General features: G+C 38.0%; 1 long non-coding RNA gene across 1 annotated transcript; it reads left to right on the top strand.

Annotated features, from left to right (window-relative positions):
• The first annotated feature begins 28950 nt into the window (after window positions 1-28950).
• Window positions 28951-59269, top strand: LOC148043266 (uncharacterized). The gene is made up of 3 exons (XR_015698205.1): window positions 28951-29210; window positions 57629-57748; window positions 58900-59269. It is a non-coding gene; the product is annotated as an uncharacterized LOC148043266 (long non-coding RNA).
• Window positions 59270-72089: the final 12820 nt, after the last annotated feature.

The following is a 72089-nucleotide window of genomic DNA, read 5'->3' on the forward strand; positions in this document are numbered from 1 at the left end:
CATGTTTGTGTGGGGAAAGGGAGTTGATGGCTCAGCAGTTAAAGACACTGAGCTTGTCAGCTAGAAAGTAATCAAAGTGGTAACAACCTGTGTTCTTCTGTCCAAGTTTTAAGGCTGGTTCTAAGAGATTAGTTCTTTTATTATCCTTCTGGCATTCTCCTTCCTGTCATGAGCACTGCACAATGGAAAAAGAAAAAGGATTCCCCCATCCAATCATTTACAACTCTAGAGCTCATTTCCATTTCTTAGCAGAGGAAGCCAGCATTGTCTGAAGACATTTCCATGGTCATGTGGCCAGCATGACTATACACGGTTGTGCATGGAACATTTCTACCTTCCCACGAAAGTTGTACCTATTTATCTACTCACATTTGCATGCTTTCAAATTGCAAGGTGGGCAGGAGTTAGGGCAAGAATGAAAGCTTACCCCATTGTGCGGTGCTCAGGTCTCAAATCTTGGCTGTCAGCTTTCCAACTGACAAGCTCAGAATCTTTAATATATCAACATATACATACATACAATACATACATACATACATACACAATATACATATGTATATACATATACAATTTTGTTAGCTACATACTACTGAGATTATGGTTGCATAAATGTAATTAAATAAATATTATTCTTAATAGCCATGAGTGCATCATCATGTTCCTCCCACATTCTTTAAATGTATCTGTTTTGCTTTAAGCTTTCAAGTCTTGATTGCTGAATCATTTACTGTATAATAGGACTTAAATAGATACTCTTCTTAACCATTCAACTTGTGTCCAGTAGGAAGAGATGTAGTGTCTTGTTAAGAATAGCACAAGGCCTTTTTATAGGGAATGTTATTTGCATTAGGATAAAAAGTTCAAATGTTTAGTTGGTGTAATAAAAATGAGATCAAAGCTCCTCTAACAGGTCATGCCCTATGCAGACCAAATCTGGATCTCTTGGCTACTCTCCAATTTTTGCAGGATGAAAAAGCAGAAATAGTCACTTTTGCATCACCTGAATCTGGTATTGTGTACTATTTTCATTTTGATAGATATTTTGCTTCAAAAGATGAGCCATCTCAAGGTTATCTGCTCCAAATGGTGTTGGAAGTTTAGAAGGGCAATATTTTGTTGTGGGACAGAAGTCTCTGATTAGTCCGACAAATATTTGTATTATTCATTATCAATCCATTATTGAAACCCAAATTCAAATACTTTGCCAACTTTTGTGCCTATTATGAACATATTACTCATAATAGACAAGGCATCTCCAAATCAAAGCATGAAACAGAATGTCTTAAAACATAGATACATAGAAACATGTCATGTCAGGGTTCCAAAGAAAATATACATAGCAAACAAAACTTTGAGGCAGGTAGATTCCTTAAAGAAACAGTTTATTGGATATGTCATATTGGCACAGGCTGGTGAAAACCGAATCTGAATATTCCCAGGGTTTTCACCTAATTAAAAGTAGAAGTTTGTCACTTTCTCAAAACAGTCAGTCATATGGTCCAAACAGGCTACTGTCCAGTTGCTAGGTGACTCCAATCCCCTCCTTCCGAGCACCTGCAGGAATGTCCTTGGTTCCCAAGAGAAAGTATTTTGTTTTGACTACAATACCCCAACTATATCTATCCCCCCCCACACTGTCTCTCTTCTCCAATGGGTCAGCATTGAAGTCTCAAAATGGCCTCATCCAGGACAGCTTCTGGGTTGTCATGTCTCTCATGTCCCACATGTGTTTCCTGGAATTACTAAATGTGACCTGTGTTGACTAACATCTAGGATTTCTGATTTAGAAGAAATGGATGAAAATTAGAGCCAGATTGGTCTAGTGGTTAAGGACTAACACTTGGTTGACACCCCCCCCCCAAAAAAAAAGAAAACATCCCCTGTACTTGAACGAAAAACCCTAAAAAAGGGTGAATGAAAATTCATTTAGGTATTTCTACTTTGCAATAATTTGTTTTTAGATATTATCTCAGAGGTGGTATTCAGCAGGTTGTGACCAGTTCTGGAGAACCAGTAGAGGAAATTTTGAGTAGTTTGGAGAACTGGTAAATATCACCTCTGACTGGCCATGGCCCCATCTATTCTCTGCCCGCTGAGTCCCACCTGATCGAGAGAAAATGCGGATTTTGCAGCAACCTTCCCCTGGAGTGGGGAGGGAATGGAGATTTTACAGTATCCTTCCCCTGCCATGCCCACCAAGCCAGCCCACCAAGTCCCCAAGTCATGTCCACAGAACCGGTAGTAAATTTTTTTGAATCCCACCACTGTATTATTTGTTATATCAAATGATGTTTTATTTTTAACTGCCAACATAAACCCGTAACAAAGGATTCATTGAAATCCACATCAATAGCAAATATGGCCATCATTGTCATTGCTTTCTCATATCACACAAGCTAAGTTGGCAATAGCATATTTGTTGTACTTTTGAGGGTGGGAAGTATAAATATACTGCAGGAAATAAACCCACCCTCCATCATCTCCATCATTATATCTAGACAAGCAAGTCATATACAAGAAAATAGTTATAATTTCAGTATGTATGTCAAGGGATCTTCAAAATGGAAACTAATTCAATTTTTTTCCCCAACATAACTTAAGGATATAACTTCAGAAATGTATCAGACTATCTGAAATAGATTAGGATGCATTTACTACAGGCTGAAAGAATCCAGGGACTTCGAATTAGAGGAATACTTTGGCAGTCTCTATGATAACATGAAGGGAGTTTGCCAGTATCCACTGGAAAATATGTCTTGAATTTTTACTTTAGTGGTATCAATAAGAGCCTCACATACAAGCCAGTGTTCAGTGACATACTGATGAGGCCATAATTCAAAAAGATCATTGGTTCTCCCATAAACTATCAGAATTTTGAATGAATGTGTTAGGAAAAAAATGCATAATAAAAAGAAGGATCAATTTTCTACAAAACTTGGTTTGCTACACATATTTGATGGCCAGGATAAATATGCTAAAATTAAAAGTAAACGAAGGAAACATTAGTTTTTTCTTATTACAACTAAATTAACCATTGCTTATCAATGGAAATATCTGGATAATATTTCAATGGATCAATGGTGAAATAAGATTGATAAATAGCAATACCTGATATCTGTGATACAATTCATTATACAGCAATGAATCCTAAGCAGTGAATTGTAGTTTTACAAAGAATAGGAGATTTTTATTGTTTATACCGGTGGAACTAATAAAAATCCTGAAAACAGCTCCTTAAAATGTTCCCGCATTATGTTAATTTTTGAAGTTCAGATATTTTAAAGTATTTGTTTTTAAAAATGAAAAGTAACTTCTTAATGACAAATTAGAGAATGTACATGTGATTAAATACAATATAATCTATAAAAGTGAACTTCATATGTCTACATTCTATGTAATACAGTCATTCTGAAATGATGTTTGAAGGGGCCTATGATAATTGCCAAAAGTTTTGCAAGAAGCAAATCTTTTTTTTAAAGAAATGTCCTGTGAAATGGGTCTCATTTTGACAAGTAAACTTTTGAAAGACCTGCATGTTGCAGCACTCTGTTATTGTTGGAGTTCTTTTTACGTTATGTATTTTTAATACAGGAATCAACATATGTGCTTAGTTATAGTTTGTGCAATTTTTTTTTAGCCTATCTCAATTTTGGTGAGATTCTTAGGTGATTTCCCCAGAAACATGTATTGGTAAAAATCCATCCCTTTAATAAGGAAAAATAATAATAATTTATTCATTGAGCTCCCCATTGGAATGCTAATTGTTTATAACACATTTATTGCTGAATATCTTCACTTTGGCCTTGGCCTTGTTGATGTATCAAGAATTAGAATCATTGTGATTATCTAAGTTTCATGATGGTCTTCTCAGGCCAGCTTGACATGTGCCATTGGAACCATATTTTCTGTGTATAAAATAATGTTAAGAAATTTGTCATGGATTGTTGACATCTGTGCATCTCAGATATAATTGACATATACAGTATAACAGTAAACATCAGGGATAGGATTCACCCTTGTGAATGAAGGGTGGCTGAAGGGTGGCTCTTTGTGGATGAATATATCTGGATTTAAGAACCATGGATACAAGTACAAACTTTCAGATACTGTACATATTTGAGTAGAGGTTCTTAACCAGAAAAAAAATAAATCTGGCTTCTACATTTGAACTAGCTAGTTTGTTCCACAAGCTCATTCTGTTTATAGAGTCAAAAGCTGGTGTAAACAATTTCTTGCCAACAGAATGAGAATAGTTATTTATTAACAACTATAAAAAATAAAAATAATAGTTAGTTATTAAGCCTCTTCTCCGATAACATTATACTGCAAACTAGGGCATACAAAACCTTTGCCAGACCAATTCTTGAATACAGCTCATCTGCCTGGAATCCAAACTGTATATCGGACATTAATACAATTGAACGGATCCAGGGGTACCATATTTTTTAAAGTATAAGACGCACCTTTTTGCCTCAAAAAAGAGGCTGAAAATCTGGGTACGTATTATACACCAAATACAGCATTTTTGACTCCCGAAGCCCCGTCCCTTCATCAAAATGCCTGTGTATAGCTTTATGGAGACTTTTAGAGAACTCCTGGGGGCTGAGGAGGGCAGGAATGAGCAAAAAGTGCCCCATTCCCCCCCCCCCCCGTCCCCAGCAACACTCTATAACCTTCCTAAAGGCTATGCATGCAATTTTTTTGACAAAAAATGGGCTCATCTTAACAAAAAACAGGCTGTTTTTTGTTCGTTTTTGCCCCCCCCCAAAGCACTCTGCAAGCCCTCTAAAGGCTATTCATGCTTTTTTTGGGGGGGGGAAGGGCCCGTTTTTGAGAAAAACAGGCCATTTTGGGGAGGTTTGGAGAGTGCCCCATTTTGGGCCTGGAAGTTCTACTGCACCAACCTGGAAGCTAAAACAGGGTGCAGAGATGCTGCACAAGGCCCCAAAACGCAATGCAAGTGCTACCCGTGCATGCAACCCACCCCCAATGCATGTGTGTGCACATTCCCTGCATGTACTCTGTCCCCTGCACAGGCGCGGCAGAGACTCGAAGACCAGCTAGCCAGCAAGAGGTGTGTATGCATGCCATAGGTTCACCATCACAGCCCTAATAGAACTACAGAAAAGGAAAAAGAAAAACTCCCACAGCCAGAACTTCAGGGTTGACAATATGTTTTTTTAGTTACTTTCAAGGATTAGCATTTAATAGGGACCAAGCCGTTATGGATTATTTAATAAACCAAAGTTAACAAAGCACATGACTGTGCATCTGAAACACCACCAATTTTTAGGGTTGGAGGGTTGTCTTGTTTTCCTATAATACTGTTTTGAGATTATTAAGTAATTTGCTCTTTTCTTCCTTAATCCAGAGGCTCATGTATTTTTTCCATAGATTTGATTTCCCAACTGATATAAAGTTTCACTGCATGTTAAGTTACAGTTGTAATTGTTCAGGTGCATTTATCAAATTCATCTCATTTCATTTTTTCACTTGTTAGAGAATCATCAAATGCTATTTATATACGGTACATATTCTAGTGAAAATTTAACCTGGTTTTGTTTCCTGTGGTGTACTTCCACGGGGATTTTTGCCTTTCAGTAATTTCTTCTTTTAGCCACATTTTATCAAACATAATTGCTGCTTCCTTTATTATTTATGAATGTATGCATTTATTTATTGATGTTAGTCTAATGGCTAATTGGTGAGACATTACTTGAATTATTAGATACCTTTGGAGCTGTTGTTTTTATATTCCAATAGAAATCATATCTCACCAATAATCTGAATTTAATTGCAAGAACTACATACAATTGTTACCTAAGTCCTCATCTTCTCATGTTTTAAAATACCATTATTATTATTATTTTTTCTCATTGGAGACACATCTTTGATTTCTTTTGAGTCCATTCACATATCAGGAGTTATCAGCAAACTACCATCAATTATGAGCCACAGTGGCACAGTGATTAGAGTGCAGGCTACTATTGCTAACTGCCAGCTGACTGCAATTTGGCAGTTCGAATCTCACCAGGCTCAAGGTTGACTCAGCCTTCCATCCTTCCGAGGTCGGTAAAATGAGGTCCCAGATTGTTGGGGGCAAATTGGCTTACTCTGTAAAACTGCTTAGAGAGGGCTGTAAGGCACTGTGAAGTGGTATATAAGTCTAAATGCTATTTCAATTGTGATGCTATTACTATCAAAAACAGCTAAGAGAAACACAAATAATATAATTTAGTCCATTAATTTGCATAGTTATCTGTCTGTCTGTCTGTCTGTCTGTCTGTCTGTCTGTCTATCTATCTATCTATCTATCTATCTATCTCTATCTATCTATCTATCTATCTATCTATCTATCTATCTATCTATCTATCTATCTATCTATCTATCTATCTGTTATCTATATAAAATATCATTTTACTATATATTTAATATAGGAAAAGATTTTAATCAAAAAGTAATTGCATAACCATATATCTATATCTAAGAAACAATGTAGTACTAAAATATGATGAGCTGCGTCATAACATCTGAACATCTGCTTCAGCCATTACAGAAGCTCCTGAGAGCTGACAAACATTTTGAGCACTACAGGAACACACATACTCTAGAGTGAATTTAAAGCTTGACCATAATTGTGCTGGGATAGAACTACATTTAATTTACCTTCACTATTTAAAAGTAAATCTCCTGAACTCAATGAGAGGTTCTCACAAGTCAGTGCATTTTAAAAAATGAGTTGAAAGTAAGGATTCAATGACACAGAATCTTCACTACTTCATGTTTTATCAACCAGAAGGAGACTGTGCAATACACTAAACAACTAATTATTTACTTTCTGTCCCCTGCCTGCTCTTAGAGATTGCTAATTTGAAGTCACTCCCTTCTGCCTTTTTCCAGACACATCTACAGCATATGTCTTGGACTCAGCTCATGATAGGATTCATGGTAGGATACTTTGGGGCTATTCCATTATCTCCTCTGGAAAAGAGCAGAAGCAGAAACCCTTCTTACTTTGCAGCAGGAATGGACAACCTACGGAGGACTACAAGATCTTACTGTAACAGCACAACTTTAATAAAGAGTATTATTCTGGAGAACAGGATGAGGATGTCTTGTCAATGCTCCTTATCTAAGAATACCATATCTGGGCTGCAATCATCTGAATGACAACTAGAGATCATGACATCTCTAGCTCTTTTGCTGTCATCTAGTTACTTTTCTGGACATTTTCCTGATCAGATAACCCTAAAGCAAAAAAGCAATAATCAATTTCCTACCTAGATGATAAACCTGGTGAAAAGTGGGCAGAGATCCTGGAATAAAGTGGGTCCATAGGTGGGCTGCTGCTGGTATTGACCGTTTGGGTGAACCGGTTGTTATGATTCTGTGCAGTTTGGTGAACCAGCAAATTCCACTACTGGCTGGCCCCTCCCACCCCGCTCCCCTCCACCTCACTCCATACCAATCCACCCCACCCCACTCCATCTCACTTTGCCTGCCTTGGCTAGTCTCTAGAGTCATGTTCGCACCCAACTACTCTCTGGCTTGCTTGCCCAGACCACATGGCTCAGCTGATCTCTGCACCTTGCCCACTCTGCTCATCGCAGCTGCCCATGAAGGTAAGGTGCGTGGCTAAAGGGCTGACTCGAGGTGCAAACCTCGCCCACCTTTTGGGCCTGGCTCTTGCCATCCTTCCACCTGCATGCCACCCATTTGCCCTTTGCCACAGGTCAGGACCTGGGGGATGCACCAGTCCCTGGCTCTGACCTTTCCTGGGGTCTCCACCTGCATGCTGCCCACATGCTCCCTCTGGCCTCAAACAACAGCCCCCTGGGCCTAAATAATTTATCTGGTCTGTGACCTGCCGTGCTTGACTGAAGAGCTGTTGTGGGGCAGCATGGGCACAGTAGAGTGGCATGGGTACAGGGGTGTGTGTGGGTGCAGGCCCCCCTGAACTGGTTTGGGTAAGATTCTTACTTGCAAGAAGTCCCATGTGGAAAACACTGCAGCGGAGAGAAGCAGCTGTGTTGAATCTCTGGTGTCTTTCAAATCTTGCAGCCACTTTTTCCGGCCTATGGTGTTGGGCAAGCCTTGGTCTCTGACGGAGACGCTTCTTGTGCTCTCCAGGTGGGTAGTTCTTTCTCTCTGCTGCTGCTCTTGCTGGGAGGCGTCTTATGCAGCACAGAGAAATTTAGCAGCTTTGAGCTGCTGCTTTGGGTCCTGTAAGTCCCGTTCGGAAACTGTTGCGTCAGAGAGAAACAGTATTCAACCTGGCTGCTTCTCTCTGCCGCGGTGCTTTTTGGATGGGACTTAGAGGAAAGTGGCGGCTTGTGGCTGCTAAATTTCACTATGCTGCACAAGACACTCTCCCAGCAGGAGAAGCAGCAGAGAGATGCAGCCGCTGACCCAGAGAGCACATGGAGGGCAGAGTCATTAGGGCAGAGAACCGGTTGTTAAAAAATGTGAAGCCCACCACTGAGTGGGTCATAGAGACAGTGGCCAATATTGCCCTAGAAACCATGGCTTTTAAGAAATAGCTACTGCACACAGAGAAAATAGCCTTCAAATGTACAAACCTGCCATAAGGAAACCATAATTAGCTATACATAGAGCAAAATATGTTGTATGCTGCCATTATCCAGTTCAATCCTACCACATTATTAGTGTCACCAATAAAATGCACACAATTGTTCAAATTCAATATTTCGCATGAGCTTGTTAACATTTATTAAATGAATAAAGTGGGGGGGGATCACCATGTTGAAGATTTTGTGTAGGACTAAAAAAGATCCCTTTAAATTTCAGAATATCCCTCTGTCTCTTGTATTACAACTTTTAGTTCAAATATAAGAGAGATGCATATATAGATCATCTGAAAAAGTTGCTTACTTTTCTAATGCACTTAGTCATTATCATTTCTGCGTTTCCTAATACAGCAACGAATAATTTTTCTCAGAGAATGGAGAATGAAAGATTGCATCATCAATTATAACTATGGTTTTATTCCCTTCTCCCTATTATCTTTAAATATGCTTCAAACCACATGGGTATATTTGTCTTATATTTCATTCTGAAGAGCCACATGTATGTTTCCTAATATAAATAAATTAGTAAGTACTTAAACTCAAGGAAGCTGACAGTCTATTGTCTACTTTTAAGGGAATCGTTTATCACTCTCAACTGCATCAAAAGGCAATTTTGGCTAATTATTCCGTGGATATTGAGATGCTCATTTTGCCCTTATGGGTATAAGCATTAGACTGAAAATGATCATAGCTCACAATGTAAAAAATGCTTGGCACATTGTGTTAAGTTAGTTGGAGCTTGCATTAAAATTATATGAAAATCATAAGCTTTCCCATGCTATTCCCTTGCCTCATCTCTTCCCCCTTTATTTTATAAGAATATAAAACATGAGCTATATTTTTCATATTTGTATTTTATAATCCAAACTATATCTCCAGTGAAATAGATGTTGTTCCAATCTAATTTCTCTCCAACTTTAACATAAGTTGCTTTGCTGAGAAAGAAAAGTTGATATCAAGAATCACACTTTTTATTGTTCTGCTTAAAGAATATACTTTAACCTAGCAAAGGAACAACAAAGCATGACAGGGTTGTTTTAAAAACAGCTAATGTTTTCAGAGATTTTATTGTAAAAGTAGTTTTATTAGATTTCTCTTCTTAGATGCCCCTTCCTTTCCATAAAAATATTGATGCAGTGTTTAAAATTAAAGTCCTAATATTCTTTTTCTTGCAAACTTTGCTGTATTTGTGGCATTGTTTTTAAAATGTTGTAAAGTGCTTTGGAGTTTGAGGTACAAAACATGTCCATTTGTGTAAACTGAACTCAATTTCTGGAGTTAGGCAGGTAACCTACACTATTTCAGACAAATGGTTATCCAACATCTTCTTAAAAACTTCCTGTGTTGGAGCATTCACAACTTGTGATGTTACCAAGCAATGGAAGTTATCAACTCTGTTGTCATTTGCTTTTTTTTTCTGTTTCAATAACACCAGATTTTACATGTGTAGAATGAATGAACCAGATTAATTGTTGGATAAACTAAGTATAAATAGATCAGATCTATGCCAGATTTTTCTATATATTGTTGTAACTGCAGTTTACCCTTTGCTGCCCAAGTAATATACTTTTTCCCCTTTAACAAACCTGATAAAAAAATTGTTCAACAATGGAAAAAATTACAACTGTATTTTTGCTATTTCTGAAGTCCAAAGATATTTTTTCCTTGCTGCACACCAATGTACTTTCCCCCTCCCCAATTCTATTCTCCTATAAAGATATGAACAGTCCACAGAATCAGAACTTTCAGAAGTAATTTCTTTTGTTATCTAATAATCTGAAATCTGAATTCCTTGAGACACTGACCTCAGCTTTTTAATTTTCTCTCAAACCTTTCCCCGAGGAAATGTTAGAGGCGAGCATGATAGGCTGAATTGGCAGATAACTGCAATGTAATTTCTCAAGAGATGTTCAAATGATTTAGCCAAACCACGCATCTCAATTCTCAATATGAGGCAATTTCAACTGGACAGCTGTTAACAAAAGGATATCAGGTTTTTTTAAAGCTCTAAGCAAAAGGCCTTTTGAGAAGAATGCTTTGCACTGTCAAGTCACACTAATGATTATTCGATTGCAAGAACAATTTGCTGTGTTCTCAACTGAGAATTATCATGATCTCTTTATGAAGATGATGAATTTGATATATTGATATAATTATAAGTATATGCATTTTGAGTATTCTGAGATGTCCAATAGCATAAAAGAATGTTCTACATTTTCCAGATATTGTGGCCCACCAGCGGCAGCAGAGTCGGATAGTGAGGAAGTTGGGGAGGAGCCAGTCCTGGAGGCTGGGGAAGGCTCAGATGAGGGCTGTGCGTCGGAAGTAGAGATGGGACCAGGACTGTCCAACATTTATTAGCTGCCTTCAGAGTCAGAGATCAGTGGGGCAGAAGAACAGCTGGAGCGTGTTCCCAATGTGCACATGCGCAGAGCTGCCAGGAGAAGGGAACAGTTAAGGAACAAGGGCCAACTTGGGAGTAAAGACACAGGTGGAAGGTGATTGGCCCTATAGTAAATAAAAGAGGAGCAAAAGGGGAGTGGGCTTTTGCAGGAAACAATTAGTTCATTCAGTCGTTAGATTCGTTTCTGGAGTGTGAAGATTTGCCTGTGAATCTCAGAGACTCTGTGCCCAGTCTTTCCTTGCAAGGCACCTCATTTGGAAAATATTTACATGGCAGCTTTCCAACATAGATAAGGTCTGTAGTCATAAATATTCTTTTGAAAGACTGTTTGCCAGGCCTTTGCTGAATGTGAATGAGTAGAATTCACATTTGCTTAATAAAATGGATTTTTTCAGGACCAGGACTCTGTCTCATGCTTTTTGGGGAAGCCTAGATCAAAACACAAGGGTTCAGGAAACAATTTTATCTTTTCTTTGTTTTTTTGGAAACCCTTGGTACATCAAGATTTATGAGGAGGGTTTCTGAACATAATTTTTGCTTCCTGCAGAAAATCCACCAGGATTATTGGGCCCACTACAATTAGTTATTAACTAATATTTTAATATTCATTTCTATTTCCATATTACAAAACAATTGGCCTCCTAAATATCTTATTTTTTCAGGAAGATTTCAATCAATTGTGTGCATAGTATTAGTAAGCATTCATCAAGGCATGAATCATTATACTATCCAGGACAAATGGATGTCCATTTTTTTTTCATCAAAATCTCCAGTGATGGAGCATCTACAACTCCAGAAGGCAAACTGTTTCATTGATTAGTCATTCTCATTCAGGAAATTCTTTCATTGAGGTTTTGAGGTTAGAACTCCATCCAATCAGCTTCCATCCATTGCTTCTTGACCTACCTTTCAGGTATTATGGAGAATAAATCAATACCCTCTTCAAGTATGGGAAGATGGCTATCATATCTTTCTGAAAACTTCTCTTCATTAGGCTAAACCAGGAGTCAGCAACCCACAGCTTTGGAACCACATGTGGCTATTTCATTCCTCTGCTGAGCTCCCTGTCACTCAAAATATGTGTTGTTAGGAATATAATCCAATGGTTGGGTTGGCAATATATAAATCATGTAACAATGCTATACCTGTTTCTTTAAATCATGCTGTAAAATGTGATTGGTTGCTGTTTCCTCAATCGGCCATAAGATGGAGCCAGAATCACTGTTAGATGCTGATCTGATCTGAGTGTTTGGAAGCTGGTTATTAGAGGTGCCGTAAAGTGATCAGCGTGAGCTATTGTAAGTTTTTGCAACTGCTAGCAAATTATGTGGATTATCCCTTAACTGAAAGACATTGATGACTGACTGTCTTAACCGTGTATGACTTGGACTGTTTGATGGACTCTGATACCTTTATTTCCACAAAAGTAAAAACCTATTTAAACTGCAGTGTCTCTGTATGCTGGTTTGGGTGTTATCCAATACCACTCTCACACTTCTTGGAACACACTTGCTCTCCCAATGGGGAGCTTACCTAACATGTGTCACAACCACCAATGTGCGACACACACTGGCACACAATTTATTCCGACTCCGGGTAGGATTTGTGCCTTCCAGTGTTTTCTTTTCTGTGGCAATACGGATCCAAGTGGCTCTTTGAGTGTTTAAGGTTGCTAACCCCTGGGCTAAACATACAGAGTTGATAATACGATTTAGTTTCAGACCCCTTATCATCTTTGTTTCTCTTCTCTGCACTCTTTCTAGGAACACATCATCTATTTTGTGTCCTGGTGATCACAAGTGATCACAGTATTTTAAATGTGAGCTCACTAGTGCAGTATAGAGTGGTACTATCACTTCCCATGATCCTGAAACTTTCCTTCTGTTGATGCATCCTATGACTGAATTGCTTTTTTGGTGGCTGCAGTATGTCTAATCCTGCTTTGCATTTTTGGAAATCAACCAAGATCCAGGAGAAGTGGTCACCTGTTGTGATTGTATGCAGTATAAGACTACTGAATATGATAACAATATTTCCTCTGGTACAGTTTTTTTCTTTCTTTCCAGAAGTGATGGAGGCTATTTATTGTCACTATTGCTAAAGAATGACTCAATTTGATTAGAACCCTGAGTAATAAATGCTTGGTAAATCATATTTAGACTTCTGAGATGCATTTATTTTCAAAGTCAAATGAAATTTTGCTTTACTTTTTGTTGTGGCTGTTCAATAAACCTTTCTTTATTTATATAGGTTTAAGTATACATTATTTGCAGCTCTGATTGCACAATTAGATGTTTAGACTAGATATTGGTATTTTATTATTATCACTTATTTAATAAAATGAGACAAAAGAGAAAAGAAATAAAGCAATACAAGAAGAACAAATACTGTATAAATAAACAAATAAGGACACTATCTGTCTGTCTGTCATCTATAATCATCTATCTAAAATCATTATATTTTATTGCAATGTTCATACATAATCTATGTCTAGTCTGTTCATAAATTACAACTTACAGTTGTAAAGTACCATTATTCAGTCAATAAATCCACTTAATAATTGGATTCATACATTTATATTTATAAGTTAAAGGACTAGTGTCTTAATAATAACAGCTTATTATTAAAAATAATAGCTTATTTTTGTAAGCCGCCCGGAGTCCTTCGGGATTGGGCGGCATATAAATGTGTCTAATAAATAAATAAATAAATAAATAAACAGGACCATGGAGAAACTCTTTCCATTGTCTCATGATCAATTTTCATGTAGTACAGCAAAAGAATATTGATGTCTAAAAAATAAAAACTAATAATGCAATTGCTTGTTCTTGAAACATAGATCATAGCATAAATGTGCTTTACTGAGCATAAGCATTATTTTCATTATGTCTTCAGCAACATTGTTAAATTATTGATTTTCTATACAAATTCAGTTATTTCTATGTGAATTCTATTGGAAGATTGAAATTATTGAAAAAAACTCTGTTTTTGTTGAAATCTACATTTATTGAAATGTTTCACACTGAACTGAAAATAACTTTCATCATTTAGACAAAATAAAGATCTTTTTCCTTATGCCTTATTTTATTCTCTCTTTAACATGAGCAGGACAAATTGATTTATCAATAATAAATATCTATAAAGGCTAATTCTGAGCTTTCAGGGTTTCAGAGTTTAATGATCATTTCAATATATGTGTATGGCAAAACTAAAAACTGTGAGACTGAAAAATCCTAGTTCAAATTAAGGTGTCAAAGATGTTGTAAAAATGGAATTAATTATAACAGAGAAATTATACCAATCTTTTAGCATATGAATGTATGCATACATTCACATGTTAGATCAATCCAATAATTGATCTAAGCACAGGATTCATTCACTCTTCCATAAGATAGTTTTGGTATAAATTTTAAGGTATGCATAATCCCATGGGTTAATCTGATATAAGAAAAAAGAAATTTGCAGTTTTTCCGAGAATAATATACCATCTTTTAAAAATGTTATCATAATTTAATCCTTCTCTTTGTTAGATTAGATTTACCTACATCCTTCAGTCATTTATCATATGGTTTAGTCTCCAGATCAGAGGTAGTATACAGCCAGTTCTGACAGGTTCTGGAAAACCGGTTGTGGAAATTTTGAGTGATTTGGAGAACTGGCAAATTGGCTGCCCCCGCCTCTGTTGCCTCCCAGCTGATCTTCTTTTGTTGCCCTAAACAGGAGAATGGAGCTGGAAAGCAGGTTAGTGGGATGGGAAGGGAATGGGGATTTTGCAGTATCTTTCCTCTGACATGCCCACAAAGCCACACCACACCCACAAAGCCACGCTCCAGAACCAGTAGTAAAATGTTTGAATCCCACCACTGCTCTAGACTACTTAATTGTCTTTGTTAATATCCTCTGCATTCTTTCTAGAGGTCTCAGAATCTTTTTTTGTATCATGATGACCAGAGTTGGACCCAGTAATCCAAGTGTGGTTTCACCAATGCAGTATAAAGTGGTACTAATACTGGATATAATCTTAATATTGTCCCTCTGTTGACCAAACCAAGGATTGCATTAGCTGTTTTGGCAGCTGAAGCACACAGCTGGCTCATACTTTAAAAGTGGTCTACTACTACACTTACATATCTCTCACAGTTGCTATTATTGAGCCAGGTACTACCTATTCTATACCTGTGCATATGGTTTTCTTACCTAGGTTTAGGATGTTACTTTTCCGACTACTGAATTGCATTTTGTTGGATAGGGCAAACAAATACATATACATATACATATACATATACATATACATATACATATACATATACATATACATATACATATACATATACATATACATATACATATACATATACATATACATATACATATACATACACACACACACACACACACACACACACACACACACACACACACACACAATATAGAATAACAGAGTTGGAAGGGACCTTGTTGGAAGATAATTGATTAAATGTTCCTATCCTCCCTAAGGCTACCCTCCATCAATCATCACCTTCTAAGATTTTTTTTAAAATATCCAATGCATAATATGTACTTCTACTATAAATCCCACTGATATTGCCAGGCAATAATTAAAAAACAACCCAAAGTGTATAAATGTTTCACAAATTTGATACCAGATCAGTTACAAAATGTTCTATGCTGCTATGGGCAAAGACATAAACAAGTAGAATAGAATAACAGAATTGGAAGGGACCTTGCATGTCTTCTAGTCCAACTCCCTGCTTAGGCAGGAAACACTACACTACATCAGACAAATGGTTATCCAACATCTTCTTAAAAACTTCTAGCGTTGGAGCATTCACAAGTTCTGGAGGCAAGTTGTTCCACTAATTAATTGTTCTAACTGTCAGGAAATTTCTCCTTAGTTCTAAGTTAGAGATTCAGGAAATTCAGAAATATAAAGATTCAGGAAACCAAAGTTCCCATTTTAATTGGGGAAAAAAAAAAGAATAATAGAGTTGGAAGGGACCTTTGAGGTCTTCTAGTCCAACCCTCTGCTTAGGCAGGAAACCCTACACCATAATTGACAACTGCATTTTTTTTTAAAAAAAGAAATCTTTGAAATATATGGAACATGTTATTGTGTTTTTGGAAATGTGTTTCAGATGTATGGGAATTCCATTAAAAAATAATAAAGTATCCCAGGATTTAGATTTGCTTTGAAAGTATTAATTTTAATATAAAGGATGAATTTTCAAGACTCTCCTCAATTAACAGCTAAGGAAATCTGTCTACTGTGTAGCTTATTCATACATAATATGAATATTTGAGAAATGTGATGTGAGATAAGAATATCTAAATAATTAATGCATTTGATACATATTGCAATATGGTAATTATTTATGCATAAGTAAATCAATGCCTTATTGACATCAGTTCTCATTTAGACAGTAAACAGAGACTCTCCCTACTTCCTAAAGTGAATTGACTGCATCAGAGAAGGAAATGTAATATAAAGTTCAGGAATAAGTAACAAAAACCCATTTTAAATATGATATTTTTAAAACAGATATTGAGATTTTGGCTAATAGCAAAAGCTAGGTTTCAAAATAAATTTCAAAGAAAGTGGGCATCCTTTTCTAGTACTTTTAGAGTAAAAGTATGGATGAAAGCCCTCCATTGAACTTACTCCCTAGATTTTGAGGCTACATAGAAAATCTGGAAACATTTTATAATGGGGGGAAACCCACATCTGTCAAACATTTTATCAAAATCTGTATCCACTTGAAGCAATAGAATGGTGGCTTTGTCTTTTCTATCTTTGTTCAACTCAGACAACTTCACCCACAGATTATTGTGTGGTCTGTGTTTTCTTGCTATCTTGCTTCCCAATTTATAATACATTTTGGGAGTTGCCAAATTGTTAGGTACAATTCCCTTTGAAGGATTAAGTGTATTACTTTTGTGTGTTTAGATTTGGGAGACTATATTAACATTATCAGTAAATCAAAGTTGAACAGGAAGAAAAATAGGACAAAGAAAAAGGAGAAAAACTATTAAAGATGGCAGCGCTTGTGTTGATGATACTTTATTTTGTATTTTTGCAATTAATTTATCATTGTGCTTTCAGTAGTTAATGTAGACTATACATCTAGTATTTTGATTTTTTTTACCTCAAAAATATCTATTTGAAAACTGGTGAAATTATATCTATAAAAGGGTATTGCTTCCAGAAAATGTAACAGAGGGAGGGAGGGAGGGAGGGAGGGAAGGAAGGAAGGAAGGAAGGAAGGAAGGAAGGAAGGAAGGAAGGAAGGAAGGAAGGAAGGAAGGAAGGAAGGAAGGAAAGAAGGAAGGGAAACTTACCAAGGAAAGACAATTATTTGGAGGTTATATTTTAACTGACCCTTATTCAAAGGTGGGGGGTGCTAAATGAAAAAAATAGTTTTCCTATATTTATCATTTTGGATTTAAAATATTGAAGCAATAGTAGCAGAGCAACATTATGATCAGACAAATGTCCTTTCAAAGGTATGAATGTCAATGCAAATTGATTCATGGCTCATATTATGCTACACTGGTATATATCATTATCTTTTCTTTTTTGTCCATTGCCATTCTGATTAATAGCCTAATTGGCACTCTGTTTTTCCATCTTTTCCCCCTTTTGTCTGATGCTTTAGAAGTTGCTTTGCACAGGTAATTTATCTTCTAGGCTATCCTTCTACGTTCTGATATAATGAATCTATGATTAGTTGGCTAAACAAACAAACAAACAAGAATCGAGGATAAAACAATTTGCATTGAATTTATTTAGCATTCTCTCTGCATTGTTCCAAGAACAATTTATACTGAACCATGATCCCCTTGGGGATTATGTTACCACTGACCAAAGGAAGTTAGCTAAATAACATTTGCGCAAAAGTAAAAGCAATTGTTAAACTGAACTTCAGATCAGATTTATTAATTCAACAAACATATATTTGAAATGAACACTGATTGAAAACTCAGGCTTTGGAATTCTGCTTCATGATTAACACCACGATGTTTCTGACTGTGTCTTTCCTTTCTTCTTCTGAAGAGGCAAAAATGAGCTTATTCAACCTAATCTCCTGATGACCCTGTATCAGATCAAATTGCATTGTATTTGGCTCTCATTTCCAGCTAAATGTGCTGCTATGCCTTTTAGGAATTTCTATGCCTTCATCTTCTTTTCCTTCGTGATTATCAATTCCTTAGTGTCTATTTTTGTTCTCCTTGTAAAGGATGTGGCTTTTTATTCTTTGCAGCTTCAGTTTAAATCAATTTTCTTCTCTTTTATTCCTCCCTTGGGATAAGTTTGATTTCAATATAGTGATCAAGAAACTTTGTACTTTCATTGAGAAAGAAAAAAAGAAAGTTTGACAAAGAAAGAAAGAAAGAGAAAGAAAGAAAGAGAGAGAGAGAGAGAGAGAGAGAGAGAAACCTGGTTATAAAATTTGGAAAAAATAAAAAAGTCAGGTCTATGTCACTCCTTCAAATATTCAATTTTTCCAGTCTTCAGTTGTTTTTAGATTTTAGTTTATTTGGATTTGAAGAAAATTCCATTCAGTATAGTAATTTCCATAAGGGGCTGCTGGAGAATGGGAGTGGGGTGACAAAAGAAAAAAAATATGAGTATTTTATAAAACAAGGACATGGACCCCTTCTCTTTAAAAAATGGCATCCCCATCCCACTGCTTGATACCCCTCTGCACTCTTCCTATAAGCTAGCTTGTTATTATATAAAACAGTTCTAGGCCAATTTTGTTACCGCTGTATAGCAGATGTGGGGGATGTAAGAGGAGAAAATAAATAATAAATTAACTAGCACTGCTGATGGTACCTAGTTTGGGGAATGAAACATCTGCAAGAAAACAATCGAGTTCAAGCAAAATTCTTGTCTTTCTAGACTGCACACTGTACCTGGCATTTAATCAGTGGAACAAGTTTGCCATCAGAAGTTTGGGTTGCTTCATCACTGGAGATTTTTAAGAGACTGGACAGTCATTTGTCTACAAAGATATAAGATCTCCTGCTTGATCCGGGGGGTTGGACTAGAAGATCTCCAAGGTTTTTTCTAGCTATATTCTGAATGATTGATTAAATAAGGATCAATCTCTTCTTCCATACAGTACTTTTAGCATCTGCACTTATGCATTGCTATTAAATGTTCATAACATTTTAGTCCATCTACAATGCACAACTACAGCATAATAAACAGGCCAAATGCACAACAAGCATAATACTTGGGTTAAAGAAATATTTATGCTCAAGACTTCAGTTCGAAGGATACCAATGGAAATAATGCAGAAGATTAACATAATTAGAAATAGAATGCTCAGGGGCATAAAGCAGAAATGTCGATCTAGCTTTCTTATTTAATAGAACAATTAATAAAGTCAAATTGACTATAAATGTCCTATTTTTAAAAAAACTATTGAATCATTAACCTTTAGAGCATAATTGTTTTCTAACCATCAAAATAAGATCAATTGCTCTTTTAAGGAGCTCACTTTGTGTGTGTGTGTGTACGTATACACACACACACACACACACAGACACACACACACACATAAATTAAAACCAAGGGGATGAAAAATAATTAAACAAAATATTAAATGAATCAGTATCCAAACCTTGATTAGTTATTCTTTCTTTTAACAGTTAGGGGTATATTTTTTTTAGATCTCAAACTTCAGTCCAATTTAAAATGGGGACAAAGATGCATATAGAAAATATAGGTATATCTAACAATTAAAATAGTGGACAAGTGGCTCATTCAGGTTGGCAGAATGTCTTCCTAATTAACTATCCAGATTTTTTGTCTTTTTTTTATCAACAATTATTAATTGTTGAACCGGGTTCTTGTGGTGGTGATGATGTTTTAACATACACCGGGGCCTAAAGCATTCCATTTTCAATTCATAAAGACCAACAAACAGATCCAGAAACAAAATGATCTAACTATGATCTTTTCATAGATGTTCTCATCTAATCTTGCTGAATTTCTAAGACCATATAATCCTGTGCTACTACTTACAGATTCTTGTCCCACTGTATGACTTGAAAAATGTATAATACAAATACGCAATGCAAATAATGTAAAAACCTAAAAATTCTTTTCTTGAAAAATATGCATTTTGTGAGCATTTTGCTATGTCCTTCACAGGCAAAAAAAAAATGTCAGAATAGTTGGAGAAATGCAAATGCCAAAGAACAGCTATTTAATTGTTCAGTAATTTGCATTGTTCTGCAAAGTGTGGTTTGGGATAATTAATGTGACCCTTCACAATGAAAGTTGGAAACACCCCACACAGATCAGTATGCACACACATGCTCACACATACACAAATATGTCATGTTATGGAGGGATTGTCCAGCAGGTTTAATATGCAAATGAGGTCATTTAGCTAAAGAGTATTTAAATCTGCACATGACTGATTTAGTAGAACCTCTAAAATGGTGTCAACATATCCTTAGAGAAAGGGTTTAGTTTTGATAAAGAAAGAAGAGAAATAAAGAATGTCAGCGGAAAATAGCAATGAAGGAGAAAGTGGTAAACACTGCAAAAATAAAATCCTATGGGGAAGTAACCTCTAAAACAATTAAAAGTGTTGAGAGAATAGTAATGAATATATGAAGTGGGAGAAGAATCAGTCAAAAGGGAATGGCAATGAAAGGGAAAATAGCAATCACGCAGAAACATCATTTAAGCAAAATAGTGCAGATCAGTTCTTGCAAGCTAATGATGGAACAATATGCACAATGCAATGCTTAAGGGAGAGAATAGATCCAATGTGTGTCCTTTATAAGCCTGACACTATACAAAGGGAAGGGAAGTGTGACAGCAGGAGATTTGAAGAAAATGAAGATGCATCATCTTAGCCTGGCTGGTTAGAACCATGATGGCAAACCTATGGCATGCAGAGCCCTCTCTCTGGGCACATGCATCATCGCCAGCTGCTCTTCTCATTTCTAGTGCGTACATGCATGCCGGCCAGCTGGTCTTTGTAGGTGCCAAGGCACCAGAAAACAGCCTGAAAATGGCCCGAAAAATGGCCTGAAAACGGCCAAAAAACAGGCATGTGAGTGCTGGACAGCAGCACATGCATGCATGTATGTTCTAGTTTGAGCACTTGGTGCCAAAAAGGTTCACTATCACTGAGTTAGAAATTCTGAAAGAATAAGGAAAAAGGGTGATATGATGATAAATAGGGGAAATAGAGAGTAAAGCAGAGCCATGAAATGGATCCAAAAGGGTCACCCAGAATATAAAGATAGATAACAGATGGTGTAGGACTTGAAAAGGAGTACTAAAGGTCCTTCTATTGCATGATCCTGGTTCTTAGGACTTGGTTGTAGACCCAACCAGCTGAAGTTCGCAGAAGGAAAGGAACAGAAGGAAAAGCTCCCTGTGAAAACCACTGTTTTTTTGGTTGGACCAGCTCATCGCAATCCTTAGCTTCCTGAACACATACTCCACTTCAGAGAATGAGTAAGCACTATCATATTCCTTATTGTCTGATTTGGATGAACTGATCAGGTGAGGCCAACTAACTCAATAGGGATGCTCCAGAGGTCCAGAAAAAATGACCTTCTTTGGTTTCAGAGATATAGTTTCAGCTTCTGAACAGCTCATTTACCACCTTCGTGCTGCACAGTGGAAATTGGAAAGTTGAAAGAAGGGAAGATCTTTGTTAGGTAAATGAAAAATACCAAGGTGTAAGAATGAAGAAGTAAAAAGCTGAGTCTAGCGAGCACGGTGCAACACATTGATGCCATTCTCCTATTTGAGGGAATTGATTGGGGAGAGGAAAAATTGATGTAAATATTAGGTTGAATGTGATGTGTATAAATTAGTTCTTGGATTCTTACAGTGGGTGATTCTGATCTTGAAGTGATAGCAAATGACAGACTTGTTTGCAATATGACAGTTTATCCATGATTTGTTTGTAGAGGAGAGAGTAGATCTGAGGTACTTTACTAAAACTAAATGGATTGAGGGAGACAATGTAACCATTCTGAGATTTTTTTGATTTGATAGATTTCTTATTACCATACTTATATCTTATGATCTAAATAAGCTGTGTCCATACAGCTAACCAACCTATGATAATCTTAAAGAAGATACTCATGGAAAAAAGTATTCTAACCTTCTTTCTTCTAGCAAGAGTTGGCCTACAGGCCTTATCATTCTAAAAATGCTTTCTTTAAACAAGCTTTTATCATACAAAAAAAGGCTAGAACACATTAGTGACAATCCCTCTTCTTTTGGTTAGCAGAAGAGAGTTCATTTCATACTTCTAAATGCCACAAAATTTAAAATAAGATTACTAACCTCTCCAGAATATATCCACTTACAACGATCTTCTTTTTTCACCCTGCCTCAAATGAGTTTCCAGCAACCCAGTTAGCTTCCTTTTTCAAAAAAAAGAAAGAAAGAGGATTTTTCATTGTTAATTCTGCTTCCAGGTTTTTGCTATTTCTCTACTGCAGTGTTTCTCAACCTTGTCGACTTTAAGTCCTGTGGACTTCAACTCCCAGAATTCTGGCTATGCTGGCTGGGGAATTTTGGGAGTTGAAGTCCACAGGACTTAAAGTCGCCAAGGTTGAGAAACACTGCTCTACTGTTTCTAATGGCATCATATTGCAGGAGTAGAAAGATGGCAGAAATCACTATTTTTATGTGGTGTCAACTGAGAAGTAGTTATAGTCTCAAAAGGACTTGTCTAGAAGAAAACTTAATTGAATATCCAGTGACTTATTTATTTTAGTCAATAAGAATTGATAGGTTGTATACCACTTGATGGGTTTAGCCTTTATGAACACTTCTGAATTGTGGCCAACTTCATTTTATTTCCATATAAGAATGATGCATGCCGAAGAATATCTTGTCACACACCAATTTGAAAGTCAAAATTATGTCAGTTATTTATTTTCTTTTTATGTACACTGAGATGCACAAAAGACAAATTTCTTGTGTGTCCAATCACACTTGGCCAATAAAGAATTCTAGTCTAGTCTATTATTAAATGTACTGGCCACTCATCTTACCATGGGGCAACTCTGGATGATATATTCTATTGGATATATTCTCTGGATATATTCTATTGAAAAGATAAACATACATGAATAAAATACTACAAAATATAAAAGTACAAAATACAATAGATAAAAGATAGGGAGGGAGGGAGGAAGTAGAATGAGTAGGGAGGGAGGTGGGATCTCATATTGATCTATCAACCAGACCCAACGTGTAGCTCCTCCTTTAAAGCCAAGTGGCAGAGCCAGGTTTTTAAATTCTTGAAAAAGATCAGAGGGGTTGAACTCACCTTATTCGGGGGAACAAGACCAAAGGCCAGGTACAACATCAGAGAAGGTGTTTCTCCTGGACCCAACCAGATAGAGCACCTTGGCTGATGGGACCTGAAGCATTCTTCCCTTCCCATCCCAGTAGGATGAGACAATCCTTCAAGTAACCTTGATCTATTTTATTTATCCATACAATTTTTTTTTAGCATTCCTGTTACTTGTTATCAAACATTGCTTTGTCTGTTTTCGTCCCGAGGACTTTTAAAGAAACTATCTGTCCTAAATTGTCATTGACTCATTATAATTTTAAAAAGTGAATACTTTTCCTGTCTCATTGTAGGAAGCAAATATAGATAAACTATGGCCATCCAGACTCATAATACATTATACCTGATTGAGAATGAACTTTTATTCCTACAGAGATTCGCATTCATAATAATTGCTGGATGCCAATAGATTAAGTTTTGAATCTTTTCTAGTAAAATGTACCTTGATAGCATTATGCAGTTGTGATTTAATGGTTTGTGGAAGATTAAATTGTATTAAAGTTTTATTAACCAAACATTTTCTTGGAGTAATTGAATAACTGCAAACACAAAAACAGATTACATGAATTAACAAAGATTAAAAGAGTACAATAATGTACAAAATGAGAATTTAATTTTAGAGCAAGTGTGTATAACTTCAGATCAAGTTTAAAGGAAATAAATGTTGATAAAAAAAGTCATTAAAACTTTTTTTCTTTCTAAGACATGTTTATATTCCATTTTCAATTAAGCATTTCACTACAATAAAGAAATGACATCCGTAGTATTGTATTTTTGTTTTAGGTTTATAAATGTTGTGCTCTATGTTCTATGAGCAAGCTTTTTTTTTTTAATAGAGGCATATTTATTTTAAGTCATTAAATGAAGAAATCTAGTTCCGTTGATCACAAAATGAGTTCTCTACATTGTTCTAGTTATGAAAGTTTACATAGCATTTTGGCTATTAAGTAATTATTTTATGATAAAATTGGTGAAAGTGAAAAGACAAGTAAGATAAAAAGAAGCGGCAGCATGTAATTTCATTATAGAATTCCTTAGAGCATTAAGAATTTTAAAATGAAATCTTACAGGTGATGACTTTCCAATTTTTACATTACATAAAGACTTTAGATAACCATGGTAAAAATCAGGCATGTTGCTGCATAACCGTAGTTTAAAAAAAAAAAGCACAATACCAGATACTGAGTAAACTGTATGTCAAACATAGTTCTGCAGATGAATTTGCCTAATTCACAGCAAGCTCATATTTTATTTATTTATCATATTTAAGAACTGCCCATCTCCCTCACAGAGGGACTCTGCGCAATATGCAATAAAATATTAAAAAGTCTAAAGAACACTATATAACATTTGAAACTTGTAAGAGGCATGGGATTTTAAGAACTAATTAAAAGAGACAGGCAGTGCTTTCAGGGCACCAACCAACTCCACAGCTGCATACACATCTGCATGCCGAAAATAAAGGAAAAGTGTTTTCACGCCTTTATGGAGGATGGGAGGAGGGGCTGCCTTATCTCCATCAAGGTGACGGCAACAGCAGATAATTCTCTGGCAGATGGGGTCTGCAATATACCCAATATTGGGTATGTCTAGTTCAATGAGAAGAAGCACTGGGGTGACACTATGGCAGTGTTCCAATCAGTGGTGGGTTCCTACTGGTTCTAACCAGTTTGGCCGAACCAGTAGTGGTATGGTGGCTTGGGTCGCTGGAACCGGCAGCGACCCAGGCCTGCCACGCCCCTGAACCAGTTCCCCGGTCTCTTCTGCCATTGCCGGCATGTTTCTGCACATGCACAGAACAGTTTTCAGTCAACTGTACATGCTCAGCAATGCACGGTGTGCGCACAAGCGAGTGAAACAAGCAGCACATGTACAAAATGCCCTCTCAGTGAACTGGTAGTAAACTGGTTAGGAACCCATCACTGGTTACAATGTTTAATGGGGTGACACAAAGAAAACCTATTCTCTAAAGCACCTGAAGAAAGGACAAGAAGGAATAGATGATAGATGATTGCTAATGGATTCTAGTCATTGTTAGTCAAGGCAAGAACCAACCTAAAACTAAGGAGAAATTTCCTGACAGTGAGAACAATTAATCAGTGGAACGACTTGCCTCCAGAAGTTGTCGGTTGTAGCTGGAGGTTTTTAAGAAGAGATTGGACAACAATTTGTCTGAAATGTGACAGGGTTTCCTACTTGAGCAACGGTTTGGACTAGAAGACCTCCAGGTCCCTTCAAACTCTTATTCTTATTCTGTTAAATTTGACTAGAACTATTGCTATAAGTATCTGAATTTTGGATCTTTTGTCCGAGATATACAGATATTACTTGGGGGTAATTCCTAATCTGTGATGGTACAAATGATTTCATTGTATTAAATACCTTTTCACAGTGTAACTCATGGCATCATGTTGCCATCACATGATGTTTTGTGTTGTTTTTTCCCCTATGCAGAGCTGGGGTGGCTGTGGCCTGCATGTAATGCACCCTGCCCGAGGGTCTCCGGTAACTGATAGCACTTGATAAGTCACACCTTTTTAATTCAGGAAAAGAAAATGACAAAATTGTCTGCTATAACGTCCTACCTGTCAACGACTACTTCAGCCTTAACTGCAACAACACACAGGCAAACAATAGATACAAACTCAAGGTAAACCGCTTCAGACTCAATTGCATAAAATACGACTTCAGCAATAGAGTGCTCAACGCCTGGAATGCTCTAACCCCATAGCTTTAACCTTAAACTGTCTAGTGTTGACCTCACCCCTTTCCTAAGAGGTAAGGGGGCATCCATAAGCGCACCAGCATGCCTATTGTCCCTGTCCTACTGTCCCCATTTATTTGTACTCATTTCGTGTGCTCATGTCCATTTTTATACTTATACCTGGTACATGTTTGACAAACAAAACAAAACAAAATAATAAAGTAAAGTAAAGAAAAATAAAATAAAATAAACATTGTTTTACTTTCCTGGACAGTGTCCCTCAACTTTCTCTTTTCCTCCTGGTAATACAGATTTGGTCTGTGGTATTAAAATAAATGAGTAATTCTAGCATAACAAGTCTGCTTTATAAGGTATTTCCTTTTCTATTTCCTCAGTTGGGTTAAAACATAAGCAAATGTTAAGACAATAAATCAATGATATATTCCTAAGAGCAACAAGCTTTACTGATGTCAGTTATGCTCACTGAGAGTGCTATGCTCTATAAAGTCATCACTGCTTTGATATATTTGCAATAGATTTGCATTTTAAAAACCTCTTAGTAATCCTGATTAAATGCCTAAAGATGCAGTTCAGAAATGATTATCCTTATATTTTACAAGATGTCACATGCTCCTCCAATTTTCTAGCTGCTTCTTCTTCTTCTTCTTCTTCTTCTTCTTCTTCTTCTTCTTCTTCTTCTTCTTCTTCTTCTTCTTCTTCTCCTCCTTTTCCGCCTCCTCCTCCTCCTCCTCCATCTCCCTCCCTCACTCCCTCCCCTTCTCCCTCTCCTTCTCCCTCTCCTCCTTCCTTCCCTTCTTCTCCTTCTCCCTCTCTTTTTCTCTCCCCTTCTTCCTCCCCTCCTCTTTCCTCCTTCTCCTTCTCCCTCTCCTTTTCCCACCTCTTCTCCCTCCCCTCCTCCTTCCTCCCCTTCTCCTTCCCCTTCTCCCGCCCCTCCCACTCATTCCTCCCCTTCTCCCACCCCTTCTCCCTCCCCCCTCCCCTCCTCCCCCTCTATCTGAAATAGTCACATGAAACAACCTCTTATTTTAAAAATTTTTAGTGATGTATATTTGCATGTTTAAATATTCACATATTTCCTGTTAGATTTTGCTTAGTTCTCAATGTACAACCACAATTGAGCCCCAAAATTTTTATTGCTAAGCAAGAAGATGATAAGTGAGCTGTGCTCCATTTATGAGCTTTGTGCCATAATTGTTTAGCAAATCACTGCAATTTCCAAGTGAATCACAGAGTTCTTAAGTGAACCTGGTTTCACCCATTGACTTTCCTGTCAGAAGCCAGATGGTTACAAATGGTGATCACATGACACCAGAACAGATACATGATAGTTCCTAAGTACCTGCGTTTTGATCACATGACCATATGATTAGTCTATTTAACTGGGGTGTTACCCTGGAAAATGCAAAATGACAATTGAAGGGTTGCCAGGAAAGGAAGAATCAGTCAGAATTGAGCAGTTGTAATTTTGATATTATTGAATTTCACATGTCTCCACCATAGAAATACATACTTCTGACTGGTTCAGAGTCCTGCTGTCTGTGTGAAAAAGGCTTTATATAAGCATAGGGCAGTGACAGCAACCTTTTAGCCACAGAGTGCTCAAACTGGAAGTTATGCGCCTGCCCGTGTGCATGTCCATCCCCCAGAGCACCAGAAACCTGACGACCCACAGGCTGCTGTGCATGTGCACTTCGGAAACCCATCAACCAGGTGGCTGAGCTAGGGCGATCATGCACTTGCCCACAGATAGGACTCTGCATGCCACCATTGGAATGCATGGCATAGGTTCACCATCAGGGGCATAGAAGATACATAAGAATGTGCTAATGTTGTTCTTCCAGCAAAAACATTAACACAGTTCAAGGTCTTAAATTGAGTCTTAAGCCAACCTCTTAACTTATCTTCCAGCAAAAACAATGGATTAAAAAAAATCAACAAATATGTTTAATAGCAATAATTTGCAGTCTAGAGTATTCCTTTCCTGTAGTTTTCATTATTTTTTTTATTACTTGATTTCCTTTCCTCCAAAATTCATTGACAATCCTTGCCCCTAATATGTTTTGCATATAACTTTTCTCCTGCATGGAATGGGACGGAGTCAATTATATATTTAATACATTTTTTCATGCAAGAGATTTTTCTATTGAATTTGGCTTTCCTTTTTGCCATGCTAATGCCGCAGCAGCTGGAATCATCTCATTATCATCACCATCATCATTTGGGTGATTTGTACGCTTAAGCTGCACAGTCCTAAATTTTCTGAAATCTGCCATCTAAACAGGACAGCGATAACACAATGGGATGCAAAATAGATTTGAATTCTATGTGCAATGGAGATTTATTTTACAACAGATGTTTCACAGGCTTTTGAAGCTGCTAGATCCAACAACAACACCCTCCCCCTTTCTATCTTCCTTTTAAGCCTATCAGAAAATGGTAATGCAAAACCTGATATTCAAAGCTGTGACAAAATCTTTCTTTATGGAGAAACGGCAGGATTTGTCAGTGATTAATGCTGTGCTACTGTGTCGCCTCACTGGAGTTTTGTAAGGTGAGCTATAAAAATCTAATATGGTATAAAAATCAATAAACTAACTATGTAGCGCTATACTTAACAGGCTGGGAGATTTCAATCTGATTGCTAATTAATTGCCCACAGGGAAGTAAACTGATGCTTGCTAGGATGCATTCAACTGAAATACTTTTAAGACCTCAGAGACAGACGAGCAGGGATAAAAATAATAAATAGAAGTGGGCAAGTCAGCATAAAAACTTACAACTAAGTGTTTTTTAATGACTGCTTACTATAGCCAGCCGAATGTAAATTTTGCACTTGGAAGGAACTTGATGCTTTACTGTAAGTGAGCCTTGTCTCATTCAACGCAGCATTAAAATACAAATCTCTATGTACTGTAAGACCCACTTTATTTCCCTATTCCCTGTAAGCTCTTAAGCAAATGATTCTTCCATGAAGATTGAAGGCAATGGTTTGAAATTTCCATGTTCTCGTCTAGCTCTCATCTTTGTTTCAAAGAACATACATTGATTTCCTCCTGCTTCTGAGCCATGGAGTCTTATTTCCTATTTACTGACAAAGACCTGACAGCACTCTTAACAGTTTCGGTTCCTGCAGCTTTAAAGAGGTTAGTGAGCATTTCATTTGCCCCTGATGCCTTTCTGATGACACCTGGTCTATTGCCTGTCATGCGTCATTTTTAACAATACACCTGATTTTCATTTTCTTGTTATGTTCTGTTGCTGATTGCCATGCTGGATTGAGATATATATATTTTCCTTGTCTTTTCTTGCTTGACAATCAAACTTCGTATTGTTGTCTATCTTTTAGCTCAAGGCTTTCATCCTTTGTCCCCCCCGCCCTTTCCTATCACGATTGCTTGTTCTTAAATCCTCTGTGCATTCAACATCCTTTTTGTATAACTGAAACTTTAAAATCTGCTCTTTACATTGATCTTTTATTCTGAGGAGAAGCTCTTCAGGTCACATCCTGCTGGCACATCATTCGTTAATTTTCTAAATTTAGCCCAGATATTTTACACCAATAATTCATGGCCCATTTCATATTCGGCATCCTGAGATGTCCAGGCAGGCTGAAATGTATTTCTGCTTTTTCAGGGTTTTTTCTTTTCTTTTCTTATGTAGTTATTTAATTCCAATATTTATTTATTTCCTACCTTTATTATTTTTATAAATAACCCAATGAGGCAAACATATTCTACACATTAGAGGTGGGCTGCACATAATTTAACAACCAGTTGCCTAGTGCAGAACCGAAAATGTGAGTGTGTGTGCCTTCCGCGCTTGCGTGCGGCTTCAAACATACTCCAATTTCATGCACACGGCTTCCAGCCTATCTTCTTTGGCAGCCACAATGAGTACAGCAGGCTAAGAGCAGAAATCAGCTGGGTTGCAAAGGTGGGGCAAGCAAGGCAGAGAGTGAGATATATAGGATAGGATAGCACTGGGGCATGTGGGCGGGGCCAGCTGGGAGTCAGAACTACCGGTACATCTGAACCAGTCCAAACCACGCATTTTCCCCCTAATACTTTTCCCACCACAACTCTGTGAGGTGTGTTGGACTTAGAGAGAGTGACTGTCTCAAAGTCACCCAGCTGGTTTCATGGCTAAGGTAAGATTTAAACTCCTGCTTTCTAGCTTGGAACCTTAACCACTAGACCAAACTGTCCGTACTCCACATTTTTATTTTATTATTTATTTATTTAATTAACTTGTATGCCGCCCACTCTTGGAAGACTCAGGGCGGCTTACAAATAAAAAGGGAAAGGGGAATATAAAAGTAAAAACAACACTTAAAAATTCAACAACATTCATAACCTAGGATGGGGCTGGATAATTCAACAGGAACAGCCAGGTCTTGCTCGCTTTGCGGAAGGCCGGAAGGGTAGTAAGGGTCCGGATCTCAACGGGGAGATCGTTCCATAGGGCTGGAGCAGCTAAAAAGAAGGCCCTCCCCCGGGGGGTCGCCAGCCAACATTGGCCGGCAGATGGAATCTGGAGGAGGCCTAGTCTGTGCGATCTAATAGGTCTTGTGGTCTGTACTTGTGTTGCTTTAATCTGATATTGGCAATAAGGAAACATTATCTTTAAAAAAAATCAATATCTCATCAACTCCATTGTTTATTTATTAAATTCAGATATTCTGACATTGATAGGTTCTTCCATTTGTCCAGTGTTTGCATTCCAATCGCTCACTTGTATTACTATTTTTTTATGTTGCATTTAGCATCTTTGGCAATTTCCAAGAGAAGCTCCCAGCGTCTTCCTTTATTGTGCTATACGCAGTGCATAGCAGTAGCACTTAGCACTCAGACGTATGTACTGCTTCATGGTGATTTGCAGCCAGGGGCTGGTTGTTGCCAGCATTACTGCCGGTTTGGTTTGGTTGGAACTAGTCCGAACCGGTAGGAACCCACCACTGTTTGCATCCCTTTCTAAGCTGCTTACAGAATAAACATATTGCCCCCCAAAAATCTGGGTCCTCATTTTACTGACCATGGAAGGATGGAAGGCTGAGTCAACTTTGAGAAAGTCAGAATTGAAATGCTGGCAGTTGGCAAAATTAGCCTGCAATACTGCATTCTAACCATGGCATCACTATGGCTCTTGCATACACTTGCTCCAACAATGGAAGTCTTTAAGAAGATGTTGGTCATTTGTTTGAAATGGTATAGGGTTTCCTGCCTAGGCAGGGGGTTGTACTAGAAGACCTCCAAGGCCCCTTCCAAATCTGCTATTGTATTGTATTGTATTGTATAAAGTTTAATAGGTGTCATCATTATCAAAAGAATCACCATTATTATCATCTTCTATTTGGTTAGAGTTCATGTATGTTCATTCTGACTATCAATACCACTTCATATCTTTATTTGAATACATACACACACACACACACACACACACACACACACACACACACATTAGATTAGATTAGATTAGATTAGATTAGATGATTAGATTTAAATAGATTAAATCATCTTTTCTGACACTTGGTAATTTCATATAATGAAAATAACTAAAAAAATAGTGCAATATACTGGACAAATCAAAATAAAATGGACTTTGGGAAACAATGTTGCAGAATTCATTACAGACAGACAGTAGTATTTATATATGCACTATATAGCTCACTGAGATACCTGCAGGAGCATCAGCTCTACAAGACTCAGCTTGTCTTATGTATCTATTTTATATACTGTATATACATACATGCATGCATCCATACATACATACATAAAACTTGGTACACTGATGACTTACTCTCTGGAAACAAATGCTGTGGGAGTAAGAAACCATTAATACCCCTCAGAGTACGTGTTCTGTTAAGATGCAGCCTATTGTGCCTTTAAATGGCTTCTACTGTATTGCCATAACTCTGGATGCCTCCAGCAATTTCAACCAAACTTGGTACACAGATTACTTACTCTCTGAAGAAAAATACTGTGTGGGTAAGACACCCCTAACATGCCTTGGAGTGTGTGTTCTGTTAAGATGCAGCCTGTTGTGCCTTTCAATGGCTTCTACTGTACATCACAGTGAAGTTGCTAAGGTAACAGCTTCACATTACTCCACAAGAGGTAAGGGGGAAAATCCAACATTAGAAATTACATTTGATCCAGACATTTTCCCCCTATAAATAAACACTCGCATAACACCGGGCAAACAGCTAGTTATGAATTTTTAAAAAGTAGAGTGCCCTTCACATAACGTATAAAATGTCCCCAACCTTCTGGGTTTTTTTAAAAATGCTCTTAACACTTGGGCATTTTGTTGTTGGGTGTTAGTTCTGAATTTTATGTTATTTTGTTGTGAAGTTATAAATAGACTTGAGTCCTAGAAGGTATGTGATATCTAAAACCATTTATAACTCAATAAAATTATAGTAAATTAAATAAGCTATTAATCAAAATCTCACTCTCTCATAAACAGAGGAAAATGGTATTGGAAATGTGTCTGCTAAGCAGCCCTGTTAATTAAATCCACTGAAAACCATGTCTGACTGTAATCTTTAGCATTCATCTCCTCAAGTTCAATTTGTGTGGCTGTGGAATATTGGGAAAGTGGATGATGTTGTTGCAAAATGGTGTTTTGTATCATTTCTTCTGATGCTAAACTAGAACGTCAATGGACTGTAGCCCAAGCAAGCCATTAAGCAACAATAGGGAAACATTGGCACAATTAGGCAATTTTCAAAATTCATAGAAAATGCAAGAGACAAAATCAAAAACAGCATGTGAGGTTACATTCTCAGTATTTTTTGGAATATTTAGGACTAGGTGGTGTAGAAAGTTAGCACCCACCCCTCTCCTAGAAAAATGATATATTTTGAGAAATGTTAAAAAGGCAGAATATTATATTTCCCGGGGTGAGAAAGGGAGAAACATGCTCTTAAGAGATAGAAAGGAGCCCCACCTTCCTGAAAAGTCCCGATTTTCTGGCTTCATGTTGAAAGCCCAGTGGATTTGCTTAAGAAATCCTAACTGGGGCAAGACAAAAGACACCCTGTCTAATCCCTCTCTCTGTCTCAGTACTTTCATTGAAAATATTAAAACATTAAAGCAAAAAAATGGACTCCCCCCGCACCCCTTTTACCTCATTTTATAAGAAAAAATGACCAAGTACCATAGAGCTCCAGGAAATACTTGGCTAGAGAAGCCGCAAGTGTTCCTTCCTGGATTTTCTGGAGCGGAGGGGCACGGAGGTTAGAGGTTGGCTCGTGTGGGAAAAATGGTGGCAAGGTTTCTTTGAAAAATATTTCCCTGATTAATTTCACCATTTTAATTTGCTCAGTTCTTTGTATTAACATCTACATCATTCTGGATTGACTTGGAGTGCTCACTTGTGCCTGCTGGTAAGTGAGCTGGGTTTTTTCTTTTATGTTTTTAATGTATTTTAAAATAATATTTTATTTATTGTGCATAAGATTTTTTTTAAATAGTTTTATTCTGTGTGGATTCTTTTTTTACATTGTCTTAGACTATTTAAAAAAGATTCTATCCAAAATAAATTGAAGTGAAACCATTTTTAAAAATTCTATGCACAATACTTTGAAATATATAGAAAGAATAGTTTGAAATCTTTTACTTCAATTTATTCTGTGTGGATTCTTTTTTTAAATTGTCTTAGACTATTTAAAAAAAGATTCTATCCAAAATACAAAATACCAGCTGCAGTTATTCAATTAAGAACTGTGGCAAGAAAGGTGGTATAATGAGCTTAGTGACCAAAGTTACAATGGCATTGAAAAAAGTGACAATTTTTCACACTTAGCAACCATTTTCACATTTAGCGACTGTTGCAGAATCCTCATGGTCACGCGATCAAATTTTGATGTTTGGCAACAGATTCATATTTATGATGGTTTCAGTGTCCTGGGGTCATATAATCACCTTTTGACAAAGTCAAATGGGGAAACCAGATTCACTTATGTTACTAACTTATCAGCTGCAGTTATTCACTTAAGAACTGTGGCAAGAAAGGTGGTATAGTGACCAAAGTTACAATGGCATTGAAAAAAGTGACTGATGACCATTTTCACACTTAGTGACCATTTTCACACTTAGCGACCATTGCAGCATCCTCATGGTCATACGATCAAAATTTTTATGGTTGACAACAGTTACAATTTATATTTGTAAATTGTAGTTATGTTGAAATAAAAAAATATATATTACAATACTATTTTTGCATTGTATGAAAATTTTTGTTGCTCTGTATAAAATTTTTAATCAAGCCCCCCCTCCCAGGTCAAAGGTGTCCCTCTTTACCAATCTGAAAATCTGGTCACTTTACAGTTGCACCCCTCCCCCCAGCAACCTTCAACCAAACCTGGGAGCTCAGACAAACACCTAGGATTTGCACTTCGCTTATAGAACAGGGGTGAAATTCAGCAGGTTCTGACAGGTTCTAGAGAACCAGCAGCAGAAAGTTTGAGTAGTTTGGAGAACTGGCAACTACCACCTCTGGCTGGCCCCAGAGTGGGTTGGGAATGGAGATTTTGCAATATTTTCCCCCCAGGATTGGGGAAGGAATGGGGATTTTGCAGTATCCTTCCCCTGGAGTGAGGTAGGAATGGAGATTTTTCAGTTTTCTTCTCCTGCCACACCCACCAAGCATGCCCACAGAACCTGTAGTAAAAATATTTTAATTTCACCACTGCTATAGAACCAGCTGTGGCCTCTACATGGCCCCATGGGAGTCTGACAATAGCCAATATAATACATGTTCTTGCACAGAAACAGGAAGCTCAAGTGCAAAGCACAAGGTATTAAAAAAAAACCACTCTCCACTCCATGTGGTCAGCTGCATCTTAACTACAAACATGTAGTTCTGTTCATCAATAAATGTACGTCTTTCCGAACAGCCTTCAGCCTCCATTTTGTCTCCAGTGCCTTTCTCCCAGCTTGGAACTGAACCAGATGGATATTTCTTCCTACAGTGGCAAACAAAAATGGAAAATCAAGATTTAGACTGAATACTTTGCATCAATGTCTCCTGGTTGATAGCTAAGATACTAGTGCCTGATGATTACTCTGAACAGGACTATTCTTACTAGGAGTTGAGGATAAACTGCAACAGCTTATTATGGATCTGTCCTACTTCTATACAATAGAATGCATGAGAAATATGGAATGCAAGGATTTATGTCAAAATCATGCTATAAATCTTCAAATGCAAATCAGAAAATTATTTGACAATACAAAACCATGTAGTCGTGTAGATTTGAGGGGAGGAAAACAAAAAAGCAAAATAAAACCACAGGGCACATTTGAAAAATGCTACTATAAGATCCTTAAATGCAGAAGAGCAATTCATAGACCATAGAACATTGACAACTTCATTGAGAGGCTAAATTTAAATGCACTTGGCTGGCATTTACTTGGTAGTTAAAAGGCATTCGGTGATTAAGCCAATGGCAGGGAAAAATTTGCATTTCCAATTATGTCCATCTCCAGTGATATGAAATGGGTCCTTACAGGGAGTAAAAGTCACTGTCATCAGCAAGAAAACTAAGGGTGGGGGGGAGCTGACTTAAAATATTGCATAGAAGGAATGACTTCAGTGGCTCTGGAATGGCGCCTCCTGTTGCTTCGTGTTCTCATTGCCCTTTCTCCTGCAGCTCCTGGCATCTATTATTATTATTGCTATACTTCCTCAGAAATTGTCAAATTATACTGAATCAGTCTCTATTGCTATCTACAGCTGTAAAATTAGATGGCTTTGAACTCATCTCTGCTAATGAGCCATTGTCTATGAAAAGGGTGGTACCAACCTTATGGCAATTTCAAGTTCTTTGACAGCTGGAGAGGGGCGAGGAGGCTAAAGGTCAGGTTGGAAACTTCTATGTAATTAGTGATTTTCCCCTTACTGGAAATTTTTGCAAGGAACATGTTCAATTTTATGTTCTATCAATCATTGCTTATGATTATTGAGAGGAATGAGTTGACCCTCCCTCCCTCCCTCCTCCCTCCCTCCCTCTCTTCCTTCCCGCCCTCCCTCCCTCCCTTCCTTCTTCCCCTCCCTCCCTCCCACATACTTCAAGCTGCTTTCCATTTGATTTTCTAAAATAATGAATGTTTATGAGGCATGCTGGGACTTAAAGCTCTTTTTCTTGGGAGAAAAAAGTGATGCTAGAGATTAAGACTTTGCTTTGTAATAGTTCAGATCCTATTTATTTTTTGTTTCAATTAAAATAATAATGACAAAAGAAAAAGGGAAGCCCAGATGCCATGTAAGAAGTGGCTGCAGACACACTGGTACTTCACAATATCACCTGGCTTATCTGTGCAACTTATGATATAAATAACATGTCACTAAATTTATCTGAAAGCAATGCACTCCTAAAATGATCCACACCTAAAGAGAATCAAATACAGAGAGAGAGAGAGAGAGACAGAGACAGAGGCAGAGAGAGAGAGAGAGACCGACAGAGACAGAGAGAGACCGAGAAACCAAGAAACCAAGAAACCAAGAAACCAAATGCATTTGAAGAAAGTGAACCAGAATCCATGCAAAATTTACACACAGATCTCCTTTCAGACATCTTCCTCTTCCTTGCATATTCCCACAGATGCAGGGTCTGCTTTTTGGATCATTGAATGCCATTTTGCTCTGTCAGCTGCGCCCCTGTTGTCTCCGGGGCGTAGGGCCACAACTTGCATGTCTTTGTTGATGATATCTTGCCATCTCTGTTTTGGACAACCATGAGATCGCCAGCCATTGACTTCTAGTTGGCAATGGTGGAAGATGCTGCTGCTCCATACCAGCAGAGTCAGCCTTCTCTCACCTTCTCTCTGTAATTGTAACACACACACCTCCTTTCAGTGAATGATAAAAATCACTAACAGCAAAGTTGGCTGGCAGATTAGCTGGTTGGGGACAATTTTCTGGAGGAGGAGAGGCAGATTTTTGAGATGCTTTTATTAATGAAAAAATTACAAACCACATCCCACTAAATTGACCCTGCAAGCTATGGAGTGCCATTTGTTCAAATGGTTCCTACTGATAAATCGGAGCCAACAGGTTGTTTGATTCCTTGGGTTACAACCCTAACTTAAACCTGAGGAATTTCCATCATGGAACAAAATAACAGTTAAGCAAAACATCATGAGTCATAAACTGGTGCCTGGATCTGGGACCAGCAACAGGAGGAAGATGATCTGGGACCAGCAACATATGACTCCTATGAGTCATAAACTGGGTCTGGATCTGGGACCAGCAACAGGAGTGAAGATCAGCTGAGACAGTGGTGTGAGTGGGAAGTGGTAGAGGAACTAGCAGAGCGAAGACCAGGCTAAAGGAAAAGATGGTAATGAGACTTGGAAACTGTTGGTGCTTAAGTAAATAAGGCTTCTTACACAGCACCTTGGATACTACTGGGAGGAAGAAGATGGTGACGGAAAGCTTGGGATTGTGATGACAGAGAGAAAACAGGGATAGACAGTGGAGTGTAAGATAGTGAAAACAGCATAGATGGGGGGTGGAGAATTGGTGGGCAGTAGAGTTGAAGCAGAGACAATTTGCAAAGGAAAATTGACTATAACCATAGGATGCTGTGATTGCTCATAAATATGGCTCGTTCGCAAACCATCCACATTTGGATCATGTACTGGGGATGCTGTAACAACCAGAAATTTGAAAATCAGGCATAATTAATTCAAATTTTGAATGGTTGCTGAGAAATTCCTCCATTTGGATTTGTGGTCGCTGCTGTTTTTATTATTTGTTTAATTTCAAAGGGGGAAAATGTACTTTCTTTGAACAAAGGGCATGCTGGCCTTTTCCTTGTTAAAAAGGAAAGCAACTCCTTAATTTGTTTGTTCTTGTAATCAAGCAAAAAGGTGATAAAAATTACTTGCTACCTATTTTCCATTTCTGTGAAAAATGTTATTCTCTTTAATTTATTTTTTTTAAAGTTATTTTAAGTTACACTGATTCTGCTGTTTCCCCCCCCCCCTGTTTTTAAAACTTGATTTATTTTTGGTGAGAATGGATTCAAAGTTACAGTTTTATATATACTTACTCTTATTAAAAGGAAAAGTTAGTGAACACCCCTGTTTAGAAAAAAAATCTTGTCTAATAATAGTTTGCAGTGTAGCAAACATGGCTTATATCAAGTTGTTGTGACATGATAGCAGTCTTGCTGTCAGAGTTCCGACGGATGTCCTAATTAACTCATGAGCCTTCAGCCAAGTTTCAAAAGAAATCTAACTATTTATTAGGAGCAACATGTCAGCAACTACCCAAGTGAAGCCAGCTCTGGCCCCACATAATTTATGGCTCAACTATGACCCTGTTTCCCCGTTCCTCCCAGAGTGTATCATAAATCACATTCTCCAACAAGGCACCTTCACAGGCTGTAAAAACACACTTCTCAGGCCAGCTGTGGTAATATAAAATCCAACCTTGAGGAAGGTATGCATGGAATGCATTTCTGAACATGGCTGCTGAGTTGCTTCATCAGTTTCCCCCCCTCCTGCCTATGGCAACTCGAGAGCAGACTATGAATGCTTTACAAGTTGACATATTTTGGGGCTGTCAGAGAGAGGGGGGTTGACTTATTCCCCAAAGCACCTAAGAGCAGAACAAGAAGTATCAGATGGAAATTTATCAAAGAGAGATCCAACCTAGAACTAAGAACAAATATATTGATAATGAGAACAATTAACCAGTGGAATAGCTTGTCTTTAGAAATTGTGGGTGCTCCATCACTGGAGGCTTTTAAGAGGAAACTGGACAGCCATTACTCCAGAATGGTATAGGATCTCCTCCTTGAGGTAGGGGTTGGACTAGAAGACCTTCAAGGTTCCTTCCAACTCTGTTAGTCTCTATTCTGTCACTGAGTTTGCTTCTTTAGAATAAATGATTATTACAGACTGGTGCATAAGCTCTTCTGCTACTTGAAGAATTAATTTGATGTGGATAAAATAATTACATTGCTAGCAAACCCCACTCAAAATAGATTTTCATTCAGATTTAAAATACATCTCTTCCCTGACATTTTTCACATCAAATCAGATGGGAAGTGGGTTTGATTGCTAGAGTCCTTGATGGCACTAAATTACCAAGGGCAGCTGGCCTTTGACCTGTTCAAAGAAAAATGGAAGGCAAAGTGATACTTTTGAAAAACTTTGGTTTTTCTTTACTTTGAGAAAATGGTAGATGAACAGATGTTTTCATAAAATGCAAATTAAACACAGTATTAGAAATACTGTAGTTTTGAGCTCTTTCATGAGCCAATAAATAAAAAGACTGAAACATGAATAACTTCTCACTTTCAATCAATACCTAAATTTAGACCCAAACTTATGTTTTGATTACTTTCCAGAAATCTCAATAAAGGGGACACTAATTATCTTTTTCAGGCCTGACCTGAAAACTGATTTGGAGAGCTGAGAAACTAGAAGATTTGGGGTTTTTTTTAGTTCACCACGAACTCTGAAAAAAATCCCAACATTTTTCTTTCCTGAGCCACAAAATTGAACTCTTTTACACGAAGTGTGAAGGCATTTTCTCTCTGACTCTTTTCTTTCCCTTCTTCAAATTTTATTAAAAGTTTTGAGGAGAATATAAAAATAGTACAAACTATTACAGAACAAAGGAAAAAAGAGAGTTAAAGAAGGAAAAAAAGAACATAAGTGCAGAAGAAAGAAGTAAAACAGATTTTTCTTCCCCTTCTTCAGCAAGACTAAATGTCATATTGCTCAGTGTAATGTAAGAATTATAGTTCCTTAAGGGGACTTTGTCTATTATTATTTTTTCTTTGTAGAACATGATTGATCAGTTTTGTTTAGTGATTTTGTTTACCAAAAGAAAAAAAATAATTCCCTTGTCTGGCAGAGATCTGAAAATATTATTTTAAACAGCCTACTCACACATTTTTCAAGTGTGTTGTTTTTTTCTGAAATGCTTTTATAATTATCTACTCTTTGGAGCAATGTATTTTTCTTTGAAACAATGCTAAAAATACCTTTGATGGAAGGAACTATTATTTGAGAAATCTACCTTACCTACCAGCGTATGATACAACAGTAATGCACCCTATTCAGGATGACAATGAGGGTGCTTACGGCAAGGAGATAGAGAAGGGTTTGGTGAACTGGTGTAACAAAAGCAATCTTGTTTTAAATGTAGGAAGACATAAAGAGATTGTTGTCAATTTCAGAAAAGGCAGGCACAGCCACACATCTCTGCGTATTAATGATTCACCTGTGGAAGTGGTTAGCCGCATCAAGTTTCTAGGTATGCAGCTAATGAGTAGACTAGCTTGGTCCCTCAACAGTAAGACACTGGTGAAGCGGTCATAGCAGCACCTGCATTTTCTGTGTCACATGATAAAAGTATATTTCCTTCCCTTGACCTTATCATTTTCTATAGAGCGACAATCAAGGGCATCCTGTCATATGGTATTACTGTCTGGTTTGGAAGCATTACTACTTCATATAGGAAAGTGCTGCAGAGAGTGGTGAGGATGGCAGAAATGATTATTGGTAGGTCAATTCCTTCTATTCAGGACAGAGCATATGAGCTTGAGCAGGGTCCACAGTACTGTCTGGGATGCTACACATCCTCTTCATGACCTATTTACCTTGTTACCTTCTGGGGGGTGGTTTTGTGGTACCCAAAGCAGAACATCTGGATTCAGTCAGTTTTGTTCCATATAAATTTTCCATTCTGTCTCTGTCTCTGTCTCTGTCTCTGTCTCTGTCTCTGTCTCTGTCTCTGTCTCTGTCTCTGTCTCTGTCTCTGTCTCTGTCTGTCTGTCTGTCTCTGTCTCTGTCTCTGTCTCTCTCTCTGTGTGTGTGTGTAAAATGTGTAAATGTGTATTATGTATGTGTATGGATATATATATATATATATATATATATATATATATATATATATATATATATATATATATATATATATATATATATATATATATATATATATATATATATAAATAATGTGTGTGTGTGTGTGTGTGTGTGTGTGTGTGTGTGTGTAGGTAGGTAGGTAGGTAGGTAGGTAGGTAGGTAGATAGATAGATAGATAGATAGATAGATAGATAGATAGATAGATAGATAGATAGATAGATAGTTTTAAGAGCAGGCAGCAGAATTTAATGTGTGCCAGTATTAACAATAAAAATTATCCTATCTATATCATCCTGCTTTTAGCTGTGGTTTGCAAAGGCCATAAGCTAATAGAACAGTACACACTGTCTTTAATTGCATTCCAGTAATTAACATTTTTGGCACGTATTTTTTAAACATTCATAATATTATTGGAAATCTTCAGGTTATCTTCTTGCCCAACCTTCCTTTAAACTAGCAGCTATCACTATGCAGCGATTACCAACTGGTGTCCGCCAGAAAAGTTTGGTGGTCTGCAGAAAAATTATTTGCATTTTTTTATATTGTACTAAATACTATTTATCTTTTTAAAAAATTCATATTAGTGGTCTGTGGGATTTAAAATTATGAATTTAGTGGTCCATGAGGTTCAAAAAATTGGTGACCCCTGCTATATAGCATTCCAATGTATTGTATAAATGCATTAAATACTACATAATGAAGAAGTATTACTTTTTTATTTTTCATCTAAGTATAAGATTCAATCTTAATGTTTGGGGAACATCAAACCTAAGGGAAAACTCTGGATAGTACAAGATTCTTACCAGTGGTGGGTTGCAGGCAGTACGCCCCAGTACAGGTGTACCGTAGTCTGCCCAGAGCACTGGGTACCATTCCGGTACTGTGATCTGGAGGGCTCACCCGCCCACCCTTGCTCCTTACCTGTCCTTTAAGCCTTTGGCACTTCCGCGCATGTGCATGGCACGTACGGTGCCTTCACGATGTTCCGCCAAGCAGCTGGAGCATCACGAAGGTTTGCAGAGGCGTCGCAGGCAGGTATGATGCATGTGCACGCCACGCATGTCCATGTGGGTGACGCCAGGCCCTTTCTAACCGTACCGGTTGGAACGGGATCTGGAACCCACCACTGATTCTTACCAATGGGCATCATCTAAAATATTTTTCTTCTTTTCATTCCTAGAGTGTAGAAGACCACTTTAAAGAATTTTCTGAAATGACGTTTACCATATCCATGCATGCACATGGATGGGGATGGGAATGGGAAAGTGTAGGTATAAGTATAGAGGGAGGGGAGGGGTCTCCACCCCATTAAATATCTTGGAATGGAAGCCAAGTGGTGTAAGTGGTCAGGTAATGAACAGATGTGCTAAAATGACCAGTTGCTGGGACAAAAGGAGAAAAGAATGAAAAAAAGGGGAAATAGGAGATAGACAAGAGGATAACCAACAGCATTGGTTGGATATACAGTAATTATAGTAGTGATGAGGGCACTGTTGTAAACCTTGAAAGACATGTTAAGACTGTTGTGAGAAAATTGATTATGGTATATGGTTGCTAAGAGTTGACTTGATGTTACATCACCAATGAATTAAATGATATATATATATTTATTATGTCATCAATGTCTAATAATGAAAATAAGTAGAATTCAGCGAACAGGTAGAATTTACGATCACAATTGAGCCCAAAATTTCTGTTGCTAAATAAGAGAGTGAGTTTTACCCCATTTTATGACCTTTCTTGCTGCAGGTGTTAAATGAATCATTGCAGTTGTTAAGTTAGTAACACTGTTGTGAAGTGGATATGGCTTCTCCATTGTTTTTGCTTGTCAAAAGGTCATAAAAGGTGATCACACGACCCTAGGACACTACAGCAGTCATAAATATGAGTCAGTCGGTCGTAAGTGTGAAAATGTTACTTTTTTCAGTGTAACTTTGAAGGTTCACTAAATTAACTGCTGTAAGTGGAGAACTACCTGTACAGATTTTCGTAACTGATTTGTGATGAATAAATATGCTGTAACATAATGGAAAATAGACATCATATGCTTTACAGATATGCATTCTTCAGGGAACATATTTACTTATTATATATGATTCTGTGAATAAATATTTATTTCAAAATTCCCAAATAAGTCTGAGGATTTTTTCAATTTTTTAAAATTTATTTCTGTAGGTGCGAACTGGTAGGAACCCACCTCTGGTCCAGACATTTTCCCCCTAAAAATAAATACCTGAGCAACGCTGGGTTATCAACTAGTAATATATAAAATAATGTATTCTCATTCTCTCTCTCCCTCTCCCTCTCTCTCTCGCACACACGCGCACACATGCATGCACACACACACACACACCTCTTTTGTCTTGAGTGGGGCAGATTCTCTGAAACTTATTGCAGAGATTCTGTTTGCTTGCTCTTTTACCAGTTTTAAAATTCAGCACCATGGACAGAAATAACTTTATGACATAATTTTGTCTTGAAAGTTTCTTCCTTCCAATTACTCTTCTTTCAGCTCTTTTACACTTCCTAGAGGGCATTTTTATTGTTCTGCAGTCTATTACTGCCACTTAGTATAAAAGTGTTTTAGCAGTAACATAAACCACTGAGCAAATGGCCCTACCAAATTATGATTAAATATATCTAACTAGACATATCACAATTAGGTAAGATTTCTTTCTTATAGAGAATGTTGCGCAGTGCCACCAAACCACATGCAGGGTTTTAACTTTATTATATATTACACTCCTAATTATTTTACTAAATATGCATTATATATTGGAGCTGGTGTGGATTATTTTTCACAATAGTTTATAAAGAAGTCCATAAATTAAATAGTGCATAATAATAAACATGCAATTGAATGGATGTTTTCTACTGTAGAGCAACAAAATGATCATGATCCATGGGTGGGCTGCTGGGGGTTCACATGGGTTTGAGTGATTCTCCAGCTAGGATTCTGCCCAGGTCAGCAAACCCCCAAATACTATCTCTGGCTGGCCACACCCGCCCCTCCCCTTCCACCATACCACATCCATCCCATCCCAGGAGTCTCCATGTGGCCTGTGTGGAGGCTCAGGGAGGAGGGGAAACAGGCCTACTGTAGGTTCTAGAAGTCCAGAAACAGGCCTGTTTTTGGCTTCTGGAGTGCCTCCAGAGCCCGTAGAAGCAGTTTGTGTCCTCCCAGAGGCTTGAGGAAATCCTCCAGAGCCTGAGGAGGGTGGAAAATAACCTCCCCTGTGGTGCAGGAAGTTGACTAGGCCACACCCACCATGGCCACACCCACCCAGCAATGGGGCAGCAAACCTGTTGTTGCAATTTTTAAACCCCACCTCTCTCCTGATCTAATAGTGCAGCAATCTTTTTACAGAAAAGTAATGAATGGCATTATAATGATCAAACAACTGAAAATGGTTGTGAAGCCAAAAAAAGTTTTTGGGATATTTTTTGCTAAAGAATGAAGGGGAAAAGCCTCTTTGGAAATGGATGCAAAGAAAGTAAGAAAGTAAGGCATTTGACAAAGTAGACCATTGCCTACTTCTTGGTAGAGCTCTTGGTAAGATGACAGCATCACCACAAAGTGGATTCACAGTTCACTGGGCAACCATAGTCCTCAATGGAACTTCATGTACATGGAGGGAAGCATGCATTGGGTTTCCTAAGAATTCTGTCTTGGGACCTGTGCTCTGCAACATCTTTATTAATGACTTAGATGAAGGGATTGAAAGGGCACTATTCAAATTTGTAGACAGTACCATGCTGGGGAGAATTGCCAAAACTGGAAGATAGACTCAAAGTTCAGAAGGATCTTGAGTATTGAGTCCTATAAACAAAATGGTCAGTAGTAAGAAAAGTAAGGTCATGCACTTGGGCAGGAAAAACCAAATGCCCAAATATGTACTGTCTATTTCCCATGTACTGCAAGATTGTATTTTGATACATGTACAAAGCTGGAATATTTCAATTTACCTGGAAGATCTAAGAAACCAGTATCTTCCAAAATCGTGGAATATTTTCATAATGGATAAGTCCATGGATAAGTTGCTAATAGCAAAGGAAAGTCATAGACAGACCATTTGGTTCTCTATGCACTTGGTTATTTTCTTACAGATCATTGTCAATTATTAACAACCTAGCTCAGAGATTACTAAGGATCCCATAGTTGAACCCTGAGCTACAAATAGTCTTTTCTATCAGTTACAGCTCCATGTAGAATCCATTTTCAATTTCATTGAAATCAATGAAATCAGAAAGCCATGAATGAGGATTGAGTACTCTAAACCTGAATAAACCTGAAGAAAAGAATAGAAGTTGTCTTCTATTAGGTACTGTAATCTACAACATTATTAATGATGTTAAACATTTGTTAATATTTATCTATCTAATTTTCTATAATTCATAGTTCACATTACCTGCTAACTATCCATGCAATCATGCCTAACACACTTAGCACCCAAAATTGCAGTGTCAACCAACTGTTTAATTTGAACACAGGCCAAATAAAATGTTATCTGATCTTTTTTTTCCAGGCTGCAATCATACAGAGTGTAGCTAAAGTCCACTTCAGGATGTAAATATGAAATCCTTTTCATATGGGTATATTGTAGCAGGTTGGTCTTGTCCCAATATACTCTGGATTTCTTGAGAGGAAAGAAAAGTGGAGATAATGATTTGGCTGTATTAAAGTAAAAAGATGTTAGAAACATCCCTTCATATTTCTAAGAACCAAATGGGACTTAGGTCATGTTAAACAAAAACAAAAACCTTTATTGGAAGGTTATTGCTTAGGAATTCTGGGAGCAAATCATTTTGAAAATACAATTTTGAAGAAAGCTGTTCAGAAGCCTTCTGGGTTAAAAAGTCAACAAAAAATTGAACAAAGATATGGTAGACAGTATTTATTAGAAACCTTTGAAGAAATTTTCCCACCCCAAAAAACATAAAAAGACCTCAAAACCACATAATCATAACTCCACATATTAATTATGGGGGCAGCGGTGGGTTGCTGGGGGTTTGCAGGAGTTCAGGAGAACCTCTAGATAAGATTCTGTGAAGTTTGGAGAACCCCAAATCCCACTCCTGGCGGTCCCTGCCCACCTGTCCCCTCCAAGGAGTCCTCTTGTGGCCCATTTTGGTTTCAGGTAAGTGCAGGGCACATGCAGAGGCTTAGGGAGGGCAAAAAATGGGCCTACTGGAAGTTCAGGAAGGCCAGAAATGAGCCTGTTTCTGATCTCCAGAGGGCCTTTGGAACTTGGAGAGGCCATTTTCACCCTCCTGGAGGCTCAAGGAAAGCTTCCGGATCCCAGGGAGGGCAAAAACACCCCTACCACTGTGGTGTGGAAGGACAACTAGGCCACACCCACCATGGCCATGCCCATCCAGTAACTGGACAGAGAGCCTCTTGCTAAAAATTTAAGCCCACCCTTGTGTCATAAATGTTACAGCTCTTGTTCTGAAATCACACTACTAAGAGTATTTTATTTGACATTAATTACAGTGAGATGATGATGGTGATGAAGATGATGATGATGATGCATTTAGAATAGGACCCCATCATTTAGGATTTCATTTATATTCTTTGGCCCCAAAGAAATTATAGAAAAGTTAAATGAATAGTCTCTCTAACAAATGACATTTCTGTGCATGATGTTCCCCTGAATCTTTTGACTCTACCCTTTCCCATCACTGTTTATTAAATATATTTTACATTTAAAAGGCAGCGAAAATTTTTACATGTTTGCCCATATGTTGGCCTCTTTCCCCAGTCTGGTAACAATGAAATTATGTATCCGATGGAACAATCTTCAGCCTTTGGCAGAATTTATATAGAATCCTGTACGTCAGCAGAAATCTTGTGTGATTGGCATTCTCTGTCGCATGGAGGATACTGATATTGCTTTTGCTTGCCAAACAAGCAAAAAACGACTGAGATTGCAAGCAGGGCTAAAAAGCTTAGTGGAGATAATTACAGTCTTATTCCTCTCTCTGTGTCTGCTTTCTCAGCAAACACTTAAATATCATAATGCAATTTAGTTTGAAGTTGTTGGCAGCCGATGAAAACAAGGTTCATTAGTCAACTCGCTAGGCAAGTGCAGATAACCAGCAGAGACTATCTACACTACTAGAAATTATTAAAAGTTCAAAGTTGGAAAAGTATTATTTAAAAAATAAAATAAGCCATATAAAAAAAGATTGAAAAAGAGGAAATTAACAGCAATTGTCCAAGGGCTGCAACATTTCTTATAGCCTCACAGCGAGATGGGAGGTGAACAAATTTAAAAATAAAAAAGTATTTATTAACTAATGTCTAAAAGACAAACTGTTACAATTTCTTCCAAGACGGTAATGATTACAAAATTCAAAAAAAGTTTTAAAGAAGTTAAATGGCATATTGAACAATACACTGATTCATTCTTATTTTATACAAATCTAGTATGATCTAAAATCTAAGGAAATGTTTGATGTATGTCTGACGTGTCTCAATATTTAAAAAACCTAAGATTTTCTAATTATTTATTCCATTAAGTGTTTCTTTAAAAAAGGGTGATGATAATTATTGTCAATACAAGTAATTCTCACTTAGAAGTCACAAATAGAACCAGTAACTGGGTTGTTAAGCCAAGCAGTTTCTCTGTAAACTGTGTTTACAAATCTACTTCAGCTTTCTTTTTGCTTTACAGGCCTGTAAAAGATGTAAATGTGAGGGTTGGCTGAAAATCCTTCCATCTTTCTCCCTTTCATCCCATCTTAACTGCTGAGGGTCACTAAACAAGGCAGTTGCTAAATGAAGACTACTTGTATTGATTAAATGAGCTGAGATAAATCCCTCTTTGGCAAAAAAAAAGAGAGAGAGAAAGTCAAGCAAAAGCAGTAAAATGGTTGTATTTTAAATAGAAGAGTGAAATTTAGGAATTTAGCACTTGGAGGTTTATCTGTGTCCTAAGGGTCACCTGAATAGTTCTCCTGGTTCCTGTGGTCCAGAGGAAAACATACAGACCCCAGGAACCAGGAGCATTACTCAGGTGATCTTGAGGATATAGATAAACCTCCAAATGCTTCAAGGACCCTCTAAATGGATACAGATGATCAGATTTTCTGCAAGGAATATAAATCCTTCCATTTTCTCACCATCCAGTCAGAGCTGAAGAAGCTTCTTGGATGAGAAGCAAAATGTCTTCAAAAGAAGTCCAGATGTCTCCTGAAAAAGAACCTTTGGGACAACCATAACCTGGATGACTGAGAATCTCTACAGATTTATAGCATTAGCTGATTGTGATTATTAGTTCATTAAGAACATTTGAACAATAAAAGTCACCTGATTTGCTGGTGACTACTTGATGAGTCTAGATTTCAAGCTCTAATTAATCCATGAACAGTTAACCAGGAAGAAATTGAAATAATGTAAACAGGCATATTTAGTACTTCCTCTGAAGTCATTATTTTTTTGTTGGCTAGGCTGCATATCAGTTCTTCAAGCTGGATTAAAATGAGTTCTTTCATTTGATTGCTTTCCAACAAGAACATTTTAATACTGATGCTTTAAATATTCCATTTTTTTTCTCCTTCCTTCTTTTGCTTTTCATCTCTGATTTAATATAGAAAGAAAAATAATCGTTTCTAGTCTCTCGAACTATTCAAAACACCCGTAACGTTACTATCAGATACGTCCAGTGAGACTATATATTGTTTCCAAATTGCAATTTCTGCTATCATTTATTTCTCTACAAGGACCAAAAGGTTTGGAAATGGATTCAGCTTTTCTACAGCATCAAGATAATAAACATTTGGAAAGCATCTTCATTTGTTTTAAAGACATGTTGTTATTGTAACTTTTTAAAAAAAGTAATGGAGAGACGAACAAAGAAACATCCCTACTTAGGTTGTCTTCAGCTGAACGGATTGTTATTTATAACGTTCAATTTACTCTTTGCGTGTGTTGAAGTTATTTTAACGCAAACCAAAGATGCCTTTTAAAAAACAAGTTTACATCATATTCTTATGCATGCCAGTGCTGTGTGAGAGGTAATTTAAGGTGGTTCTGACAAGTGTTGTTGGCATCTTTATATCCGGTCACATGGGTGGCAAGCCACTTCCACAAAGGAGGCCACACCCACAGAGTAGGTTCGAACAATTTTTGAAACCCACCACTGGTCTGGACCAAACAATTTCTAATGTTGGATTTTCCCCCCTTACCAGAGGGAGCCCCCTTGTGGAGTACTGTGAAGCTGTTAACATGGCAACTCCACCACGGTGTACAGTAGAAGCCAGTATGGCAGTACAGCACAACAGGCTGTAGCTTAACAGAACGCACACTCCAAGGAGTGCTAGGGGTGTCTTACCCTCACAGTATTTTTCTCAGAAGGTAAGTCATCTGGGTACCAAGTTTTGTTGAAATTGCTTGAGGCATTCCAGATTTATGCTGGAACACACACACAAACAAACACACATATATGTTTTAGTCTTCCCCTAATGTCACTTGTAGCTTTTAGATTGTCAAATTAACAAGACCTGTCAGACATAGTAGTTCTGCCTTTGTACAATTTGTAAATTAAAACATTTAACTTCTTCTGAGCTTATCCTATATATTCAGCTAAGGCCACTGTGACTTTTGGAAATTTTATTTCTCATAAACTCACACAAACATTTAGATAGTTTAGCAAAATAAAATTATCATCATTGCTTGGTAATTCATTGGCAACTGTACCACACAAGAGATTGTTAGGAATTGTGTCCTCAATTATTAGGTTTTTGTACCATATGTGGGAGGGAACAGTCTGTCTGGGTGTCATATGCAGACATATTCATAAGCAATTTGAAATCCACAGAACATAATTCTGAAAATAAGTTGACTGAATGACATTGACTGGCACTAAACAAAATGAAAAAATATTCACATTATGCACAATTAAAACATGGAATTTATTTCCCAGTCATCCAAATATGTCCTTCAATTTCTCTTTTTAACTTTTATCTACACTTTTTGGGTACTTTACATAATACTATTTACTCAAAAAGAAATAGAGTCTCTGAAGGTTGTTTTTTTTCCACCTCAGTATACTGGGAATAGTATAAAAGTTTATCATGGTTGTTAAAAGTTTCAACAGAAACACAGAGCCAAGGATGAAATTTGCTGTTAGGTTATAATCACCTTTATTAATTATTGTTATGTCCCTTTCTCTTCTCTTATTAAACAGGGTGCAGTACTCTTGAGATTCTTTAATGGAATCCATAGAAAACATTGGAATATTTCTAACATTCAAGTTTAGTAGCTTTACCCTGTAATCAGACTGCAAATATCAATAATTCACTCTTTTGAAGTTCAATTTAATTCTTATTATAGCCTCCTGGAAGAATTCCATTGCAGTAGTGCTAATGAACTTTATTCCCAAGTAGTAACATTGGGTTTTACTAACTCTCTACCGGGAAATTAAGTTATATAACATGGGCTAGAAACGATATGTGCTTGTTCTACAGATGCCAGAAAAGGAAAACTGGGGTGTAAAAGTATTTTTTTTTTAATTTTTCATTTTTATTTAGATTTGGGTGCTGTCAAATGTATAAACAACTCTGGCCAGTTATCAATTGTATATAACAGATGTAGAAATGTGGTTTGAAAGTATTTGATTTTTACTCCATTTTAATGTGCACAGTGCTAATGAGAGTTGAAAGGTATAAGCATATGAAGACAAACCTTGCAAGCATAAATATTGATGTGTGATTCACATGGCTTTGCCAATTATTAATTTTGTAAACCCATTACACAGTTCATTGCCATGTCCCTTTCACCAATATATGTAAATAAAGAAGGATTCATTTCTGGTGAATTGCTGTTAAAATAAAGTAGATGATTCTTTTGGCTTGGAAATTCCTGAGACAGGAATTATATTTATCTACTCATAACATATAGGAGAGATTTATGGTCTCAGGTTCAGTTGTTAAGAGAATTAGTTGTGAGGGTAGTCTATTATGTACTATCACTCCTATTTTTGGTCTCAGCATTTGCTAAAAAAAAAAGTTATGTGCTAGCACTGGATCTATCCTAGAGTAATATTCACATATTTATATTCAGATATTAATATTGACTGCAACATGATTGCACTAATGATGTGTATGTGAAAGCCAATATTTTGTAATTAAAACATTAGCAACATATGCTTCCTTGCATAATATGTCAATAAACTGCAATGATTTCAATATTCCACAGATTCCACTGACAGTCTTCAAAATTTAATTTCATGAGATATGAAGAAAAGTCTGAATAGGCCCTCCCTGACTAGCAGCTTAATACATGGATTGACTCAAAATGTTCTTTTTCTTTCTTTTCTTTGATACACATTACACAGCATGAACATTGTCTTTGTGGCAATATATCTACAGTGGTTCATCATTAATGATGTGTTCATATTGAACATTAAGGAAACCCCCCCCCCAATGCATGTGAAATAACTGTCCAAATCTCTCCCTCTCCCACACGGTAATGTAGAAACTCTTGTTTAAAGGGATATTTTTTCAATATTTCACTTATGATTCATAAACCTTTGAAATTGGAAAATAAAGTCTGTATATTACGATACTAGTTGGATCTCTGTGTTTTGCTATAAAACCATGTGATCAGGCTAGCCTGCAGGCTGGATCAGTCATATGCTAGCCATGCCCATATAAGGCAACTGGCAGTTGAAACAGAGTTCATTTCAGGTGGGGAGGGGGAGTAGAACGTCTAACTCGTTAGCATCAACACATGTTAATATAATACTGTATAAGGAATACTGATGATCTGATGGTCACTTCGAAAAATCCTTTCTTAGCGAGCACCTAGAAGCCAAGAGGAACATAAGTGCCAAAGTTCAAATCTTAGACTTTACAGTTCTGGAGATTTCATAATGATGCATGACTGGTATTTCACTTTTATATAGAGAGGTGCAAAATGTACAATACAGTTCCAGGTGCCTAAAATAGATCAGTAATTTTGGAAAGAAATAAGAGGTTATGCCCTCCACCCTAGATGCTTTTACAGCAAAAAAAATAAATGATGTTGTTTAATAACTAATAAGAACAACAACATCAGGAGCACCAATTGAAGACCTTCAGCACTGACAAAATTACCACCAGTCACCTCCAAAAAGCAAACTTACTTGAAAGAGTTTATGTCCTATGATGTAACGTGCAATGTTATTAATCAACCTACCTAGCCCAGGTTCTTGGGAAGGACTTGGTAGATGGATAAAAATGCCCAAACCAGACTAAAAATGACTGTGTGTGACCAGCAATAGTTTCTTCAAGAAGAACAGAGCTTCCTATGCTTTTTTAGGATAAAGATAAAGGTTTCCCTCATACATATGTGCTAGTTGTTCTTGACTCTAGGGGGAGGTGCTCATCTCCGTTTCAAAGCTGAAGAGCTGGTGCTATCCGAAGACCTCTCCATGGTCACTGTTATCTTCCCACCAAAAGTAGTCCCTATTTTTTCTACTTGCATTTTTACGTGCTTTTAAACTGCTAGGTTGGTAGAAACTGGGACAAGTAATGGGAGCTCACTCCGTTATGTGGTGCTAGGGATTCCAACTGCCAAACTGCTGACCTTTCTGATCAACGAGTTCAGCATCTTAGCCACTGAACCACCACATCCCCCCCTTTTCTAGGATACTACTTGATGTACAAGGCTCAACAGAATGTCCATTAATTTTCATAACTTGATGAAAAATGCTTTTGAAGCAGCTCTCCTAGAAAAAGAAAAAGAAAAATTTTGATGGATGTTAAATGCAGTTACTACCACTGGCAGCATCAAACCATCAAGATCTTACTGAAATACTCCAATGTTTCCACTATGGTAAATATGCACATTGCATTCTGATTTATACAATATAAGGAAATTTATATTCCTAAATGGTTAGAATTCCATACAAGCTCAATCTGTCTTATTTTGCATCTTGTTATTTCTTAGGCATTATTCAATTTTTCATTTAGATATAGTTCTCTGATTTCAAAGTAACACATTTAGAAGAGTATCTAATGGCCTCCCAAGTGTAAAAGAAGGCTGCAATTTCCTGCTATATGTCTCACCTGATACATTAAGTCATTTAAATAGCTGATTTCCAATGTAACAAAGCACTGGGTTTAGTAGGACACATCCCAAGTGAATTTTCTCTTACACAGCCAATAGTCAATGATATAATGATGGCATCATTACATTATAATGGCAAAATTAGAATCCTAAGCCTCACTTATAAGAGTAGAACTTCAGAAAATTAATCTAGATTTTCATTTTTTTATCACTGTTATTTCCTATCAGGTTACATTTAAAAAAAAAAATACAGAGAAAAATACAGAGAATGGGGCTGATAAATAAAATTATCGCAAATTTTATTGGCAGTTGTTGAAATCCAGAATGTTCTGAACTATTTTGTGCAGTGAAATGGCATAGAATTCATGGTAAAACATAGCAATAAATGCCTGCTGGTGATCAAACATGCTAATAATCTTTCTTATTTATTTCCATTCTTGGTTATCATTAAATGAAAACATAAAAACTGAAATACTGCGACACAGGAAAGCCTTTAAATTTGGTTTATATTCAAGACAGTGCAAAATTTTGTTATATTAATGGAGAGGATATTCCCATTAATGCAACAGTGGGCTGCTATGGGTTCGCCCAGGTTCGGGAGAACCAGTGACGTGCGGTGAGGTTTATGGCTGGTGAGGCACTGACACAGTGGTGGGTTTCAATTTTTTTTAGACTTGTTGATGACTCTGCTTAACTGTTTAAAAAAGCTTCTAAAAAAGTGCCCTCTACAGGAGGAGGCAGGAGAACGATGTGCCTCACCTATGTCAGGAATTTGTAGGCTTTTAACCCTTGCTTAACTCTGCTTGAGTGATCATAAAATGCCTAAAGTCAGACTAGATGAGGCACATCGTTCTCCTGCCTCCTCCCATAGAGTGCACTTTTTTAGAGGCCTTTTTAAACAGTTAAGCACTAAGCAGAGTCATCCACTGTGACTCTGGCAGCAAGTAGCTCAGCCTCACCTCATCTCTTGCCTTTTTCCTTTTACATTTTTTTTCTTTTCATGATGACAGTGATGAGGCTCTGCCTCCCTTGCCTGCACATCCCTGGGGAGAACCCATAGCTAACATTATGGCCAGTTGGGAGAACCTTCAAATCTCACCCCTGGCTGGCCCTGCCCACCCTGCCCCTCCCTTCCCAGGAGTCTCCACGCAGCCCATTTTGGATGCAAGGTAAGTGCAGGGCCCTTGCAGAAGCTCGGGGAGGGGGAAAACATGCCTCCTGGAAGTTCCAGAAGGCAGGAAACAGGCACAGGGAAGCAGTTTTCACCCTCCCAGAGGCTCGAGGAAAGCCCCCGGAGCCTGGGAAAGGTGAAAACAGACCCCCTGCCGAGGTGCAGGAGGTCAACTAGGCCATACCCATCATGGCCACATCCACCCAGCAAGTGGACAGCAAACCCATTGCTGAATTTTTTGAAGCCCACCCCTGCATCAATTTTAATTAAATATATAAGGGGAAGAAATGTCTTCTAGAATTCATTTGAATCAAAGACCAGGACATATATTGTTTATTATTGTATTGGAAACAATCAAAATCTAAACATGGATGGGAATAGAAGCCCTCTATATAAAGTTATGCTAATTTAAATCAATTAAAAGGCACACCTGACGCTTTGATGCAGACTTAGTTCACAAAGCTAAGAGGGTTACATTTTAGTCCCTTAGCAATGTGGTTGTAAAGCCATAGGGACTTAACAATAATTATAATCAGCAGCGAAGAACAAGTAGCTGTATTCATATTTCTGCTATTGAAAACACTAGTATTTAGATAATAAACATTAAGGCCAGCATGAATTAGAGATTCAGAAAGAAATTAACAGAAAACTGGGAACAAGGAACCATAGCATATGGTCATATCTCTTCTCAAGTATTTAGAATTCCAAATTCTTTCTGCTATCTATTGATTTGACAGATTGAAGGAAATATAAATCATTCTGGTCATTACAGAAGGAGACCAAAACAAAACAGAACAAAATCTTGCTGCAGAAAATATATGACCCATCTTGATTTCCTTGCCCTTGGGACAAGTAATTTATGTTTCTGTTCTTTGTAGACATGTAAATATTGTAGACTGAAGTACGTTTCAGTATTCAGGGGAGTATAAACATTATATCTGCAGAAGACATTAAAATGGTTTAAATTTGTAGATTCTTTTTTTCATAGTAAGGTCGTACTACATGCTGGACTTGTCTTTTGAGTTGATGGTAGTTTCTATTAATTTTGCCTCTTATACAGTAGTTGATCTATATATCTTGCATGTATGGTGGTGATTGACGGGCAGGTAAGTTTATGAAGACTGACCCATAAGGTATCCTCGGTCTAAGTAGCTGGGAAAACAGAATTTCATTTTGACTTCTTCCAAATGAAAACATCACTCATTATTTGCATTACACATATAAGGTAAGGTAAAAGTAAAGGTTCCCTCAAACGTTCGTGCTAGTTGTTTCTAGCTATAGGGGCAGTGCTCATCTCCATTTCTAAGCCAAAGAGCCAGCGATGTCCAAAGATGTCTCCTTAGTCACGTGGCCACGCCGAAGGCGTACTTTTGATGAGACCTTCCCATTAAAGTAGTCCCTATTTTTCTACTTGCATTTTTTTACATGCTTTCGAACTGCTAGGTTGGCAGAAGCTGGGACAAGTAACAGGAGCTCACCCTGTTATGCGGCACTAGGGATTTGAACTGCAGAACTGCTGACCTTCTGATCGACAAGCTCAGTGTCTTAGCTACTGAGCCGCCGCATTTATTTATTTATTTATTTATTTATTACCTTTATTACACATATACATCATGCTATTCATTCCGGTGTGTGTGTGTGAGAGAGAGAAACATATACATCATGCTATTCATTCCGGTGTGTGTGTGTGAGAGAGAGAAACATTAGGTAGAGCACAATAAAGACAAAAGAAATAATAAGCCAAAGAAATTACAGACATTGGATAAGGAGAAGAGAAATTGTTGAAACTAGTTTATATCCATGAGTCATATTTCTTTTGTGCTCTCATTCTTTAAACTTAAATTTCTCTTTCTCATCACCTACATCCAACAATTTTGGTCTTTCTTTGCTTCTCAACCAAGGCATTGCAGTATTTCTCTCTTTCATGAGGATTCACAGACTCAATTTAGACCTTACCTAATAAAATATATTGGAAATACTAATATTTTCTACATGCAGCTACTACTATCAGATTAGTATGAAGCAGTTTATCTGTATGTGGCCAAATTCTGCTATGCTGTATGTAAAATTAGGCAAACCTTAACTTCCCATTGTTAATTCACTACAACTGCAATATATTATTCTATCTGTCATTCTTTTTTAATTTTTTTTACTATAATTATTGTTTTAATGATTTTATTTGCTGGTCTGTTACCATTAGAATGATTGATTACAATATTTCTTCATATATCTGTTTTACAATTGATCCCTTAGTATTTTAGGTTTATATGATCCAATAACCTCAACATATTTCTTTAATAGTGGTCTATTTCTGAATTCAGTCCACAGTAATTTAATACTGATTTATTCTTGACTCTTCAGTGTATGCAAACATTTAGGGATCCATGGTCAAATGGAGACTTAACCCTAACTACATACACAATCTCTACAGGGTACAAAATTAAGCAAGATATACTGTATATTGCATACTATTGTCTTAAATAATCCTTTCCCATTTTATTTTATGCACCATTTTGGGAGTATAAGATGCACTTTTTTCTCCCCTAAAAGAAGGTGAAAAATTTGGGTGTGTCTTATACCCCAAATGTAGCTCCGCCCACACACTGGTCCCCACCCTTTGGCCTCTGATCCCAGAAATTTGACTCCTTGCAGCAAACAGCAAAAAGCCTGTTTCAGTTTCAGCCCAGCCTGATTAGCACAAGCAGCTGATTGTTGGTTGGATCAGCCTCCCAACAACCAGCTGTTTCAGGCTACAGAGATTGCCATTGCCTATTGCTGCTTCCATGTGTCCCATTTTCACCTCTGTGCATTTCAGCCTCCACATGTCCCATTTTCCACCCATTCTGATTCTGACTGCCCAGAATGGGCAGAAAATGGGGTGCACAAAGGCCAAAAACTGGGTCTGTGCAGGCAAAACCCTGAAAATGGGATGCGGAGGCTGAAAATGGGACATGCTGAGGCAGTAATAAGTTATGGCAATCCCTGTAGCTTGAAATAGCTGATAATCAGGAGACCAATTCAACCTACAATCAGCTCCTTGTGCTAATCAGGCTGTGCTGAAGCTGAAACTGAAACAGACTGTTTGCTGTTTTCTGCAAGGAGGCAAATTGCTGGGAGACAGAGGTAGATGTTTTTTCCTTGTTTTCCTCCCCAAAAGCTAGGTGCGTCTTATACTTTGGAGCATCTTATACTCTGAAAAATATGGTATGTATTTCTCCAACATAGCCAAGTTTAACTTCCAGTAAAACAGGGGTGGGGAACTATGGCCCTTTTATAACCTGTGGACGTTAACTCCCAGAATTTCTGAACCAACATTGCTGGCTCAGGAATTCTGGGAGTTGAAGTCTGCAAGTTATAAATGGGCCATAGTTCCCCACTTCTGCATTAAAACAAAGTGAGTAGGATTTTTTTGTATATAGCATTTATTTGCTTTTTTCAATGTAGATTAATTGCCTGAAACAGGCCACAAACTACCTTTGTACCAGCATTTGCAAATCTTAACAGAACAGAACATCTCAAAATCTCTCCATCTTTTCCCCATCTTTAGTAAACATTTTACCCAAGGTATGTAAATTCAACTGCCTATTTTAATGTTCTGCTGTATAATGCACAATGGTTTGTTCTACTTTCCCCTGTCAAGCACAATTACCTTGGCCTTGATACATTAATGTTCAGATTCATACTCTTCATACAGCCTGTCTAAAATTTGTGGCAAATCATTTATATTCTCAGTCAAAAGCACAGCATAATTAGTGTATAGTAGTACATGTGCAGTCATGTCCTCTGTCACTAATCCCTCTCAAGCATTCCTTATACATTTCCCCATTAGTACATTAAACAACCAAAAGGACAAATCTATAGAGGTTCTCAGTCATCCAGGTCATGGTTGTCCCAAAGGTGCTTTTTCAGGAGGCATGACAGAATAGTGGGGAATGGAAGGATTTATATTCCTTGCAAACAGATGGTTATTTGCATCCTTTTACAGGGTCCTTGAAGCACTTGGAAGTTTATCTGTGTCCTCAGGGTCACCGGAGTAGTGCTCCTGGTTCCTGTAGTTTGCAATTTTTCTGTAGAGTCTTTTAAATATACAATTTGGGATGAACACGCTTTGAATGGTGTGGGAGTAGGAATGGATTTCCAGAGAAAAATTGCAGAATACAAGAGCAAGGAGCATTGCTCAGGTGACCCTGAGGACACAGATATGAACCTCTAAAAGGATGCAAATGACCAGCTGTCTGCGAGGAATATAAATCCCTCCATTTCCCATTATCCTGTCAAAGCTTGAAGAAGCTTCTTGGAAAAATGTCTTCAAAAGAAAAAAACAAGAAAGTCCAGATGCCTCCTGAAAAGCACCTTTGGGACAACCAAAAGGACACCACAAGTTTCCATCTTAGTCCCTGTGGAGGGAAAGAAAGCTCTCTATTCTTTTAATGAATGGAGATCACAATCAGCTTTGAAGCAAACTTTATCAGATTACTGCATAGAGGAAAAAAGTTCTGGCCACCCCAGACGTAGACCAGAAGATTATATAGTATTCTGGTTTACATCCTTTACATTGTGTCTGCTTTTAGCAGCATTAGCATCAGCCCCTAGCTATCCTTATCAATTTGGCTTCAGTTTTTATACTTAGCATTGGAAATGGTTCATTCGGCATTCTTCAGCAAATTTTCAAAGTTTCACTTCCTTGTTTGAACAGCACTTCCTTGTTCCTTTAGGCAAGCTACTTCTGCAGTGCTGCATCAAGCAATTTTCTGATCATCGGAGCATTTCAAGCCTCGTGGATTTGAGCCAAAGATCTGGAGCTGTACAATGAAGTATCTAAAGTCTTTCTCCTGTTCAGTGTTGCATAATTTGTTAAGCATTCCATTTATTCTCATGCACCATTGACTTCAATCACCGACACCTAGCATCCTTTAACTCCATATTCATGGAAAATACTCTGTAACTCAATCCTGTTCACTTTATAATACTTTACCTAACTGTGCAATAACTTTATTTCGTACTTGAGTAAATTTCTTAACAACTGGACAGATCCAAGTTCATATCCATATCTCACTATGTAACTTTGGACCATTCACTTTTTCTCAATCCATCATCTGACCATTTGTTGTAGTGGAAACTTGGAAAAAGGAGTGCTGCATACACAAATTAAATTCCTGGAAGAAAAGTGGGATATTAATCTAATGAATGATATTGTATTAATTAATTACATGTTTTAATATTAATTAAAGACTGTTAGGTTGATACAAGACTTTAATACATACAATAACATGTTGGCATTTACTTATAAACTTACCACTAAAGCTTGTTTAAATTAATTATGATTGGGGATAGTTTTTAGTATTTGCTATCTATCTTTAGTAGGGACATGATGGCTCAGTGGCTAAAATGCTGATCTTCTCGATCAGAATGGTTGGCAGTTCGGCGGTTCAAGTCCCTAGCATGGAGTGAGCTTGTCCCAGCTTCTTCCAACATAGCAGTTTGAAAGCATGTAAAAATACAAGCAGAAACATAGGGACCACCTTTGGTGGGAAAGTAATAGTGTTCCATGGCCTTTAATGTGTAGTCATGCCAGGCACATGATCATGGAGATGTCTTTGGACAGTGCTGGCTCTTTGGCTTTGAAAGAGAGGTGAGCACCACCCTCTAGCACATACGTGCAAGGGGAACCTTTATCTTTATTATCTATCTTTATACAGGTAGACTTTGACATTCCATTATTAATCAAGGCATTTGATAATTATATTTGCACCCATTTTATGACCTTTCTTGCCATAGTTATTAAGTAAATCATTGCAGTTGTTAAATCAATAACATGGTTGTTAAGTGAATTTGGTTTTCCCATTGACTTTTCTTGTTAGAAAGTTGCACAAGGTAATATCATGACACTGCAACTGTTATAAGTACATGCCAATCACCAAACATCAAAATTTTTATCATGTGATCATGGGGATGCTGCAACTGTCGTAAGTATGAAAAAGGGGTCATAAGTCAGTTTTTTCACTGCCATTGTAAATGTGAAGAGTCATTAAATGAATGATTGTAAGTCAAGGATCACTTGTAATTTTTTCTCCTATGAAAATATTATACTAGTAAGTCAGTAATGATTTCCTCTTATCTTCTCTACCAGTTTGGAATCTGGAGCATGTGCATGCACTTGCGTCACTCATGCACAGCACTTCTGCACATGCACAGAACCTTCTGCACATGTGCAGTGCATCCATGATGACACCTGGGTGGGTGGGCGGAGCTTCCAGCCACCGCCGCTATTGGTTTGCCCAAACTGGGGCAAACTGGCAGAATACTATCTTTGCAGTAAGTCCAATTATGTCTGGGAAAATGTCAGGATGTTTCAAATCACAGAATTTGAGTTTGAGTTTGAGTTTTATTTTATTTATATGCCACCCTTTTCCCCCGAAGGGGACTCAGGGCGGCTTACAACTCAACCAGGGAAGGGGGGTACAAACAAAAATTTAAAACAACATAAAACAATGCATGATTAAAAACACAACAGTCATACCATTCGAGACGGGGGCAGCAGTTCTTTAGCCCCAGGCCTGTCGGAACAGCCAGGTTTTAAGGGCTTTGCGGAAGGCCTGGAGGGTGGTGAGGGTTCGAAACTCCACGGGGAGTTCTTTTGAATACTGAGAAATGAAGGATGCGAGAGCCAGGGTAACAAACAAGAAGAACCTTTATTCAACAGTGGAACTAAGTGACAGCGATTCAAAGGGGCGCGGTGCGCGCCAAGGTATTTATATTAACTGTACAACCAATAGGAACCCGGGACTTGGGCAGCAACTGCTGTCAAGTCCCGGTCCAATCAAAGGGTAACTTTCGGCCGGCAACAGCTCCTGCTGCGTCCCGGCCAATCAGGAAGCAGCAGGCTGTTGCTGGCCTCCGAGAAGGTGCTGAATGAACTATAACAAGCTGAGCCTAATTTACATGGCTCATTAATATTTAACAAGTTCGTTCCAGAGGGTCGGAGCAGCCACAGAGAAGGCTCTCCTCCGGGTAGTCGCCAGTCGACACTGGCCGGCGGATGGAATTCGGAGGAGGCCTAATCTGTGGGATCTAATTGGTCTAGTGGAGCTAATTGGCAGCAGGCGGTCTCTCAAGTACCCAGGTCCAATACCAAGAAGTTTTATTGCGATGGGAATGTGGCCACCCAGTAGTTTAACTCAGAGTAAGTGCTCTCTCTGTTGAGAAAACAAAAACAAATAATTCCAAACAACTGACCTTTCCTGGATTCCTGTTGTCACTCGTAATGATGATAACATTAACAGAGACACTTTAAGAAGCAAATAAGAAGTGGCTACCTCTCCAAAGTTGACATGTAGAGGTGCCAGAAGGTCAAAAAGGGATGGATCCTAATTGTAATTTGTATCTTGGAAAATGCCATAGAATTAGTAAATCAGGAATCTGGACACCACTTGCTTATCAGCAGGACATAAATTGAAACAGACAGGAGATGGATGCCAGAATACATTACAGCACTGTTGGTTCCCATCAGTCAGTATCTGCTATATTTCACAGTACCTGGAGCTTAATTATTCTGTGCTATATTTCACAGTACCTGGAGCTTAATTATTCTGTGTGAAAGGAGATTGAAAATCAGTACATCACCAGGAGCTAAGCATGAGGAGCTGAGTTCAAAGGAGACAAAGTTGAGTTAAAGTGCAATTAAGCACCATGGCTACCAGAATACTGAATGTCTGCGATAAAAATCTATTCATGTCAATGGAATTTATGTGAACACAATTAGGTGTGGAATTGCATGAAAAAGCAACAAACAAAGAGAAGCAGGAGGTAGCACTGCACAGCTGAACTTTTAATGTTCTTTCTGAACCTATCCTGCCTTTCATCTGTAGAATATTTCAGAACAAAAACAATTCAGGATGGGCTGTGAGGTTTATGGCTAAGGAAGGATAGGGTCTTTGAAGCAAGTGAAACTCCTCTCCTTAACATCCATTGAAGAATTTGTGCTTTGCAATGTACAGGTCAAGCATGAAAAAGCAATGCTTTCATGAATTTAACTCCCATTGAAATGACAGAGTTTGATAAAAGACTCAGGATAACTTTTATGAATACATCAAATAGATCCTATCTATGCAGTATTCTAAGGGAAGTTCCCCCCCCACTTTTCTAGATTGATAAATATATCAAGTCAAAACAGTTAATAAGACACCAATCCACCAGCAATACTGCCTAATCCTCATGATTTACTATACAATCCAACTAGCAGCAGCCCTAAGATGACCGTGGATGGTCTTCAAAGCTAAGCAGAACTGGGTATGATTATTATATGAATGGAAGACCAGGGCATCACAGGTGTGTAGGTTGCAAAGGGGAAAAAAGTGTGAGGGCGGGGAGCATCCCAGGAGAAAGTCATGCAAAACCATTTTTGGAATATGGACATAACCATGAAGTCACAGGAGTTAAGGTGGACTCAAAGTATTCTCCTTTGTATTAATGCATTCTGTACAAATGTAAGCTTTGAGTATACATTTCCAAACACTGACACAACAAAATGAACCAATTGTAGCTATAGATGACTTAGTTGCTCTTAAATTTGTTAAGAACCCACTCTATGAAATATACATGTGCTTTTTCCTGATAAATACACTTTGAGGATTTGGCTCATAAACCAGATGGGTTTAGTACAGAGTCAAGTTTTCCTGACCACATTTGAAAAATTGCATCCAGTTTGGTCACCATGATACAAAAAAAAAAAGAGGTTGAATTCTAGAAAGATTGTAGAGAAGAGCAACAAGATGATTAAAGGACTGGGAGCTAAAGCATGCGATAAATACAATACAATACAATACAATGGTTGTAGGAGATAGATACAGTATATTTAATCTAATGAAGAGAAGGAATAGGGGTGACATGACAACCATATTTCCATATTTGAGGATTGTCACAGAGAAGAGAGGTAGACAGATAGTGTGAAGAGAATCTCTCTAAAAATAGACCCATTCTAGAATTAAGGAGAAATTTCCTGGCAGTGAGAACAATTAATCAGTGGAACAACTTGCCTCCTGAAATTATGGATGCTCCATGACTAGTGAAAATCAGGCAGATTTGGGGGATGAAGTTAAGTGCATTATCAGTTTACAGTCCATGCATTGCCACAAATGGTCCTAGTTCAACCCCTCCTCAATTCTGTTGACCTTTATCTGGGGCTAATTTTAATTAATAACTTTAGTTGTCCAGATTCTTGGGTATAGGCTTGAATAAATCTTCTATGCTACATGAATGGTCTTGATTTTTTGCACCTGACACTGGAGGTTTTCAAGTAGAGATTGGACAACCATTTATTCAGAATGGTACAGGATCTCATACTTGACCGGCTTAAACTAGAAGACTTCCAAGGTCCCTTCCTACTCTGTTATTCTCTATTCTATATTTTTTTTAATCTATACCCACTTAAGAGAGTGAGAATCAGATGGCTGATGGCTTTTAAAGAATTGGTTTGGCTCTTTGCCCCTGAAATCCATGCAGTAAAAACAACAGCAGAATAAGCAGAAATTTTCATTCCTTTGAAGTCAAGTTTATTTGTTTATATCATCAACTTAGATTCAGAAACATGAATGAAACCCAGAACTTATTATATATTTAGGACTATTCATACACACAACTGTGCTGTTTTTTGTGGGACACCTTCATACTTCAGCCTCTGATGTCTAAGTCTAATGAGGTTTGGCACAATGAAGCTGCCTCTCCAATTTATCTCTCATCTACCAGAGAATGAGAATAAAATTAGGATAGAAAGACTGACCAATGACACGGACCTCATATAATTTCTGGAAGCAGGCAGATGTTACAGTACATTCAATCTTGCCAAATGGAGTTTTCATACCATCGGGGTTTTTTTTTTAAGCCACAGCACAGAACTGGATGAGTGCTAACAAACTGGTACTCAACCCGGACAAGACCGAGTGGCTGTTGTGCTTCCCTCCCAATAATTTGGCTAATGTACCAACGCTTAGGCTGGGGGGTCAAATTTTATACCCCTCAGACAGGGTCCGCAACTTAGGAATCCTCCTGGACCCACAGCTGACTTTTGACCACCAGCTGTCAGCTGTGACCAGGGGGGCATTTGCCCAGGTTCGCCTGGTCCGCCAGTTGCGGCCCTACCTAGATCGGGAGGCTCTCACAACAGTCACTCGAGCCCTTGTGATCTCTAGGCTGGAATACTGCAATGGGCTCTACATGGGGTTGCCCTTGAAGTACATCCGGCGACTACAGCTAGTCCAGAATGCAGCCGCGCGAGTGATAGTGGGCGCACCGCGGTTCGCCCACGTTACACCCGTCCTCCGCGAGCTGCACTGGCTACCTGTTGGTCTCCGGGTGCGCTTCAGGGTACTGATGACCACCTTTAAAGCACTCCATGGTAGTGGATCTGGGTACTTGAGAGACCGCCTTCTGCCGATCACCTCCCTACGACCAATTAGATCGCACAGACTGGGCCTCCTCCGAATCCCATCTGCCAGTCAATGCCGACTGGCGACCACACGGAGGAGAGCCTTTTCTGTTGCAGCTCCGACCCTGTGGAACGATCTCCCCGTTGAGATCCGTACCCTCACCACCATCCAGACCTTCCGCGCAGCCCTCAAGATCTGGCTCTCCCAGCAGGCCTGGGGATAGGTTTCCAATTCACCCGCCCGAGTGTTTGATTGCTGAACGAAAGTTGTGTTTTTACTATTTTTCTTTGTTCACATTTTGTTTTGTTTTTTTGACACTGCACCCCCCTCCCTTGTGGTTGTAAGCCGCCCTGAGTCCCCTCAGGGAAAAGGGCGGCCTATAAATCCCAATAAACTCATAAACTCAAACTCAAACTTTTTTTAAAAAAAAATGTTCAAATGAAGAATTGAATGTTCATTTGAGCTAGCTCCATCTTTTATTTTCAGTGATACTATTATGCCGAGGAAAGCTTGTATCAGTGTGACTCCATTATTTGACATGAACAAACATGAGACTGCAGTTTAAAACCAGATTCCTGTAAGTAGTTGGAGTAGTGTGAAGCCCCCAACTTTTTTTCATGGGGAAGAAAGGAAAATTAGCAAGTGTTGGAGAAAACAAAGTCCTGGTTAGAATCTCAAATGGGTCACAAATAAGCACACTGGGCAGCTGCTTGAAGAGGAATGTACTTTTATTCAACAGCTTAACGTGGATTGTTGAAAGAAGTATCTTTCTGGGTTCAGTTCCAAGTGGGGAAATAGACACTGGAAACATGGAGGCTGTTTGGAAAGATGGTTTTATGGTGGACAGAATCACATGCCTTTGAGCTCCTGGTTGAAAAAAGGGGAATCACATGCTTCAAGATGTTGGGTGAAGAAGAAAGAAGAGGAGAGATGCTGAGAGAGTCTGAGTTTTATAGCCTTTTTTGGACCCCCACCGTAAGAGTTTCCTGTTCCAAGAAATGTATCCCATTGGCTGTCAGATTCCCAGGGGGCGGGAGGTCTTAGCTAGCTTTGTAGGATGTCCCGAAGCCTACCCAAGCTTGTTTGTCTTGCTTGCTGATGTAATCTTTCCAGGTGCCATGTGGTGAGATGGGTAGAGGGTTAATCCTATCTTTGTTATGTAGAATACTCTGGCTCAGGTTTTAATGACCCATTGACAAAGCGGGGGGGGGGGGGAGGAAGCTGCAGGGAGCTGCTTTGTCTTTAAAAACATGTTTCCCCTTTTCTCATTCAGGGGAATATACATATTCTGCTTTTTTAATATTTCCTAAAATATTTCATTTTTCTAGGAGAGGGAGGGGTGGGTGCTAACTTCCTACAAATCAAACATAGGTTACCAAATTTAAATGCTACAAGTGGTAGTACTTACAGTAATCATGGACTTTGATAATGACTTTGTGAGGCAGGTCAGATGTGTAGATTGAGAAGTTCCTGTCCTGGGCACCTGTGAAGTCTGGAGAGGAAAGTTGTTCTTTGCTCTGTGGGATATCTCAATCATTTATTAGGTGTGGAATTTTATGAGGGGGTCCAATGTCAGGCTGCAGTATAAATCTATAAAAGATTTCCCTTATCTTGAGGTCATTCCATTTTATGTTTGTTTGCTGATGCCGGATGACTTCCTGGAGATACTCACTCAATCAATTGCAGCCCAAGTGTCAATGAGGGTGGAGAAGGTTTAAGCAATTTCTTTGTATTTTTATTTGAGGTTGCCAGTAGATCAGAGATGGTTGTGATGTGTGACTTGGCTAAAAAAAAGGGTATGTCTGTGTGTCACATGGGTTCTTTAATTTTCCAACACAAGTATATGATGGGAAAGACTGATGGGGTGGAATGCACTAAATATATTTGTCTTCAGCTAAATGGGAGCATAAATGAAATTAAAAACCCATTAAAAAAACTTGTCCCGATTCCACTAATTACCATTGAGAAGACAGTCACAGCATGCAATTCCAAAACTGAATTCTAGCCCTCAAAATGATAAGAGTCCATAATAAATGAGGTTCCCACAGCTAGGAAATAGATACAGAGTTCTTCCTTGTTAGTACTTGATTTCTCTATAGAACAACATCAAAGGAAAACCACTGAATTATTTAGATCTTGAATGGCAAATTTTGCTTGGTTCTGAAGACTGTAGGAATTTTGAATAATATCCACAAGTGACTTCAGCACAGCTGAAATTTTGGGTAGGTTGCTTATCTTCTATATCAGTTTACCAGTTTCATCCTGATTGCTGGATTTTTCCAGAAAAAGGATGGTAACCGCAAAGAGTACACAAATTAAAATGTTTGAGGTTCTAAGGATAAAGTTTGCAATTGCTAGCCACATCAAATTTGTTCTGGCTGCTGCTACTGCCGGTTCACTCAGGGACGTGCTGCCACATGCACAGTGCAACAAAAATTGCTCTGCGCATGCGCAGAAGGCAAAAACAAGATAGCAGCATCTATGGTGCCACCAAGAGAACCGGTTCGGGGGCGTGGCAGGCCTGGGTCAGTTCCAGTGACTCCAGCCGCCGAGTTACTACCGAAACCCACCTCTGGTGCAACACTATTTATCCATTAATTTCTTTGCTCATTCTTTTTTGTGTGTGTTAAGAATCTATTCCAAAACAATGTATCAGACAGGAATGTGTGAATGCAAAGAAGAGAGACGGTTCATGGACAGCCATAAAGGACTACAATGAAATTTCTGGAAATATAGATGAACCTAGATAGCCCTACAATAGCAGGGACTTACAAAATCACATGGTCCCAATATGATTTTCATTCTCAAAGAGAAGTAAACCATGATCTTTCTATCCAGCTAAACTAGACAGAAAACCTTATATGGTCTTTAGGTGGCTGCCCTAAACAATATGTTTAACAATGTGTCCAAACAACTAAATATTTATAGGAAAATATAAAAACCTGTGTAATACAAAGAAATGGGCTCTATGCCATTGCCTGCATGCTTGGCTACAGTACAATTTATAGGGAAGGAGCATCTCAGGAGACAAGCTTCAAGTTTGCCCAACTAATTGTCCTTGGTTACTGTCTTAAACTTTAGCAAGATATTTAAATTACCTTAACTTTATCAATTTTAATTAACAGAATTACCTTGATTAAAAGGCTTTATAATTAAATTTTGTATAGGGAACAAAATCATTGTCATACATATTTAATGAGGGCACTGTGTAATTCTTTTGGCTGTAAAACTGTGCTTCTGAAATCTTAAAGATGTTGAATGGAATGAAGATGAAACACATTTCTGATAGGTGTGTTATGTACTCAATTCTGTAAAACTGTTACAGAGTGAGTAATTATTTGTTATTAAAAAGGTAAAGATTTCCCTGCACATGTGTGCTAGTCATTTCCAGCTCTAGGGGGATGTGCTCATCTCCATTTCTAAGCCGAAGAGCCAGGCTGTCCGAAGATGTCTCCATTGTCATGTGGCCGGCATGACTAAATGCCGAAAGCGCTCTTACCTTCCCACCAAAGTTGTTTCCTATTTTTATACTTGCATTTTTATCTGATTTCTAACTGCTAGGTTGGCAGAAGCTGGGACAAGTAAAGGGAGCTCACTCTGTTACACGGCATTAGGGATTCGAACTGCTGAACTGCCCACCTTCTGATCGACAAGCTCCACCGCTTAACCACAGTGTCCATTTGCTATTATATACTCAACAATGTAAAATCACACTGTCAGGTTTTTACCTGGCATTGGCCTTATGCACATCAAGTTTTCGACAAGAAGCAGGGATGTCACAATGTATCAATATAATATATGTGTGGATCAAAGCAGTGTGGCTTTTTGTAATTGACAGTTGGAAATTTTGTCAATGCATGGATTTTCTAAATGTCATCCAACTTTTTTGGTACGGTACCCGGTATGCTGATAACCACGGAACCACTACGGCTGGTTTATGCCATAATCTTTCAATTTCAGTTTTCAGACCTTGGTACTTTGTGATCTCCAATTCTATTCTAGTCTCCCCTGATATTGCCACATCAATTATCCACACTTTTGTTTTTTCAATCACCGTTAAATCTGGTGTGTTGTGAGCTGACACTTTATAAGTTCGTATTCAGAAATCCCACAATATTTTAACCTGCTCATTTTTACTACTTTTTCAACTATATGTTCCCACCAATTTTTCTTTACTGATAGATGATGACTTCCAATGTTCCAGCGAATCCTTTTTGTGACTAGGTTATGTCATTGTTTAGAATCAGTTTGTGCAATCTTCTTGCTGCCTCTTCTACTTCCTTGCACAATCTTCACTTTGAATCATTTGTTGATTTTGGTGATTTTGGCACAGTCACTGTGTCTTAGGCCAATATACTTGACAGGGTTGTTATTATGGAAACATTGTAGGAAGAAAATGTATTAGATTTATTTACCACATTGAGTTATTTGTGAAAATAATAAAAGTGGGAGTACATATAAATACCCCCCCCCCAATTCTGACCTCAGCTACAGTAGTTCAAATAGCTTGTTCTTGAGCAGTCAAAATCAAGCCTTCAGTTTGACATGTATAACCACCAAGGCATGGTATTCTTTTTCAACATTTTGTTTCACCTGAAGTAGAATAGAATAGAATTCTTTATTGGCCAAGTGTGATTGGACATACAAGGACTTCCTTTTTGGTGTGTATGCTCTAAGTGTAGATAAAAGAAAAGATATATTCATCAAGCATCATAAGGTGCAACATGTAGTGATAGTCATAGGCAGTGGTGGGTTTCAAATAATTTAACAACCAGTTCTCTGCCCTAATGATTTCCTCCAACACCTAGTTCACCAAACTGCTCAGAAAGTTAACAACAGGTTCTCCCAAAGTGGTGCGAACTGGCTGAATCCCACCACTGGTCATAGGGTACAAATATGCAATGAAATCATATTAGGAAACAATCAATATAAATTGTTAGGATACTAGCACAAAGTTACAGTCATACAGTCGTAAGTGGAAGGAGATGGATTATAAGAACAATGAGAATGATTAATAGTAGTGCAGACTTAGTAAATATTTTAACAGTGTTGAGGGAATTATTTGTTTAGCAGAGTGATGGCATTCGGGAAAAAACATACACACTGTTCCTGTGTCTAGTTGTTCTGCTGCAAAGTGCATCTATAGTGTCATTTTGAGGGTAAGAGTTGGAACAATTTATATCCAGGATGTAAGGGGGGTCTATAAATATTTTCACAGCCCTCTTTTTGACTCATGCAGAATACACGTCCTCAATGAAAGGCAGGTTGGTAGTAATTGTTTTTTCTGCAGTTCTAATTATCCTCTGAAGTTTGGGTCTGTCTTGTTGGGGTGCAGATGACAGACTCAATGATTCCTCTATAGAACAGAATCAGCAGCTCCTTGGGCAGTTTGAGCTTCCGTAGTTGGCACAAAAAGAATGTTCTTTGTTGTTCTTTTTGATGTTTTTGATGTTTGGTGTCCATTTTAGGTCTTGAGATAGGATAGAATGTCAGGAACTGTTTGACATTGAATCCAAATGACGTTTGGATTATCAGCTGTATAGCTTTAAATAGGAGGAGTGTCAGGTACTGAGGATTTAATAGCTGCCAGCTGATGTAAGGTTGTAAGTTGTAAGATGATGCAATGAGGATGATGCAAGGAGGTGGTCATTAGAAGGCGTTTCTCTCTCTCTTTCGTCATGTATCTCATTTCTCTCCTTGTGTTCATAGCTGAGTGGTAAGGAATTTATCTACCATGTGTTTGTCTGTATACGTGTATATAAAAGCCACTATTCATTGTCTAAAGGCTCTGTATGCTGTGTGCTGTGTTTTGCTCCTAGGGTTTATCTCATAATAATACTCACGCTGCCAAAACTCTGGCATAGATCTCTACTGTTGATAGGTAAGAACTACCATCTTGAATTGCATCTGCAAGTTTAATGGCATTGAATATAGTGGGAGCGTCCATTACTGGCCATACCACTGCATTTATAAAGTGTAACTTCTGGATGGCCTTCACAGGCAGGCATCATATACAACACCCTACAATTCCTGGAGCTAAAGAAGTTGTCTCTCTTCCTCCTTTTTGTCAGCTTGTGGCTTTGTGGTTGATAGAAATGATAATAAGGCAACCTATAGAACTTCCCCCAAAAACCAAACATTAGATATAGTATGTCAAATAACTGGTCCAGCCCAAATGTATGTGACTGTAACTATGTTCTGTTTTTATTTACTGAACTTGTATTAATGTATTAGATTAGAACAAGCAGAAATGGATTAGGTCAAATTAGAAACAATAACATTGTTGACTCAAGCACACGTTCCACAGGTGGCACACAGAGCCCTCTCTATGGACACACCAGGCATTGCCCCAGCCCAGCCCAGCTTCACCACATATGCTGGTGCACCTCCCATCGGCCAGCTTGTCTTCGGGTCTCTGCTGCTCATGCGTGGGGTGCATGCAAGGGATGTGTGTGCACATGTGAAGGGAGAGAGGTGCATGTGCTGTGGATGCTCACATTGCATTTTGGGGGTTCATACGTGCGTGCATCCCCCCCAGCACCCTGTTTTTGACCTGGAAGACCTCCTGCACCAACATGAAAGCCAAAGCGGGGTGCAAGGGGACCACATGAGGCTCCTCTGTGCCGCATTTTGAGCCTGATAAGCCTCCTGCACCAACCTGGAAGCCAAAAATGGGTGTGGGGGTCAGAGTGCATGCACGAGGAGAATTCACATTGCATTTTGGGGTTTTGCGTGCATGCTTTGGGCACTCGGCACCAAAAATGTTAGCCATCAATGATCCAGGAATTATTGAAATAAGATGCAAGATGCAACATAAGCAAAGTAAAGTGGTGGGTTTTTCTCTTTTTTTGCAAATCCACAATTGATATAACAAATATTTAATTCTACTTTTAAATATGTTTAATCCACCTAATATGCAGTAGAAAGTGGTGGCTTTGAAATATCATTTATATAATCTACCTATTCAAATATTGAAGCTCTCAGTGTCCCACTGTCTCTCCCTTTCTCTAATTTTTCCCTCAATTCTGCTGGCCACAGGTACTGTTATATCTGCAAAAATTACCTATCCTTCGGTAATTATATCTGCAGTAATATCTCAGGTGTGTTGTGTGCTAAATGGTGATCAGTGTATATTTGAACATTCTATTTTCAACAGCTGTCTTAATTTTATGGTTATACCACATTTGGGAAATTTGTAAATTATAGTTTTTACACATATGCCAATGCATAACAGTGGCTGTTTTGCCATGACATAGTTTATAGTCAATTTGAGCAATTTTGTTACCTCCATTAATTATGTGGTGCATGGTTTCATGATCTCCTAAAGAAAGCCTTGATTTTGGTTCTGTTTGAATCCCTGATTTCTTTTATTGTGGTTGGCCACCCAGTCACCTAAATGTTTAGAATGGATTTGACATTATTATTACTATTCAATTCTCATTTCAGACATTTAGATTCAAAGGCAATTTGATTAAATCTCT

Source organism: Thamnophis sirtalis, unplaced genomic scaffold (genome assembly GCF_051295495.1).
Source record: "Thamnophis sirtalis isolate CommonGarterSnake01/CBP01778 unplaced genomic scaffold, rThaSir2_p1.2 scaffold_12, whole genome shotgun sequence".
Classification (NCBI taxonomy): Eukaryota; Metazoa; Chordata; class Lepidosauria; order Squamata; family Natricidae; genus Thamnophis; species Thamnophis sirtalis.